Source organism: Acinonyx jubatus, chromosome C1, assembly GCF_027475565.1.
Source record: "Acinonyx jubatus isolate Ajub_Pintada_27869175 chromosome C1, VMU_Ajub_asm_v1.0, whole genome shotgun sequence".
Lineage (NCBI taxonomy): Eukaryota > Metazoa > Chordata > Mammalia > Carnivora > Felidae > Acinonyx > Acinonyx jubatus.
In genome coordinates, this window is record NC_069381.1 from 44,319,583 (window position 1) to 44,391,082 (window position 71,500).

At 47.0% G+C, this 71,500-nt stretch overlaps 3 long non-coding RNA genes across 3 annotated transcripts in view; 1 reads left to right on the forward strand and 2 right to left on the reverse strand.

Annotated features, from left to right (window-relative positions):
- The window catches only part of LOC106975018 (uncharacterized), a 9,019-nt gene extending 7,624 nt beyond the window's left edge, over positions 1–1,395 (reverse strand). The window contains exon 1 of the long non-coding RNA XR_001430245.3: positions 1,250–1,395. This is a non-coding gene — a long non-coding RNA (uncharacterized LOC106975018). The remainder of the gene's footprint in view (positions 1–1,249) is intronic.
- Positions 1,396–23,823: 22,428 nt separating this feature from the next.
- On the reverse strand, positions 23,824–27,782 carry LOC128313871 (uncharacterized). Its single transcript, XR_008294898.1, has 2 exons — positions 27,068–27,782; positions 23,824–24,387 (listed from the first exon to the last, which is right to left on the reverse strand). It is a non-coding gene; the product is annotated as an uncharacterized LOC128313871 (long non-coding RNA).
- Positions 27,783–44,356: 16,574 nt separating this feature from the next.
- Positions 44,357–55,228, forward strand: LOC128313872 (uncharacterized). Its single transcript, XR_008294899.1, has 5 exons — positions 44,357–49,955; positions 50,181–50,699; positions 50,832–51,020; positions 51,239–51,457; positions 54,301–55,228. It is a non-coding gene; the product is annotated as an uncharacterized LOC128313872 (long non-coding RNA).
- The last annotated feature ends 16,272 nt before the right edge of the window (positions 55,229–71,500 follow it).

Here is a 71,500-nt window from a genome sequence, read left to right on the forward strand (position 1 = left end):
TTGCTTTCCAATACATTTGGAACAATCCCGCATTCTTACTCAGCCTCATGGAGTTCTCTGTGATCTGTCACTTTTGTGAACTGGTATCGTGATGCCCCCACCCCCACCCTGGACACACACACAAGCTCCGGTCGATATGACCTTCCTTCTGCTACTTGAACATACCAAACTTATCACTGCCTTAAGTTTTCTGCCTAGAAAACTGGTCTCCTCATCTTCCCAGAGATAATTTCTATTCTTTCCTCAGGTTTTAGTCAAGGAAAAGAAATGGTGGTCATGACCATCGGAAATTATGTTGTTATTTGTTTGATGACCTGTCCATTCCTTCTTGAGAGTGAGAGTAGGAACCGTGTCTGTTTTATTTACTGATGTATTCACCAATACAGCCCTAACACCTATAAAAATACTCAGCATATGCTAGGTACTCACTAACTATTGGTCCACTGAATGATCAAACAATAGGCCTCTTAATCATATATAGTAATGGTTAACCGTCTTTCCAGCCAAATGCTTCTCTATCACTACATAAAAATCCAATAACTCTTGCTAATTCTTTCCCGCCTCAATGTTTTACTTGGCCACGTGCTCGCCACAGTGACGAAACCCTTAAATGTTGGAGCTTCATCTTCTTCCTACTCCCTTGTGGAACCTGCCCCCGGCCCCCCTCATACCCTTACCTCCTGGGTTTTGCTGAGTAAATTCCGAACTTTTGTTCTATTATCCCATATTTTCTTACAATACGCCTCTTCGGTTTCAATAATCCTCGCTTAACTCGTATTACAATTCCCAGCTAAGCATTCATCTTCCTTTTAGATTTAACCATAAAATACCACAAGATTTACTGCCCACCGCTCTTTCTTGTGCTTGTCATCTTTTCTACCTGGAGACTTTTGTTTTAATTTAATTTTCATGTGTTTAGAATTCTTCCCCAAGTGATTTCCTCAGCTAAGGGCATGGGTACATGCTCTTTTAATTCTTTAGTAACTGAACATTTCTTTCAATGTCAAGATCCAGCACCAACGCCACCACCCCAGTATATAGGGTGGTAGTTCATGATGTTCTCGGGCAAGTGGGTATGACAGGGGATAGTGAAGGGCCGCGCCCTCACAGAGCTTACATCGTTTTCTCTGGCCTCTGTATTAGTGGAATCGAATAGTTTACGCTGCGGGAATCAATATTCTCCAAATCTCAAAGGCTTAACAGAAGAAAAGTCTCCCTTTTGCTTTGCGGCTGGGTCCAGGAGACTTACCGGGAAGGTTGTCCTGCATATGAGAGCTCCACATTTCACTTCTGTATCAACGCAAGCTTCCCGGATCAGAGCAGCAAGGGGAGAGAGTGCCGGGAAGTCTCACGACCCTGACACGCCTCTGCCCAGAAGTGACACACACATTTTCATTGCCCAAAGAATGTCATATGACCATGACAAACTGCAAAGGGGCAGAGTAATGCCAAGCCCCCGTGTGCCCCGAAGGCAGAGAACTGGAAATATTTGTGAGTTCCACTAGTATCTAACAGCTTTCACTGAGAATATAGTAAAATGTGGGATGCTTTCATTATATGTTTTTCTCTCAGTGATCTAAAAATTATGATTCACTGTCTTCTATTTACCAGTGTTGCACAGAAAGTTAGATTTTTTTTTTTTTTAGTTTTGCCTGTCTATGTACCTCTCCCTGCCCATCTATCTGTATGTCTGTGTTAGTTGAGGTCAGCCATGATGACTCACAGATAGCATTAACTATGTAAGAGATTTAGCGGGACGGCAACAGAAGACCAGCAGAACCTTGAGCCCCTGATGGAGGTCTGAATTCTGTAACAGGAGATTGGAAAGGAAGCGCCCTTGAGGTAGGAATGGTCTCTGACTGCAGCATAGCTCCAAGATGGGTTGGCCAGGCCTGTGGGGAGTCCTTGAGCTAAAGTTGTCCCTGAAGGAGACCCGTGTCTCACAGGAACTGGCCTGCCTTGTGTCCTCGCATGATTAATCTGCAGGGAGCATGACCTCTACGTGCCCTTGGTGGTAAACTTAGATCTGAGAGATACAACTTTATGGCAGCCACAAGAAGCTTACGAATATTTTTTCTTTCTTCTGTTTTTGGAGTTGGGTAATTTTGCCAGGCTATCCCTAGGTGTGTGCCACTTAAACATTACTCCTGTCCACAGTGCATCCTTTCCACATGAATTTTCTCATCTTTCCTCACTTTGGTGAACTTTTCTTGAACTCTGTCCCCTATTATTAATTCTCCATCTGTGTCTTGTCCCCCTTTTGGAACTCTATCACTTACATGATAGAAGTCCTGCATGTGTCTTTTATGTCCCTCACCTTTTCATTTATGATTTTCATGTATTTGTCGCTCTATATTGTGGGTTGTTTCCTATATTTAATTTTCTAAAATGCTATAATCATTTTGGGGGAAATTAACACTTAGTTTTACAATCTTCTATTGAATTTTAAAATTCAGAAAGCATATGTAAGTACCAAAAGTTATTTTTTGTATGTGCTTTCACAACATCTTGAGAATTCTAACTGCATCTTGCCTCCTTGAAAGCCACCTGTTCTAGTTGTTGGGACTGATCTCCTTCCTTCAATGGCTCTGATACTTTGATAATATCTGCTCTGTAAATGCTTGCTTTGGAGGACATGCACACGAGGTCTTGGGGTCTTTCAGGCCAGGGGAGACTGATAGGCAGTAGAAGATAGGGAGGAGTTTCTTCTCCAGTAGGTTACTGATGATGGGTTTGTTTAGATGGGATGAAGGAGGGAGGCCTCTTTGTTCTAGCATACCCGTGGAGATGAGGTGTCCCCAGCCCCACATTGCCAATGCCTTCGGGCACAGCCACCGGATAGAATAGCTGACCTCTCCTAGAGCTACACATAGCTCATTAGAGGGAAGGGTCTCCTTCCTGATTCTAGGGGATTCACCAGGCTTTCTTCTTGTGACCTCGTAATTGAGGTCTTCACCACTGATTCTTCCAGGGAAGTAATCCTCTTTTCAAGTGGAGTTTTGGGCCTTTCCCTTGGTATTGCAATAAATGAACCCCTCATTCTGTGTCTTCTTTTCTAGTATTTGAGGTGTCAGCCATATCTGTCTTCACTAAGCTAATACAATCAGCTAGCCTCATTCTGGTGATTGATTCATCCCTGGGAGCTGGAACAGAGAGAGGGTCCTGAGCACTTATTCAAGTCATTATCATGCAGAATCCCGCAAAAATTTCCCCTCAAATCTTGATAATTCCCAAAGACCCCCTTATTCCCTTCTTTATTCACAGTGGCATGTCAACTTGTTCCCTCCAAAGAAGTCTTACAAAGGGAGGAACAATAGTCTGAATTTGTCATCATCACTGGGCACCAGGCTTTTTCTTTCCTACAGATCAGATGCAGATGCCCTATGTGGTGCTGACAACCGTCTGTCATAAGTCTAGGGTCAGCAGTCTGGGACTAGCCCCTGGAATCAGCACCACGGGTTTTTACTGGGGTGGCCACCAAAACAAAAATGGGCAGGTGGGCACAGACAGAGGAGGAGAACATTTCTCTGGCAGGGAGAGGGATTGGGACATTTTTCTTTTAAAAAATTTTTTATGTTTATTTATTTTCAGAGAAACAGAGACAGCGTGAGTGGCGGGGGGGGTGGGGGGGGGCGTGGGCAGAGAGAGAGAGAGAAAGAGAGGGAATCCCAAGCAGGCTCCGCACTGCCAGCACAGAGCCCGATTGTGGGGCTTGAACTCACGAAACGTGAGATGATGACCTGAGCTGAAATCAAGAGTCAGACACTTAACTGACTGAGCCACCCAGGCACCCCTGAGGCATTTTTTAAGTATATTTATTTATTTTGAGAGAGAGAGAGCACAAGAAGGGGATAGGCAGAGAAAGAGAGAGAGAGAGAGAGAGAGAGAGAGAGAGAATCCCAAGCAGGCTCCACACTGTTAGCACTGAGCCTGATGCAGGGATCAAACTCACAGACCATGAGATCATGACCTGAGCTGAAACCAAGAGTTGGATGCTTAACTGCCTGAGCCACCCGGGTGCCCCAGGGTGGGGATATTTAATAGTTATTTTTGATAGTAATAGTCTCATCATGAGGGGACAACATTGAAATGCCTTTGTTGTCTATGTTATGTTCCAGGTGGCTAGCAATGTTGTGTTTCTAACCAGGAAGTATGAAAGGCAAGTACTGAGAGCCAAGCCTTGTGTGAGGCATGTTATATATGTCAGCTCATTCACTCGTCACCACCACTCTGTGTCGTTATCCTCATTTTACAAATGGGCGCCCGGGGCTCAGAGAAAAAAGGTGGGTTAGATGGGGGAATCGGTATTTGAATACCGTCCGGGTCATTCCAACATCCACACGCATGCTCTATGCTAGTAGTCCAGGCCGTGTTCAATTTTGAGTTGACTTTTGGCAGCTGAACAAGACCGCAATAGCAAAGAAGGAACGGGAGGGTGGGGTGGTTTGAGACGCCAGCACAGGAATAGGCAGGAGTCAGGTGTAAATGACAAATAGGAAAGAGTCCCGTGTGCCCACACAAAGAGGTTGTGCCGGAGAGAGATGAGATTTGAAAGACCAGTTAATGCCAGATGGTGAAGGATCCCATAACTTCTAAGTCCTGAGGTCTTAGGCAAATTACTTTACCTTGCTGAGTGTTACTTCTCTGGTCTGGAAAGTGGGGCTGAAATACCCTTCCTGACTGCCTGCGTGCTTAAAGCACCCACTGAGTGCTTGGGGGATGGTGAATGCTGCTTCCTGTCCAGCAGGACCTGGCTCTGGGTGTGGAGGAAGCGGTAGGGTGGGGACACAGGGCTGGAGGGCTGGCGCTGTGTCAGCACCTCCCGAGGTCCCAGGTTCTTCCAGCCCCAACCACCTCTTCATCATTTGAGAGATCAGCCTCAGGCCCATTTGCTGTTAATTACAGCAAACCAGGCCTCTCCGTGCGAAGGAAACAGGCCCTCATTTCTCTCATTAAAGTAAAATACGACCCATTTTTATGCCTGCGTATTTTGTTGCCGAGATTACGAGAGTCATCTTTTCTGTTTATATGGAACGGAGAAACGTTACACCAGGCAGGCGGCCTGGGCCCCCGCGTCTGGGGAATAGAAAGCAGATGTCGTCCTCACTGTTATTTTCCCTTCTGCCCCAGCCTCTACTCTCCTCCTCCCTGCTCTCCTCTCAGACGCATAGTCCTCCTTTCAGATTCGCACGAGGTAAGTGGATCATAAGAACAAACTCACATTTATTGAGCTCTTTACCAGGTGCCAAGCCCTATAAACAAGTTCCCCCTTTAATTCTCCCTAGAAGCTTCAGGGGTGGTGGATATTAATCCTTATTCAGCCCCGGTTCCCTCGAACCAGAAGTGCCCCAAGTTTCTCTGGTGCCCCAACACAAAGGAAAAAACGAATCCTGCCCTTCTCAGATGCACTGCCTCACAGGTGCTCCCAGAGCTCTGGTGGGAATCATCCTAGGAAGGTCTCCTCACAGGGGAAGGTGACTGGGGGCCCAGCGGGTCAGGGATTCCTACGGGGTCGACTTAACTGGGGAGTGGTTGGGGGCTTGGGAAGATTTTAGGCAGAGAATCCGCAATGCAAGGTGCATGATTTTGGAGGAAGGCCTTTGATACCCGTCTGGAGAAGGGGTGGGGGGCAAGTGAGAGTGGAAGGAAGGGGTGTAAGAAAAATCATGCCCAACGCGGAAATAAGGAAATAAGGCGAGGTCTCCGTGCTTTCTCATTGTGATGAAGAGCAGTGTCCAACAGGGATATTCAGTCCTTTACAACGCTTTCTGTAAAGGGCTAGACAGTAAGTATTTCAGTGTTGTGGTCCGTAAGTTCCCCATCAGTTACTCAACAATACCTTTGTAGCAGGGAAGCAGCCAAAGGCAAATATGTAAATGAATGAGCACGGGCGGTGTCAATAAAACTTTATTTACAAAAACCAAGAGGTGGCTGCCATTCTTGCTCTGTGGGAATGTACTCTTGTCGGGCACATTCTTTATTCTTTTTTTTTTTTTAACGTTTATTTATTTTTGAGACAGAGAGAGACAGAGCATACACGGGGGAGGGTCAGAGAGAGAGGGAGACACAGAATCGGAAACAGGCTCCAGGCTCTGAGCTGTCAGCACAGAGCCCGACGCGGGGCTCGAACTCATGCGAGATCATGACCTGAGCCGAAGTCGGACACTCAACCGACTGAGCCACCCGGGCGCCCCCCTTTTTTTTTTAAATTTTTTTTTTTAACATTTATTTATTTTATTTATTCTTGATTAGAGTTCAGGCCCTCTGAGAATCTACTTTGATGTGTGGATTTTTGTCTGCCGGAGATAAAGTAATTTCTGTCTGATGGAAAAAAAGTAATTCCACCTCTGTTGTTGTTGTTGTTGTTGTTGTCCTGAAGGACATGAGCTGGTTTGGTATCTAACAAGAAATCGTATTCCAATATTCTCTCTGCAGCAGTTATATACCAATTCTCAGCTCTTCGAATACTCTCCAAACCAGCTTTGCAATCTGGCTGGCTCCCTCATTGGTGAATTGAATACATCTTTACACATGCTAACTTTACATCAGTAGGGCAGCCAGGTTTGCCTTAACTTTCTGAAAGTCGCACTGTCCTTTAACAGAGGAGAGATTCAGGATAAGACAGTAGAGTCGTCCAGAAAAAAACAGAACACAGCGAGAGACGAAGAGGAAAGAGAACGAACGGGTCCCCATGTCTGGCCTGCTGTGTGACGAATGAATGACATCGCTCCTCACAGAGCCAGCATGCCACCCCAGAGTACTCCCCAAGCCTTGCAAAGTTGTGTGGTTGGGACCAGACCTGGGAAGGGGTGGGAAAATGGCAAACAACCGTGCCAACCCCTAAGGCTCCTTGGACTCCCTGGTTGGTTGGAGATCCAGTTTCTTGTATCTTGATATTTGGCAGCCGACATAAGCATTCAGATAAATCATTCCCTGGAGTTTTGCGGTGCCCCTGGGTGCTGCAGACTAGTTTTTAGGGGGATATGATAAGGAGATTCACTGGTACCGGTATCCCTTTCCGAGTTGGGCTGTGTGGGTGGAGGGTGCAGGGGCCAGCAGGGGGCTCAGACCTATGCTGGGTGCAGGGTGAAACAGACGTTCTAGATTTCCTGGGGCTTACGGTGGGATTAGGGCAGATATTACGCCGTATCACGACTGCCTTTCCCTCGCTTCTTGGAAGTTCTCCCGTAGATATACATGCACAGCTACAACGCGGCGATACGCAAGCAGCGTTTTCAACAGTGGGGGTCGGTCATATGATTCCAGAAAGTACAGGGCTAGGCTACTGTAGGAAAGAATGAGGAGATGCTCTTTATACCGATAAGGACTAATCTCCAAGGTAGGGTGCGAAGTGGCCAGAGCAGGTGAGAAATGAACAGTGTGCTACTTTTCATGTTAGAAAGGGGGAAATAAGAACCCATATTTTTTATTTGCCTGAAGCAACTCCAAACTAACAAAAGTGACGTCCTGTGGGGTAAGGGGAGGGAGGTTGAGGGGGGTATGGTGAGAAGCCAGCTTTTCACAGTGTACCATTTTTTCTTGTTTCCATTTTTGAACCATGGAGAGAAAGTACCTGATGACCTGTGAAGGGAAATGATAGGGAGGGCATAGGCTACCCATAGGAGCACATGGCTGAGTCTGAGGTGACAGGGAAGGCCCGGGGAAGGTCATTTCATAGAGGCGGCACCGAGCAGAGAGTGGCATGGGCACTGGTGCCCTGCCAAGCACCCCGCGGGTGTTGTCCCCTACCTGGTCTCAGCTGTCCCGTGCTGCAGGTGGCCGAGGTAAGCCTTGCTATCCCTGTTTTATAGACCAGGAAACAGAGGTTAAAGGGGGTTAATGAATCTGCCCAAGGTCATGCAGGTTAGTAAGCACTGAACCAGGACTTGAACCCTGGTCTCTGATGGACGACCGAGCTTTTTGCATTCTAACATATACTCAGGTGATTGGGACACAGTACGAGGAGAGCTGTGATTCAACCTAAGTCTACAGCTCAGCGAGCCTACAGAGGAAGGGCCTGGAACCTTCTAGAAGGATGATGAGGTGACCTTCAACTGGGGTCCTGTAAAAAAAGAAGCTGCAGGCCAGGTGGAGGGGAGAAGGAAGAGTGCTCCAGGTAGAAGGACCGGCCAGCGATGACAAAGGTTTGGAGGGACGGGGTCTGCCCTCATTTAGAAAGTAAGCGGTCTGGGGCAGCAGCGGGAGAGAACAGAGGGAGGTGGGAGGCGGGCTGTTAGCACCGGACCTTATTTAATACATGAAAGAAATGGGGTCTGTTCTCAGCAAGCCTGCTGTCTCACTCTACTCTGAAAATGGGGAGAGGCCCCTGAAAAGTGTTTTCCCATTTGAACCAGGTTTGCAGTGAAAGGACCCAGCTGGCTGCTGGCTCGGGGAGGCTCAGGTGTCGAGTCTGGGAGGCCCGGGCCAGGGGCCTTGTGTGCAGGCTGCTCCTCGCCTCTCTTCAGCCACCCCTGCCCCCGCTGGCTCTCTCATTTGTTCCTTGTCCAGTCGCTGCCCCCACACCTCATCAATCACCCCGGACTCAGGGAAACAGGCCCACGGTGCTGCCGAGACCCCTATGGCCTGGTGCTGACAACGGCGAGCTGGACTCCGTGCGTCCTGATGATCTGGGTGCAGATAAGGGCCATTAACACCTTTGGTAATTACGGAACCCCGGCTCAGGCCTGCTTGTCCCTGACCGGAGGAGCTGGGAGGGAAGGGGGAGATCCGGGCTTCGTGTTATTTTATTTATTTTATTTAAATGAGTCGATATAGGCCAGCTCTTGGAACGGTGCCCGGCACAAAGCAGGTGCTACGCAAGTCTTTACTATTGTTATTAGCGCATGTTTATAGGTGGAGAGGGGACTCGCCCGGTTACGCAGCGAGTGACGGGCTCAACCGGGATGGGGACAGGCCAGGGCTCGTTCCAGGGTGTCTTTCCGCCCTGGCAGGGGCTCCACCAGTTTTCTTCACACCCAGTGACTGACAGCTGGAGCTCTGATTTGGGGCCAGTTCTGAGAAAAGGCACAATAAATAGGAAGCTTATTATCTGAGGGTGCAAGGCGCGAAGGCCGCCCTTCCTCGTAAAAATGCCCCTTTATCAGATTTCATCCCCGAACAGCACCGTGCAAGAGGTGTCTCCATCCCATACAGGAAAAACCGAGTTTATACATACCGCATCCAGAGGCCCGCTTTCAGGAGACGCCCTGTCAGTTCCAGCTTCCTCTGTCCTCTGGGTGGGCGCACACTTCTGACTAATGGAGGTGATTGCATTAGAATTTACCTCCCACCCAGCACTGACCTTTCTTTCTTCCCAAAGTGAGGAATGAGAAAGGATGACCAGGGGAGCAAGGGACTCACCAGCTCGGAGGGGCTCCCAAGGGGTCAGGGCTGGCCTGAGGGCCCGTGGATGGCCAGCTGCCAGGTGGGACGAGGGTGCCTTGAGGGGCACCCATTTGTCTTGTCCTTTGACATGTGGGGTAAACTCGTACCGGCTTCTCCTCTGCAAAGCATGCACTGTCTGCTGAGGAGAATGTCTAAATAGAATCCAGGCGGCTGACTTGAGAGAGTTTCTGTACCAGTCTGGGAAAGCTGGGTGGTGGGCCAGGGGTACCAGGGTGTCCGAAGCCTGAAGGGGTGGGTCTGGGAGGGGAGCGACATTCCCTAAGGGAGTAGCCACCAAGGCGGGTGGTGCTAGGCCTGGGATCCTTTGTGAAATTTTCTAAAATGAGCTTTAGGGGAAGTCCAAAGTCAGTTAGTTACATCTTACCCGGGAGATGCGGCTTACAACGTGCATGACAGAAGGCATGGTTCAAGGCCCTGTCTCTAGAACCAGGGTTCAAATCCCAGCCTCCCTGCTCACTGCGTGACCCTCGTCAACTTTCTTCATCTTTTTTTTTTTGTGCCTCAGCTTTCTCATCTGTCAACTGGGAGAATATGGGTGTTACTTGCCTTACAGAGTTGATGTGACCTTTAAGAGTTAATATGTGGGAAGTTCACAGAACAGTGCCTGGCACACAGTGAGCCCTATATCATGTTGCTATTATTATTATTGCTATGACTTAATACCTACTACGCATCAGGTGATTCCCCCTGCATTGGTCTCTTATTAAATCCTTCCAGTGGATTCTCTCTGCAGAGAGCAAGTGGGCTGAGATGTGGACCCTGATTAGCAAGGACTGCACTTTGTTCTGGGCCAGGAGGACTCGAAAAGTCTTTCAGTCCCCATCTGAAATCTCTATCTTCCTTGAAACGCCCCCTGCCTTTCCCCTTTGGGAAGAGAGTGTGGAGAGATTAAGGAGAAGGTTACCGTAGGGGCATCCAGTGCGCTAAGACCAAGCTAGAAGTCACCTTCTCCATCCCCGAGGCCAGGGTTCTTTTCTGGATAAAATGGCTCCGTGCGCACGGCCTGCCGTCAGACCTCGCGGCTTGCCCCGTCTTGTTCTTGGCAGCTGTGTGGCTGTAGGCAAGTCATGTCACCTCCACAAGCCTCGTTTCCCTCTGCCTTTTCCAGGTGCGCAGTGCTGTGGCTGGGGGGACAGCTCATGGGGGGCAGGGGGCACGGATGACAGGGAGACCTGCTCATAGATGGAGTTGTGCAGAGACTGAAAGAAGCCTGAGTCCCTGCCATTCGTGGAGATGGCCTGGGCTGTACAGAGCACCTCCTTTGGAGCCTACATGGAACCTCCAGTGAGGCCCTGTGGGCTGGGACGAAGGAGCCTCCAGACCCCGCTGAGATAGGTCACGGGCTCCAGCCCTGCCACCGCCCCCAATGAGCCCCGCACTCAAGTCCTCGGTGGGGCTGTGTCTCTTTTGCTCAGACATCCGGCACAGCACCGTTCGACAGAAAGTCCGACAGAAAGAACTGATCTTTCAGAGAGGAGCGGGGCTGAGGCGGAGGTCACGACGGAGCAAGACCAGGTGCCAGAGCCTACCGTTGTGACCTCCGCCTCAGCCCCGCTCCTCCCTGCTGCCTACGGCTTGTTAGGTAAGTCGAGGCAGCGAGAGGACGGAAGAGCTTGCAGACCTTTCAGCAAGCATTGGCTGCTAATGCCGCCTGCAGGAGCTGGGCCGGCCCTTCGGGGGACAGAACCAAAATACACTGGGCTGGAACAATCATGGCCTGCTTGCTCAGTACTGTCTTTGCCCAGACTTGGTTTGGCCCTTAAGCGGCCAGTGACTTCCCTCCTCGTTGGCAGAGGGACATAGTAACAGGGGCCCGTTCGAGGTTAAGTAGAGCCAAGTGTTTTCTAAAGATTCTGTGCTAACATTCCTCATTTTACAAAGGAGGACCGTGAAGTCTCAGAGTTAAATAACTTGCTCAAGGCCGCACGAGTGGTCAGTAATTATACTCCCTGTATAGCTGATGGCGCACGTACTGTGTATCAGCCTTTAATATAAATGCCTCGTATTCACGATCGTATTTGATCCTGGTTAAAAACAGCCTTACGGGTTAGGTGTAATTACCCCCATTTGACGGAAGTACAAACTGAGGCTCACAGAGATTAAGTAACGTCCAGCGCGGCCTCGTTAGATGTTGGCAGAGCTGATACGCCTGTCCAGATACCGTGGCCCTGGATCCTGTGGTGGGGTGGTTCTTGGTCTGAAGAATGTAGCCACTGGAATAACTCTGACACTTCTAAAGAGTACTCAGGCCAGAGCACCACCTCAGACCTGCCAAATCAGAGCCCCTGCATTCCGGATAAGCCCATGTGCTTTTGCGCTTGATATCTCAGCAGAGAAAAAAAACAACACGAAACCCCAAAAAACTCAGTCTCACGTTTTCTTATCTGCAAAACGGGGGCCGCTGGGACCCAGGGCTCTGTGCAGGGATCCAAAAGAGCTTATGACGCGGTGCCTGTGCAGGGGTGCTCAATAATTGCTGACTTCCTTGTCCCAGCAGCCAAGGAACGCCTGGAGGGCTTCGGGTCTCTCGTGTGTGTACATGACCCCACTTTGCCAGAGACCCAGAACACTGTTTTCTGGGCTTTGGGGTTCAGTTTCTTGATTGTTTGTTATTATTTTTAATAGAATTCAGGAGAAGGCCATGAGTGGGCCAGACATCTGTGATAAATCTGCTAGGGTTTTTACAGGAAAGATTTCCCAAGTTCACTGTATTCTATATTTCTTGCTTTTCTTTCCAGCTACAACACAGCCGGGAAAATATCTCGCCTGAACTGAAAGAAAACAGCCTGTTAGGCTCTGGTGAAAGTTGACTTAGGGAATATGGGTGTCGTATTATATAGCGAGTGAGCGCAAGGGTATTGGGAGGCTTCTCTCCGAAACATGGTTCTGAAAGGGCAAAGGGGCGTCTATTCAGCCCTTTCCTTTCCAGTCCCTGTCCCAATGCTTCACCTACGTTAGCTCGCCTCACGTAGGGACCTCCCTCATGGGGAAGCAAGGAGACTTCCTACTCCTGTTTTACAGATGAGCAAACTGAGGCTCGGAGAGTTTACGTGACATGACCAAGGCCCTGTTGCTAGTGAGCGGGTTCAAGCCTAGTCTGTCTGCTTCCCAGCCCGTGGTCTTCTCCGAACCACGGTTGTCTGCTCCGGTTTCCTGTTTTCCTCTAGTATTTTCCAACGCCTTAAATTAATTTCACGACCAGAGCAAACAAACTTTAAAAGGTTGCTCCAGAAAAAAAAAATGTCAAAAAAAGAAGAAGAAGAAATCTTTCTTCGATGGAGCATCCTCCTTCTGCCTGCTAACCCTGGTGCCTGGCACCGGGCCTGACTCTAGTAGGTGCAGAACGGGCAACATGGGTGACTCCTTGTCTTACCTGCCAGGGCACCCCTTTCTTCCCCTGGGGCCTTCCTGTGCCCATTTTTGCCTCCACTTTGGGGCTTCGTCCTACCGTTCCTGGGTTTGCCCCCCGGGGGACTCCTCTGCATTTTTGACAAGTCTGCACTTCAGGGCCTTCCCATCTTGTGTGCGGCCTGTCTTGGGAATAAACAGACTCCTCAGTTTCCCCCTCTGATATTCCTTCAAGTCATTTTTCGCCTCTGGATTTCCGTTCTAAGATGTTAAGTCATTATCAGGTATATGTTCCGGTTTTACTTTTAATCCGTTAAATACTACCATTACTACTACTGATAATAGATATAATTTTTAGGGCCTCCAATATCCCAGGTGCTCTGTTGAGCACTTCATATATAATACCTTGAATACTCACGACAACCCTGTGGTCGTGGGTTGAATAGGGTCCTCCCCCAACAGCAACGTCCAAACCCTAACTCCTGTGACCCTTTTTTGGAAAGAGGGTCTTTGCAGTTGTACATCAGTTAAAGATCTTGGGGTGAGGTCATCCTGGATCGAGCGTGGGCCCTAAATCCAACGACTGGAGTCCTTACAAGGGAAAGGACAGGAAGATTTAACCAGAAGCTCGGAAGGAGTTATGGAATGGATTCTACCTCTGGGTCTCCAGAGGGAACCAAGCCTGATTTTGGACTTTTGGCCTCCAGAACTGTGAGAGAGTAAAGTTATTGTAAGCCAGAAGGTTTTTGGTAATTTTTTAAATAGAAGAGTTATATATATTTTTAAACTTTATAGATAAGAAAATTGAGGCTAAGAAAGAGTTCAGGACTTTGTCCAAAATTAAAGAATTGGCAAATGCCCCAGATTGGATTCTAACTCCGTTACGGGGCTGGCTTCGTGAGTATGCAACCTGGGCAGCTGCACGGGGCTGTGCACTCAGAAGGGCTCCACACTTGGCTTAATGCTCTGTTGTGCTTTCTTGAAATTCTTAATAATTTTGGAGCAAGGCCCTGCATCTCCATTTTACACCAGGCTCTGCAAATGATGCTGCTGGTCCTGACCAGGCCTTCCGGTGCCCAGACCTCTGCTCTTGCCTTTCTCATTTTCACTGTCACAACCCACGTGCATCTTGGTTTCCATTCATCTCCACAGCCTTACTCCCAACTCCTCTCCCCACTGGGGAGGCTGCATAAGCCCCCCAGAGATGTTCGTGTCCTAACCCTCAGCACCTGTGAACAGGTTATCTGACATAGTAAAAGGGGCTTTGCAGATGCAAATAAATGAAGAATCCTGAGATGGGGAATTACCCTGGTTGATCTGGTGATCCAGGTGTCATAACAATGGTCCTTATAAGAGGGATCCAGGAGGAGTTAGAGTCACAGGAGAAAGCAAATGATGACAGAATGGAGGTGGGAGTGAGGTACTTTGAAGATGAGGAAAGAGGCGGCTAACCAAGAAATACAAGTGGCTTCTAGAAGCTGAGGAGGGCAAGGAGATGAGTTTTCCTTTAGAGTCTCCAGAAGGACCCAGCCCCGCCCTTCACTTTAGCCCAGTGAAATGGAGTTTGGAGTGCTGACCTCCAGAATCATAAAAGAATACACTTATTTACAAAAAAAAATTTTTTTTAGTGTTTATTTTTGACAGAGAGGCAGAGTGCAAGTGGGAAAGGGGCAGAGAGAGGGAGACACAGATTTGGAAGCAGGCTCCAGGCTCCGAGCTGTCAGCACAGAGCCCGACGCGGGGCTCAAACTCATAACTGGGAGATCATGACCTGCGCCAAAGTCGGACGCTTAACCGACTGAGCCACTCAGGTGCCCCAAGAATAAATTTATTTTTAAAGCCGTTAATTTTGTGGCAATTTGTTATAGCGGCAACAGGAAACTAATACACCCTGCTTCCAAGACTCTCTCCTGCTCTCACCACTAAATCTGCAGAAGAGAAATAAATCATTCTAGAGTGGTATTAGGGAAGATAAAGAGAACTCTGGTTCAACAGAAAAACATTCAAAACATTTATATAACATTTGTATGTAATTGTAGAAATCACAGATTTTCAAAGGCAAGATTCCTTTTCTGAGGTTAGTGTAATGTGCACAGGAAAGATTTCAATATCTGTAGTTAAATTATCAAAATTATCAATGCGATACAATAAATACTAGTTTAGAAATCCGAAGTATATTAAAAAGTATGTCTTTTTTAAAATCTCTCTTTGCATCTGTTTTAATCTTGCATTATTCTGAAGGTAAATATGATTTTAAAATGTGTTTGTGTTATTTAATCATCTACTTCTGCCTAGTACATAAAACATTAAAAGATCATTTTAAACATGAATTTAATCTAATCCTCTTTTACGGGGTGGGGGCGGAGGGAGGAAGGAACAGCAATCATCAAAATTCTACAACACCAAGCAAATAAAACTTAGAAAAAAAAAATGGAAAGAGAAACCGAGGTCCATTTTCCTTAGCCCCCCACCCCGTACAAAGTTGTGTAGTTGAAAAAGCATGAGTTTGAAATTAAACTCTGTTCTGTAACTTCCGGTCTGTGTGTGTTTGGGCAAGTCACTGCTTTGGTCTGGTTCCTATTATGTCCATTTCACAAGCGAGGAAATTAGTCCCCAGGGCTGGGTCACAGAGGAAATGAACTGTGTTTAGCTTGACGCGCTCTATAGGTGTTGGAGATGATGCTGTCAGGCATTAATTGCTCCAGCTTCTTCCTTTCATGTAGCAGCAGACGTATTCTAGACTCACTGCCTGTGACGCACGTAACATGGGCAGCAACAGTGGTTTTAAAAAGTCACCTTTAGGATTTCTAAGTAGGCATTTGAAGTTGTTAGCAGCAAACAGTCTCTGCAGAGGACAAAGCCCAGACAAACTCAGGGCATGTAGTTTATGCCTAAAACCACCGAAGAACCAGGGATGATGCTGTTGCCTTGCATTAAAAGGGCTCAAACCTTTCTGAGGTGGTAGAAAGGTGGAAGAGTTGGGAAGAGGGCAATAGAATGAATCTCTGGGGCAAGTGCCCCCTGTCCCACTTGGAGACATAAAGCAGAGGGTGAAGGAATCCCCAGGGAGGCTTGATGGCTCCCAAAGAAGAGGGACCGGGGAGCCTCTGCTCGGCATCTGGCTCCTTGTTCTGGGATGTCATGAGTCCCACAAGGATCTTACCCTACTTTGGCCTTGATGAGTGAGGTGAAGATGGCCACAGGGGAAGAGTAATAGAGTCTTTGCTCGGGTCCTTTAACTGAGTCCATAGTGACAGTGACTTTAATGAGAGAGAGGGTTATTTCTGTCACCTAAAAGTTTAGATTGGTAGGTGGTCCAGGGGAAAGGCAGCTCTGCTCCATGAGTCCTCTCCGGGGCTGTGGTTCCTTCTTTCTTGTTACTCCACTATCTCCCAGGGTGTTGGTTGGGGCTCCCCAGCTGTGGTTAGCTCTCATCCACCCCGTCTGCATTTCAGTGAGCTGGAACAGGGAAAGAAGGGGGCGGAATGGGAAGCAAGCTGCTTCCCTTCCAGGGCACGACCAGAATCTTCACACATCACTTCCTCTTGTATCCTATTGGCTGGAACTTTGTCACCTAGGCGTCCCCAGGTGCAGGAAAGGTTTGGAAATGGAATCCCTAGCTGCACGGCCATCAGACCAGCGGAAACTTCTAGGTGTGGGGCTTTCGAACTAACAGGAATCAGAATAGAAGGAATATCTGGGGGACAATTACTGATCCTGCTACGGAGAACCTACGTAGAATGGAAACTATTTCCCTAGTGGACCAGATGGGGGTTCAGTCAGGGAAGTAGACCGTTGTGACCATAGGGAATAAAGGATTTATTATAGAAATAAGGTTTTACGCAATTGTGGGAGCTGGGGGAAAGGGGTCTGACCCGGCAGCTGGAGGATCAGAGAAAATCTTGAACCAATGCTTCTAAGATGACAGGTAGGCAACTGAGAATGACACGTGCTAGATCTTTGGCACCTCTGCGCCTGTCCCTCACCTCACCTGCACAGGAACAGACTCGAGAGAGCAACGGCCACAGCTGTACTCCCGCTTCCACGTTTTGCACGCATTCCTCTTTTGACAAACTCCAACCTGAAATCCTATAGGAAAGGAATTCTGGGAAATGTAGTTCTAGCTCAGTCATGGCTGACACGGTTACAAAGCGCTACATTCGTGTTTTTGAGAGCAGTGGAGACTGACAGGACAGTGACATGGAGCAGATCTGGGGAGCTGTGAGGCTGGGCGAGGGATTCGGGCAGAAGGTTCTACGCGGGGAGCCCTGCTGCTGAGGATGAGATATCTGTGCCTCCCTGCCCCTCGTGGCAGTGCCTGGACATCCTGTACCAGCCCTGCCATTCCAGCACTCTTACCCGCAGGTATGATCTTAGGGTCAGTCTGGGAGGGAGGAAACTCTGACTTGAGAAAACCCTGGTTTGTTTAAATGGATTACATTAGAACTTCTGCCTTTGGGTAGAATATGGGCTTAGAACAGAAAATAGGTGCTTTAGGGGCGCCTGGGTGGCTCAGTCGGTTAAGCATCCAACTCTTGATTTCAGCTCAGGTCATGATCTCGGTTTGTTAGTTCGAGCCCCACGTCGGGCATCGTGTGGCAGAATGGAGCCTGCTTGGGATTCTCCCTCTTCCTCTCTCTCTGCCTCTCCCCCCCGCCCCCCCCCCAATAAACATTTTGAAAAATAAAACAGGTGCTTTGTAGAAAAATAAATGGCATTTCTTGAACTTGACCGTTTAGTGAGACACTCACACCTACTAAATACGTAATCAACAAATCTTATCTGCCTTCTGCCTTTTTGCCAGATTCCAGCCAAATCAAAGGACACCATTAGCCCCTCAGTGGGACACGCTCTGGGTTTGCCCCTGTGCTTCCTACTTTCATGAATGTTCTTTCACTTTTGTCAGCTTGATGATATTTTAAGCAACCATACCTGCATTTCTCCTCCTCGGCGATTCAGCTCAAATGCTAACCCTTCCTGCCCTGCCTTTGCTGTGTGCCCCAGGGGGTTCTGTCAAAGGCTTGTGAGTGTGCTTGACTCCAAGTGCTATCTCCCCAGCTAAATCTCGAGCCCCTTGGGCAGGGATTTCACGTTAGCACGCGTGTCTGCGTGCCAGCATCACGGAACAGGTCTCAGTGAACACTTCCTGGCCGATTGACTGGGTGTATCGCTTTCCACGTTGTGAACCAACAGGTCAGGTGATTGTCCTGTGGTCAAGAGAACACTGTTCTCTAAATATTTCGGTTCTGTGCTGATATCATTTGGTTGTGTTGATAAAAATAAAAACCTGAAATTGTACGTAATAGGGATCTTTGGTCTTGAAGGATTAACTATTAATTATGTCTCCAGCTTCTTCTGTTTCCTCTGCTGACCTCCTTCCCATGTATGTTCATCTTGCCTGAACTGCAGAGAAACATCTCTTACTTCAGGCTTGTGTTAGTGTATTAGTTTACTGTGGCTGTTGTAACAAAATACCACAAACTGAGTGGCTTAAAACAACAAAAATTCATCTCCCTCTCTCTCTGCCCTTCTCCTGGTTGTGCTCTCTCTCTCTCTCTCTCTCTCTCTCTCTCTCTCTCTTCTCTTGCTCTCTCAAAAAACAAATAAATAGTTTTTAAAAGGGGGCGGGGTGTGCCTGGGTGGCTCAGTCAGTTAAGCGTCTGACTTTGGCTCAGGTCAAGATCTCACGGTTCGTGGGTTTGAGCCCTGCGTTGGGCTCTGTCCTGACAGCTCAGAGCCTGGAGCCTGCTTCGGATTCTGTGTCTCCCTCTCTCTCTGCCCCTCTCCCAGTTGTGTGCACTTTCTCTCTCTCTCTCTCTCAAAAATAAACAAGTAAACATTTAAAAACAACAACAATAAAAAGTTATTCTCTCACCGTTCTGTAGACTAGAAGTCTTACAGTGTCCACAGGGCTATGGTCTCCGTGGAGGGTCTAGGGAAGCATCTTTCCTTGTAGCTTCTAGCTATCCCTGCTCTTCCTTGGCTTAGAGATAGATGCCTTAGGCCCATCCCTGTCTGTGTCATCACATGACATTTTGTCTCCTCTATGTATTGGCCTATGTATTGGCCTATGTATCTACTTGGCCTTAAAAATATGCTAGTCATTGGGTTCAGGGCCCACCTGAATCCAGAGTAACTCCATCTTAACTTGATTACATCTGCAAAGACCCTATTTCCAAATAAGCTCACATTCACAGGCTCTAGAGACTAGAACTACAGCATATGTTTTTGGGGGACATGATTCACCCCATAATTTCTTTGCACCTGGAGGCAGGTGTGTTCCAAGCTCGGATTCTCAAGGGCACCTGCAGTAGGCCATTGTATCAGTCCCAGCTGGAGCCCTGACAGCTCAGGGCAGAACTGTGTCCTCATGGCCTTTGATGGGCACAGTGGCCAACAGGGCAGGGTGACGAGGCCACCGCCTCAGAGTATCCCTCCCAGCCTCACACATGAAACTGCACAATACTTGATATAATAGAGTAGGCAGTAGAGAGGCCTGGGCATAGCATTGGCTTTGTCACCAACGTGCACGCAAACAAGCTACTTTTCTGCACATCAGGTCCTTATTTGGTTGAGTTCTACATGAACAAATGAGCAGACACTTACTGAGTACTTGCCATGTGCCAGAGCAGGGGCTAAGTCCTAGGATACAGACACAATTAAAATTCGGTCCTCCATGAACTTGGCATCTAGTGGGGGATACGTCATCCATGAGGTCTTGTGAGGATCAGACCTCTGTATGGTCCATAACATGCTGTGCACGTGTCCCCAGTGAAGGTGGCTCATGGGGCTCAGGCCTGGAAGGCCTGTGACAACTACCACATTCCCTCTGAGGTCTCTGACACTGCTAAACGCAGCATCTTGACATTCAGAGGAGCACATTCACTTGCTTATTAATGTGAGCAGCTCTGAAGATACAGGGGTGACCACAGCAGGTACGGGCCCTGCCCAGGGAGCTTACAGTCTATGGGTGGCACAGACATTCCATAAGTGGCCAGTTCTGACATTCTGGCAAACCCCTGCTTTGGCCTGAAGAGTTAGGTAGTTTTCCAAGGTCTCAACCTTGGATCTTGCTTGAGTTCGGTCAGCCTGCCGTAACAGAGCACCATAGACCGAGTGGCTAATAAACTACACAAATTCATACCTCATCGTTCTGGAGGCTGGGAAGTCCAAGATTAAGGTGCTGGCAGATTAGTCGTAAGAGCCCCCTTTCTGGTTCATAGACAGCGGTCGTCTAGTTGTGTCTTCACATGGTAGAAGGGGGAAGGGAGCTCTGAAGTCTCTTTCATAAGAGCACTGCTCACACAACCCTCGTGACCTAACCCCCTCCCGAATACCATCCCATTGAGGATGACGTCTCAACACCTGAACTGGGGGAGGCGGAGGGCACCAGCATGCAGTCTAGAGCCAATCTCAATAGATTCCAGATACAAAGCCAGTTTTCTGACTTCCGTTCAAGAATCTTCTCACCTTCTCAAACTAGTCCACGTAGGAAGCAAAGGGATCTGCCTCTGCTCAGAGCAGGACTATGGTGCCACCTGAATGAAGTCATATCTGGGAAAATGTGTGCTGAGGGTTGCAGAATCAGCAAGGAGGGGGCGCCTGGGTGGCTCAGTCGGTGAAGCGGCCGACTTCGGCTCAGGTCATGATCTTACCAGCCCCACGTAGGGCTCCCTGTTGTCAGTGCACAGCCCGCTTCAGATCCTCTGTCTCCCTCACTCTCTGCCCCTCCCCTGCTCTCTCTCTCTCTCAAAAAGAAATAAACATTAAAAAAAAATTTTTTTTAAGTGGAAAGCATCAGCAAGGAGAAGGAATTATCATCTGGGGGCATCTGGATACGTGGGAATGTCCCTGTGCACGTGTGTATGTGTGTGTGTGTGTGTGAGAGAGAGAGCGAGCGAGCATAACAAACACACAAGCTGTTGTGTAGTCCACGCTTCCAGACCGTGCCTGTCTTAGAAGGTTTTAGGTGTGAGTCTTGGGGGGGGGGGGTGGCATTGCAGGGGCTTCCACTGAGGGTGCTCTTCCACAAGATGTACAAGATATTTACTCACCACAAGTGACAGGGGCCTCACTATTATCTAGAATAGTACTTTCCATTGTTGGAAAATGCTCTTCGCTCCTCTCCCCTTTCCACCTCTGAATAACCAGCATCTGATGATGCCTGTGTTAAAGAAGAAGGCGGCTCCCTGTCCTTAAGGAGCCCGCTGACGTTGGAGGGTCTCAGCCAAGTCAAGAGACATGACAATGTAATGTGTAAGGATGAGTTTTGGGCGTGGCCGTGCCCTGTGCGTATCTCTGAGGGAGCAGCTGACTCTGACAGGACACCCGGAGAGGCCATCATGAGGAGGTGGCCCTGGGCTGAGTCTTGAAGGATGAGTAGATGTTAGAAAAACTGAGGGAGAAGACGTTCCAGGCAGAAGACACAGTGGGCGCCAAGAAAGGCACGGAGCCAGAGAATGGTGAGATGTATCCCACCCGCTCATAGCCTCAGAGGGGAGGCGTCCCTCCTCCTTCCCCGCCTCCCCCAGCTTTGTGGCTGAGTTGTTCACGGATTGGTCAGATACTGCGACAATGAGTTAAACTCTCAAACACTACTGGGGGGATTGCTGTATACGAAAAGGTCCTGCACAGAAGGGTGGCTCTCAGCTTTGCCCTCATAGAGCTGGGAGCAGGAGGGAAGCCAGGGTCCAACCAGGGAAGGGAGCCAGCCTCTTTTCCTCTCCTGTGCCCAACTACTCTCCTCAAGGACCGTTTAATTAAAAAAAAAAAAAAAAAAATTTAATGTTTACATTTTTTGAGAGAGACAGCATGTGTGTGTGTGAGCAGGGGAGAAGCAGAGAGAGAGGGAGACACAGCATCCGAAGCAGGCTCCAGGCTCCGAGCTGTCAGCACAGAGCCCGACGCGGGGCTCGAACTCAGGAGTCATGAGATCGTGACCTGAGCCGAAGTCAGATGCTTAACCGACTGAGCCACGCAGGCGCCCCGGGGAAAAGTCTTAATAAACATTTATTGGACTAAGGTTCCCCAGCAGCGAATTGGCATCACATAACTTAATGTGGGCCTAGGGCTAACGCGATTTGTTCATTCATGCCTTGGACAACTGTCCACTGAGGGAAGGCAGCAGTCTGTTGGCCAGTCATAGACTTCCTGTCTCTTTAATCTCATCACAGTGCCAAGGGTTTGCTTGTATTAAGTCAGTGCCCACTGAATAGGAAACAGGGAGACTCTGAATGGGGAAGGCCATCAAATTTGCCAGTGAGGAGACCCAAACCCAGGGCCATCCGCAAGGAGTACAAGGCAGGTGTCCTGGGGCGTGGCTTCCTTGTTGGTGTTTTAATGCCCAGGCCCACGCAGCTGCCATGCGGTCAAAGCCAACGCCTGCCACTTGTGACTGTTGTTGCCTCCTTCCCCGTGTGGCAGCGTTTCTAGGTGCTGGAGAGAGACAGGCTGTGGAACTGGAGGCCAGACCAGTGACAAGAGCACTTTTTCTCCTCTTGAAAATGACCTGTCTTGCAACGTGGGATGTTTTCTCCACGTGGCCTTAATTGGAAGATCCCTCCCTTTTAAAAATTCTTTTAAGGAGAAACCGGAGCAACACCCAGATGATCTGTGATCACCAGGAGAAGATCCACTTTTTCCATCAGCCTGACAGCCGGGAGTGGAACAAAGCAGAGGAACAGGGTGTTAACGTGTGTGCTTTTCTTCACCACCTTCTCCCCGGCAGCTGTGTCCTGCAGCACAGCAGGCCTGGGGGGGTGGGAAGCCGCCACTCCGGCCCCGCTCTGCCAGGAAAGAACTTGGGTCCATTGTTTCATTCCCCCTGGGGTGCCCAACAAACACACGGAGCGTCTCCTCGGTGCCAGCCCCGTGCCGGGTGCTAAGGGGACAGAGATGACAAGACGTTGCCCTTGGTCTCAAAGATGTCCCCATCTGGTGGTCTGACGGGAAAGGCAGACCTTTCTGCCAGAGTTTGAGGAGCGGGTAGATTTTCAGCAGGCGGAGAAAGGGAAGGCATTTCAGGCAGAGGCCACACAGCATGGGCAGAGGTGTGGCGGTTTGGGAAGATGGGAAGGACGGGTGGTGGCAAGGAGATTTCCCCAGAGGGACGGTGGCTGGAAAGGGAGGCAGGAGCCATTTAGGGATGGCTTGAATAAGGACATGGAGATGACTTTTTTCTTTAGAGGATGGAGAGACGCTGAAATATTGCAGATTCGTGATCCCTGCGTCCTCCAGGGCTGGTGCAGAGAGATGCGGTGAATCTTCAGACATAACTACTGCCAGGCATCATCTTAGAGCAGGCAGTGAAAGGGTTTTTCCCTTCCCCTTCTCCCCCCCCTCCCCTCCCCTCCCCTTCCCTTCCTCTATTCAGTAAACATTTAGTTCACTCATTCTCGAAGCTAAGGGATGTGTCCCACTGATCCCATGCCCAGGTGCCTGGGATACAGAGGGAAGAATAATTACTAAGGAACCGGAAGCTCTTCACAATCCCAGCTTTACCCCTTCAAAATTCACACCTTCTGTGTGTTTTGGGCACCATGTTCTGCATTTTTGTGAACACTGCTTCTAATCCTCACAGATTCACAGGATAAAGTGACAACAGCAATCGACAAGTGTCATTTGCTTACTGACCAGTTTTAGGCACTAAGCACTACGAGAATCTTAACTAGTTGAAGCAGGTGCTCTTCTCATCCCTGTTACACAGACGAGGAAACTGAGGCTGAGCAAGGAGAGGGAAGCCCACACCTGTTCCTACTGCTTCCCAGCCCGCCAGCCCCTCCCCTGGAAAGGGGTGGGGACGCTGCCTTGCCCCTGTGCAGAGGTGGGATGAAGGTTAAGTGGGGAGTTGTTTTGCAATCTGCAAAATACATACAAATACACACTGGTCAGCTGTGATGTTCATCAAGAAAAAGAGTGATTCCAGATAGGAAAACATTATCAACAAATGAATCCGGCTTTGTATTTTATTTAAAAAATTCTCTAGGTTTCATTTGTTTTGTTTACTTGGCTGTCTACACCGCAGATTTCTTTGTATTCCTATAACATCAAAAACCAAAAACAATTTGGAAATGAGATAATAACCTAGTTAACTTTTATTTGTTTCTTTTTTTAACGTTTATTTATTTTTGAGACAGAGAGAGACAGAGCATGAACGGGGGAGGGTCAGAGAGAGAGGGAGACACAGAACCTGAAACAGGCTCCAGGCTCTGAGCTGTCAGCACAGAGCCCGACGCGGGGCTCGAACTCACGGACCGTGAGATCGTGACCTGAGCCGAAGCCGGCCGCTTCACCGACTGAGCCACCCAGGCGCCCCCCCCTAGTTGACTTTTAAAAAATCCCTTGACAATGGGTTCATGGAAATTTTCCTAGGCAGTTGGCTGATTTCTGGTGAAGACAGTCACTGATATGTCCAGTTAGCCCTGGGGACAAAAGGAAGATGGCTCAGACCACAGCCACCATCTCTGGCTGTTTCCAGGAGAACCTGAAACGCATCTCTGTATCTCTTCGTCAGAGCACTTTACAGAGTGCATTGATCATCTATGGATGGAGGTACATGGAACCAAGCTGGGTCTGCTGGCAGGGAGGAGGCGCTGGGCGGGGAAGCACGCTCTGTTCCTTCTTAGAGTGTCTTTCCTGGACATCAGAAGGTGGAAAAATGGCCCTTTCTGGTAAACACAGACGGCCTGGGAACACCCCTCAGTTTTTACTTTAAAAGGGCATAAAGTGAGCCGGACCTTCCCTCACACAAGGGGGAAGCACGCGCCCAGGGAGCTGGCTGCCCTCCTGGAGGGGCCTCCCCCTCCCGCCTCAGCCATCCCGCCTTCCCATGCCTCCTGCCAGCCCCACCGCACCTCTCCTCAGGACCCTGCCACCCCTGCCCTGCACAAGGCCCCATTTTCCCCTTTTTCTCCCCTCTCAGATGCGCCTCTACGTCGAGTCATTAAATAAATCTCTGCCAGCTTTGGTTTCTATACGAGAAAACCCTTATAATGCAACAGTCCTGCCGGCAGATCCTGGGGGTTCACGGGAGGCATCTGCATCGGGTGCTCACTGGTGCTGGGCCTGGGCAGCGCTCAGTACGGGCTGGGACCTAGAGCTTTTGTTCTTTGCCTCCTGCGTCATGAGGAGGGTGGTCCTTCATCCTTCCCGAACTTCTGAGTCTGCCTCTTTCTCCCTCCTCCATGTTTTCATGAATCCCTGTGTCTTGTCATTTGCTGTGTCATTTAATGTCACATCAACCTTTCCAGGAAGATCCCCGTATGAGTCGTCTGCAGCTGTGTAACAAAGCACCCTAAGACGTAGTGGCACAACGGAATAAGCAAGTACTGTTTCACCCAGTTTCTGAGGGCGAGGAAGCTGGGAGGGGCCTAGCTGGGTGGCTCCGGTTCAGGCTTCCTCATGAGGCTGCGGTCAAACACTTGGCTGGCACTGTGGTCATCTGGGCTGGTCATCCAAGCTCAAGCTTGCTCATAGGGCTGTTGGCAGAGGGTTTGATTCCTCCCATGTGGGCATCAGAAGAGGGCTGGTCATGACATAACTTCTGGCTTCCCCCACAGCAAGTGACGAGAGAGCGAGAGAGAGCGAGCGAGCGAGAGCACGAGCACAAAAGGGGAACCACAGTATCTTTTGGTAACCTGACCATGAAACTGACATATCATCACTCCTGCCATACTCTGGTGGTCACACAGACCAGCCCCGGTACTATGTGGGAGGGGACCACACAAGTGTGTGAACCCCAGGAGGTAGGGATCATTCACCTTAGAGACTGGCCACCATGGTCACCCAGGTAACAACTAGCAGTGATGGGCTTACGAAGGGAGTCTCCATTCTTTGCATTAAACACTGATTCCTGCTTCAAGAAGTCCGTCCTTTTTCATCATCTTCAGCCCCTTCTGCTTCTGGTCTCCTCAGGCCATGGGATGGCCGGCCTCCTTGGCTTGAAGATGCTTCATGTGCTTCCCGCACCTTGCGTCCCCTGCCCGCTCCACACTACTCTTACCCACCAATGCCACGGGCATCTCTTCACCACTTCGTGGCCAGACTTCTTGCCATGTGTCTGCCCCTGCTGGCCTCCACATCATCACCAATCTTTACCATCATCTCCCTGTCACCTGACTGCTCCCTCACTGAAGAAGTCAAAGAGTCGGCAGTCACCTCCCTCCTAATGAGCGACAGCTGTGGTCTTGGCGTGGACCTCCTCCTCCCTGACCTCTGCCGACCAGCAGTGTTGGCTGTGCTGGGCTCCTCCCTTGGCTTCCGGAGGAGGACACCTGGGTGTCCTCAAAGTTCACTGCTCTGTGGCTGGCTCATCTTCCTCCCGGCCCTGAACGTGGTTGAGATGGAGGCTCTGGGTTCTGTCCCTCAGCTCCTTTCCTTATTTGCTGCACCCTTAGCAGGGAAACTCTGTGTGTCCTTCTAGATGCGGTGAGGGCAACCTGTCACATCTTCTCCCTAACTATCTCTCTTACCAGCTCCTTCATTTCTAACCCCACAGCCTCTGTCTTATGGAAGCCTGTAATTCCACCCCCCTAGGTTTTTTCCTGCCCCACATCTTCATTGTCTCCGTCCCCAAGTCTGACCTCCCCATCCCGCCTGCACAGAAGCATGCTATGCTGACCACGTCACATCCTGGTTAATTTTTTTTTTTTTTTCCAGTAGTGCCCTGTCGAGCACAAAAGAAAATCTAACACCCTCGCAGGGAGTCCCAGGTCCTTGTGATCTAGCCCTTGCCTTCTTGCTCAGCGACATAATTCACCCTTCCTTCTCTCCCCTCTCGTTTTGCCTCCCGGAGAATGCATCGTTAATTGTACTGCCCTTCGGGGAGCCTGTGCTGGTCCGCCCGGCCTCAGGGTCCCCGGACCTGTGCCACGGGGCCCTCCCTGTTCTTCCTGGGAACCACGGAGGGGGCTTATCTCCTCCCTGCTTGGATCCTCCTCTGGAGTCCCCTTCCCATACACATTTCCAGCCCCTGGGACTGTCTGCCTCAGGGCTTTCTTAGGCTGCAGGGCATAGCCTTTGAGCAGCCTGGCCATTCCTGTCTCCAGGAAGCGGCCCAAAGGCAATGGAGGATGGGATTCGGTAGGTAAATACCCCGGCTCCCTCGTACCTTTGGTGGGGCAACTCTGAAATGTGTTCTCACACACACTCTCCCAGGAGTATCCGGTGGGATCAAGGCTCAGCTGAGCCCAGGAGTATTAGTTTCCTTTTCCTGTCTCACTCTCCCCATTCCCTCTGAATGCTTCTTGAGATTATCTCCTAAATGAACCACGTGCCCCTAGGTCCCCAACTCTGGGCTGCTGTAGCTTGTACTCACCTCCACAGCAACACTTCCCACGCTGAAAACCTCCAAAATGGCTGTGCACGAGACTGAGCATGCTGGTCCCAGTAAGGGCAGTAATGAAAAGACCCCATGCCCGGCAATGTGCCCAACAGACAGTTGGTAGTAAATAAGAGACGGGTTTTCCTAACACTGCTCTGATTGTGTTCCTTTGCCACTAAAACCTTCAGTGTTGTCTGGGACGTTAAGTCCCAGTTTCTCTGGTCCGGACATCTGTGATCTTTCACAATGTCCCCAGCCTGCAGTTTGTTTCTTAATGCAAGTTTTTGCTCACGTCAGTGTTTGTGCCTGGGCCGACCTGGAACTTTTGAAATACAGCAACTCTTCCAGGCCCAGCGAGTCACCCCGCCTTCTCCTGTGCCTGGCGTCCAAGGGTGGTACCTGTGCTCCCCAGGGACCCTGCTGAGCTTGCTCGAGCTCATGACTGGTGCTCAACCACCTTGGCCGGAAAGGAATCTTTCGGCAGAGATGGGCCAAAGGTTTCTGGCTGTGTCGCCCCTGGTTTTGTCCAATATAACTTTCCTTGCACCTCAAGAGGACAAAGGCCCTTTTAATTTTAAGTGCTTGGCATAGAGCCTGACTGAAGGGCCTCCTTGTCCATTCTCTTGGGGTAGGTTAGTACATTATTTTCCCTCCTACCATCTCATAGGCGACATGCCAGGCAGGGCACATTCAGACGCAGCCTTCCTGCGCTAGAATGAATCGTTCTGATTCCACCAGTGAATTATTCACAGAAGCATCAGAGTTGGAGATTACCTATACAGATTTAGGGAAGTATTTGTCTAAGTACCTACCCTGGCTAGCAACTGGTAAAATGTTCTACATTCAGATGCTTTTCAGAGCTACATATTTTATGATAACAAGGTAGAAGGAGATAGTTAAAAGCTTTGAGATTTCGGTAACATAAAAAAGTTTAATAAGTTTAAAAATCAGAAAAGCCTGGGGGCACCGGGTGGCTCAGTCAGTTAAGTGTCTGACTCGGGATTTCGTTTCAGATCATGATCTCACGGTTTGTGGGTTTGAGTCCCTCAATGGGCTTTGTGGGGGCAGTGTGGAACATGTTTGTGATTTTCTCTCTCTCTCTCTGCCCCTCCCCTGCTCCTTGCTTGTGCTCTCTTTCTCTGAAAATAAATAAACTTCAAAAAACTTAGAAAAGCCTCGATGCAAATCCCAAATGTAACTCTTTCTAGATGAGCACTTCTGGCTCAGCCACTCATCCCCATTTTACAAAAGCAGCAGCTGAGGTTTGGAGAGATGGCAATATCAGCACAGAATCTGCACATAGTAGGAGCACAATATTAATATATGTAAAAGTTTATGCAACTTGATCGCCTCTGAGCTTCAGCTCCCTCTTCTATAAAATAGGAATCTTGTGTAGTGTATATTACACGCGTGTATCACCTTTAACACTAAGCCTCCGTCTCCTCACCTATAAAATGGAAGGTTTTTTTTTTTTTATCCCTACTCTCCATATCCTTTGACCCTCACAAAATGTAAGATAAAGTCAGGGAAGCCCCTTTGCGGAGTGGTCTACCCTGTGATAATACCTATTGGACTCTAATCGTGGTATATGGGAAAGAACATAAGTTCTGAGTGCAGGAAGCCCTAGGCTCAAATCCTGGCTCTTCTACTTATTAATTGTGGGGAAATCAGTAATTCCAGAGCTTTGTTGACCCCTCATTTCCTCCCGTGTGAAATGGGGGTGGCTGTTTGCAGACTCACTGTGAGGAGTAAAGGGATCCGGAGTGGAAGAGAGCCTGCACATGGCAAGCCCTTTCCATTCACTGCCCCCCACCTGCTCTCACCCCGTGATGTTGGTGCTTTGCCCAGCACTTACGAGAACGGATGAGATGGATGTGTGAGTGAATTTTCCCTGGAGATGAGCATCGCAGTTTCTTCTCTAATTTTCAATTGGTAAATCACCATACCTTAACAAAGTGACAGTTACTGGTGGGCGGGGGTGAAGTAGAATTTAGATACTTAGACCTGTGCTCTGGGATCTCACAATGTAGTCAAGTCCTATCTCTATTCCCTGATTGTCCTGAAAAAGAATAACAGAAAAGCCTAATTTGTGGCTTATTCTCATTCCAGAGAGGAACAGTGGGTTCTTTCTCCAGCTGTCCCTGTTCTTAAGCAGGGAGGAGCCCGGGGACGTATTTCACAGCTAAGTCAAGAGCTTTTCTCCAAATTCAGACTCAAGCCCCGAGCGAAACGAATCACTGAATATCTTGCTCAGTTAAGACTATCATCTGCTCTCCTAATAAAGCTTCGCTTCAAAGAATGACTCATTTAGCCCTCAACTATCTATTTAGAACCTACTATATACCAAGTTCTGCTTTGGCAGTTTAGTGGAATAGAGCAGGCAGAGAGTGGTCACCAAAGCATGGTGGTGTGGTGGAAAGAGGCAGAGTTCCGGAGCTATGAAACCCAGGTTCTCCTCCTGGTATTGAATTTATTTTCCATGCAACCTTGGGCTAACCCATTTGAATCTGAAGCGTAATAAATCCCTATTTCATTGGATTGTTCTGGAGCATGTGGTATGCTGGCCAGGCATCCCAGTTTCAAACAGACCCGAGACAGAATTCCAGCTGGGCCACTGACTAGCATGTGGCCTTGGGTGAGTCGCTTTACTTCTTTGTGCCTCAGTTTCCTCACCTACAGAAGAGAAATAACAAGTCGCCTCTTGGGGCGCCTGGGTGGCTCAGTCGGTTAAGCATCCAGCTCTTGGTTTTGGTTGAGGTCACAATCTCATGGTTTGTGACTTTGGGCCCTGTGTCAGTCTCTGTGCTGACAGTACAGAGACTGCTTGGGATTTTCTCTCTTTCTCTGCCCTTCCCCTGCTCATGTTCTATCTCTCTCTCTTAAGTAAATAAAAATACAATAAAAATAAAAATAAAAAAATAACGTCATCTCTTAAAAGACCGTTGGGACGGTTCAGAGCTAAGAGTAGCAAGTGAAAACACTTTATGAAGTTCAAGGCAGGGAGAGGATTTTTCCAGGTCGAACTGGAACCCATTCTGAACCTCCTAGCTTTTCTCGAGCTTAATTCTTTCACTTACTGCTTGAAAAGACTGACCTGAAGCAGGATGCAGGAGACTAAGTCTTTGAACCTGTGCTTTTCCATTGTTTGCAAGAAAAATCCTTGGTTGCAAAAGCAAACTGACTTATTAAGGTGACTTCTGGCCTTCTGCTTTCCTTTGTCACAGGTCTACCCTCCTCGAGGTGGTAGCCACGGAGGGCTTTCTCTGCAAGCCTACAACTGGGCTTTGTTTGACCCGAGAGACCACGGTCTTCGCCTCTTCTAGAAGGCTCTTGCCTCTCCCAACGTTTGCTATCAGGTTATTTCGGGGAATGCATGTCTGTCGTGGGCGTGCCCTCTAGATGGGGACATAGTTGCAATTCTTTGGCTCGTCCTGCACATGCAGACAGGTCCACTAAATCCTGGCATTCTGAATTATGTGTCGTCTGGGGCCCAGGGGCCTTTCTGGGCAGGGTACTGTGAGTCACAAGTGGAAATTTAGAGTAGCTGGTGTCCTGGATCTCTGTGTCTCTATCCTACCCTGAGAGGGTGGAGGCCACTCTACGTCCTTGCAAAGATTTTCCTTAGGGCAGCATAGATCAGAGGTGCTCTGATGAAGCCCAGATCTGCACTGGAGTAGGGCCAATGGCAGAACCAGTGGCACGGTGATCCTTCCAGGGATCTGTTTGCTGCGGCTGATATGCGTGGGCTTTTTTAAGGGTGACTGGAAGGAGAAGGGAGTTTATGTGTGTCCCAGAGCCTGAAGGCAAAGGTATTGAGGAGGGTGGAAGGGGCAAGTGGGGCAGCTGTGTCCCTGCTGTCTGTTCAGCTGGGACGAGACAAGTAGACAGTAGGTATTTGTAAAGTGTAAAACTGAGATTTGATTCACCGATGCAATAGGCGGGGGGGTGGGGGGGGTAGGGGGGTATTTCTTGTCCCTAATGCCCTGTGATCATGAGCTTTCACGGCACCAATTTTATAGGGTCTTGCTGCCAGCTTCTCAGGCATGACACCCACTTGGGAGGTTGTAGCTCTTCTCTCTGGAAGCCTCGGATTCCCCGTTTGTAAAGTGGCGACGATGATAGTTTTTGCCTCAGATCGGTTTTTGCAGACCTTAGATGTCAAAATGGACATCGCTCAAAAACCCCAAACCCCTTGGAGTTTGTTAGAAATGTGGGTCTTCAGGCTTGTGGAAAGCCTGAGAGAGAGGGGTAACGGGGCAGTTATATCTGTCGGCTCCGGATCATGGGTGGAAAGACTGGCTGCCAGCGGGCCTCTTGGTTCAAAACAGAACATTCCTCCTTATTAGCAGACTCCGGAAGTGGTCCCTCCCATGAGTGTCCACTATGGTGCCAATCAATCAGTGAAGGTGCTAGCCTGTGAACACTCCCCAGGATGTCAGATTTGAAGTCTATTGGCGATGAATGGGCCATCGCACACATAGATAGGCTCTTCCATCCCATGGAGGCATGATCCCACAACTGGAGCTCTGAAACTAGCTCCCGTGTGTCTTAGAAATACTTGAGGAAGCAAAGGGTTTGCTTTCTTTCAGCTTTCGAAAGCCTCCTTGTGACACGTCTTTCCTTTTGAAAACAGAGGTTTGTTTTGAGTTCATAGAACCGTAAAACGTTGGACCTGGGTGGGGTGGTGGAGGACTTTGAGTTCATCGGATCCAATCCTTTGATGGTACACAAAAGGAAATTTGAGCCCAGAGCGGGGCAGGGGCTTACGTGAGGTTTCACAGGCACGTCATGTTGGGCTGCAAGGCCCACGGGATCTTCTCAGTGAAGATCCTATACCATGTCAAGAAGTGGGTCCAAACCCTTCTTTTACCCTTTAGGTGAAACCACCCCCTCCCAGACATGTAGGGTTTCTTGGGAACTATACATCAGTTTTGTTAGGAAGGGTGAGCAAGTGAGTGTCTGTGGCCTTGGGCTTTCTGATTCCGGTACCTTGTGACTCTAGTGGCCACTCTGGGGCCTGCTGCCACTGTCCACATCCTGCACTCAGCTCCTTCCACCGGGGTTTGGACTTAGATGACCCAGGAATGGGAGGAGAGTGGCTTGGGCACAGGATGCCAGGAGATATTTACTCTCTGGGTTGGCAATTGCGTGGCTCTGTGAATGTCTCCTTCAATTTGCACCTAAGGACTTGCCTCACCCCGGTGACTTGCCTCACCCCAGTGCTGGCCTTGACCTCATGGCCATTTGTGTCATGGCTTCTCCCACCTCTGAGGCCTTCTGCCCCTGGGACCTGCATGGCTCCCCTCACTGACCTCTGGACTCAAAGGTCGCTTCGAAGGGAACTTTCCCGAGGTAAGGCAGCTAAGCCCTTCACTTTCACTCCTTTGCTCAGCTTTATTTTCTACCTCGGGACTTCTCAATTCCCAACCGATTTGTCTCTTGTCTCCTCCACCCTCCTTCCAGCACCCCGCACATGCAGGAATGGAGCAGACCCTCAACACCTATCTGTTGGCTGGAACACCAAAAGGATAAATGGGAGACACCTGTCTTCCCTCTTCGAGATGTTATTTTTCCGTCCATGGGGCCCCTCTGGCCAAATCTTTGCTTCCACTGTCTCCATAGAATCTCCCCAAAATATTCAGCCGCCAAGTGCTTTGATGTACCTGGTCCCTAACGCATACGTCTCATTTAAAACACTGAGGCTCACCCAGTTTTTTATATAGAAAAAATTCGATAATCTCACAACCCACCACCTAGAGGCCAAATGTTTACTGAAGTCGTTCCCTGTACTCTGCACGTGTCTGCTAAAATCCCAGTGCAATGGTTATACCTGGTGGTTGATTTTTCTTCCGGACGAAGTGGGCACCCCTGTGTCACCCAGAGGTCCTCTGATAGGACAGGCAGATTCCTCATCACCCTCCTGCCCATTCGGAACCATCCAGGGCCCCTGACTATCTGTCAGGTAAGATGTGAACTCCTCAGTGGGACTCCCACCCGTCTACAAGACCTTATCCAGTCTGCCTTTCTATTCTTTTCTCTCCCTTGTACCTTAAAAATCTTTGCTCCAGACACACTGGTCTCCTCAGTATCCTTCCAAGACTTGGGTCTGCGGCTTTCACCCTTAGAAATCTCATCCAGTCCTACTGTTCCCCCCCCCCGCCCCCCCTGCCCCCGACTCCCCACGGCGATTCCTGGTTTCTGGGCCTAACTTCGGCTTGAATTTCAAATTGCTTCTTGGCATCTCTTTCCATGAGCCCTGCCAGCAGCTAAAATTCAACGCAGCTAAAATCTGCCTTTATCTCCCCTCTCCATATGCTCCTCCTCACTCTGCCCCCATTTCTTTTTTTTTTTTTTTTAAAGATTTTTAAAAAATGTTTATTTATTTTTGTGAGAGAGAGCAGCACGCACACAAGGGGGGGAGGGGCAGAGAGAGAGAGGGAGACACAGAATCCGAAGCAGGCTCCAGGCTCCGAGCTGTCGGCACAGCGCCCGACATGGGGCTCAAGCTCACGAACTGCGAGATCATGGCCTGAGCCGAAGTCAGACGCTTAGCCCACTGAGCCACCCAGGCACACCCACTCTGCCCCCATTTCTCTCTGGAGTCACAGTGTTGTCCTAGGCTCTCGGGTGTGAAATCGCAGAGTCTGAGGAGCTTCCCCTTTCCTGGCCAGCCATACCTAGGGAGTCACAACATCCTACCAATGCATCCTAATAATAGCTATTAATATCAACTAATCACAGATCCACTACATATGAAGAAGCTTTGGATGTATTATCTACCATCTCCAAAATAAGGCTGTGGGTCACTTAGGGTGCGGTGCACAAAGAGACCCAGGTATTCAGTGGTATAAACAAAGCACGTGTTTATGAATAGTCCAGAGGTGAGTGGCCCAGGGTGGGCGTGACTTCTCTGTTTTTCTAGGATGTCCAGGAACCCCTGCCGGTAAGGTCCGTCCGTCCCCGGCACGGTATGGCTTTGGGACTGCTCGGCTTGCTTCCATTTCCCAGCCCTCAGAACGAATGGAAGCGGTTCCCTGGCAAGTGGCTTAGCTCTCTTTAAGGAGCGACTGGGGAGCTGTTCGTTTCACTTCTGCTCCTGTCCTTGGTTCTGAGCCGAGTCGCATGACCGCCACCGCGGCAAAGGAGGCTGGGACGGGCAGCCCGCAGCTCGTGGCCGCGTGTGCCCAGCTAACGTGGGATGGGCTTCCGTCATCGAAAGGAAGACAAGGAGGGTGGACACCGGCGGGTATTGTTGCCTTCAGTTCAAAGAGAAGGAAACAGAGGCTTCGAACGCTGAGGAGACTCAACTGAGGTTCCAGAACTTTTCAGGACTGGCTCCTGGGTCTGCTTACTTGGAGAGTCTCTGCTACCCCGAAGGGGTAGCAGTAAATAGCACAGGTGAGTGACCACAAGGACAGGCTCTGGACAGGTGCCACAAAAGGAGAAGTCCTGAAGGAGGAAAGGAGGGGCCTGGTTGGATGGAGCAGAGGAAGAAGGGAGAAGGGATTATTCCTGCTAAGCAGGAGGGTCTGTATAGCATGGGTAGGGGTATGCATTTCAACTCAAGTCAGCAAACACCCCTCGAGTGGCTCTTCCGTGGAAGGCTGAGTTTCGAGGGAGATGCGGCGTTAACACCTGAGCAGAATGCTGCTGCAACCCTTCGTGTGTACGTTAGCTTCAGCTAAGAGCCAGCTGCCTCCCTGGGCCCTCACGCCAGGGCCCCCCATGACCTGGCTCCATCCTTGGCCTGGGGCCTTCTCTCTTCCTGTTGCCTCACCTGCACTGACTTGCCACGGCTGGGCCACTCGGGGCCCACCGCCTGTGTGCATGCCCGGAATGGTCTGTCCCCACCCTCTCCTGGGTAACAGCTCTTTGTACTTCATGACAGTTGGGGAGTTCCTTCTCCGGGAGGAGTCCCCTGCCCCTGCCCCTCCCCTCGCTGTTTGGGGGTTTCCTTCGTGCCCTGGGGCATTGCCGTCCCCTACCACAGCACTTAAACCACCGTGGCTAAGACGTCGGCTTGGCTCCTCACCAGAATACCCTCTGAAGAAGACCCACCGCGTTTTCACAGCACCTAGGACCGAACACAGAGGAAAAGTTGCCAGTCTCCCCTTAAGACCGCAGACTTCTTGAGGGTTGGCCCACGCTTGTTTTTTTTATCATTATTTTTTAACTCAGTAAACACAAAAATAATTCTTACAATCTGCAGGTCAGAGTCCAGGCTTTAGCCATTGTATTAGTTTGCTGGGGCTCCCATAACAAAAGCCCCAGACTGGTGTTTTAAACAACAAATTTATTTTCTCACAGTTCCGGAGGCTTGCAGTATGAGGTCAAAGTGTTGTAGGATTGTGTTTCGGAGGCCTCTCTCCCTGCCTCTCTAGATGGCCTTCTCGTCTCTGTGATCTATTTAATTTAATTTTAATTTTATTTTATAGAGAGAGAGCAAATGGGGGAGAGAGGCAGAGGGAGAGGAAGAGAATCCTAAGCAGGCTCTATGCTCAGCGTGGAGCCTGACACAGGCCTCAATCCCACGACCCTGGGATTATGATCTGAGCTGAAATCAACAGTCAGATGCTGAACCAACTGAGCCACCCGGGCACCCCTGTGTGTGTGTGTGTGTGTGTGTGTGTGTGTGTGTCCTAATCTCCTCTTCTTACTCTGACACCGGCCATATTGGATTAGAGCTCACTCATACAACCTCATTTTACCTTAATAACCTCTTTAAAGGCCCTGTCTCCGAATGCAGTCCCATTCTGAGGTGAAGGGGTTAGGACTTCAACATATGAATTTGGGGTCTACCATGCAGCGCCTGACTCTGGCATAAATCACGGCACAGAGAAGAGAGAAGAAGAAGTTCTGACTAGAAAGCACAGGAGGACATTCATGGGGAATGTTATCCGAGTCCTCAGGAAGGTGTGCTCCTCGAGGAGCAGCTATTCCTTTGTATTCTGTATGCCTAAAGCAGGGTACGACTTGCAGAATTCTGGGGCTCATACGACGGCCTAGAATAAACAAATGAACAGGAAAACGAATGAACTAGCACTTGATCTAACAATGCTGCTATTTGGATAGCTTCACTGCTAGCAGGGTGACTGCGCTTGGTGGTTTTCTTGGGCCCCCTTCTCCTCTCAGGGTCAGAGAGCAAGGCTCCACGTTTCTCGTTTGCCTGCAACAATGGCCATCGCGATCAAAACTTTCCAACCCAATTAAACATTTGGGTGGTTGGGACCCGCCCAAGGAAAACAAGAGTGCATTCAATCAAATCTTTTATTTGGAAAATGTTTTTCAGCTGACAGACTTGGGCCCCTGGACATTGGCTGGCTCTGGGATCCTGTTGCTAAAAGCCAGAGTGGAAATTTAGAAAAATACAACAGTTTAGGATTGAAACGGTCCACCCTCAACTGTGTTACCTCCTTTACAGTTTCTACAGGAGGCTTTGGCGTCCATGATTTGATTTGATGCTCAAAACAACTCGGTGAAGCGAGTAACAGGAAGGGGGGTGGGGCTTCAAGGTCTAGGTAGGTTCCAAATCCAGGGCTCCCACTCGCCAGTGGTGAGAACTCGGGAGAGTTGCCAAATGTCTTCACGATCTGATTTTTCTCCTTTGTGCACTGGAGATGATGATACCTACCTCTTCACGGAGGATTAACTGATTTCTGGCGTGAGAAAGAGCCTGGCACATTTCAGTCCCTCAAAAAATAGAGCAAAAGCTGAAACCAGAATTTGAATCCTGTTCTCCCTCTCCCTCCCCCCCCCCGCCCCTGTCTTTGAAATTTTTTTTCCTTCTTTCTATTTCATAAAATAGAATACAGTAAATATAACATAGAATTGTGGTGATTAAGTGAACAATGCGTGTATATAATAAGTGCTCAGTAAAGGTAGTCATGGCCATTCTCTTTCGACTCTGATACTTTGTTAAAAAAAAAAATCAGGGCACCTGGGTGGCTCAGTAAGTTAAGGGCCCGTCTGACTTGGGCTCAGGTCATGATCTCACAGTTTATGAGTTCGAGCGTCGGGCTCTGTGCTGACAGCTCAGAGCCCGGAGCCTGCTTCGGATTCTGTGTCTCCCTCTCGCTCTGCCCCTCCCCGACTTGCACTCGGTTTCTCTCTCTAAAATAAGTAAAGATTAAAAAACATTTTTAAGTGAGATCAGTAACTAGCTTTCTGCTGAATGTGTCACACTTTAAATCACCTTTGACCTTGAAAAACATCTTACAATTTCCAATTTAAAGAGAAATTGACAGAAGTGGGGAAATACCACCAGGCCAGGAGTGAAGAGCCCACGCTAGGGTTTGGTTCTCACACTTCCTTGCCAGGAGGCCTTAGAAAATCACTTTCCCTCTCTGGGCCTCTGGTTCCTCATCTCTGCCATGAGCAGAAGTTCCTAGGCACCCTCCACCCAAGAGTCTATGGTTTGTCCCGAAACCTTTTGCCCGAGCCCAGTAAAAATCCCTAGCACTTAAAAGGGGAAATTTAATCGGAATGTTTTCTGATTCATGTGCACTTAACCAAACAGAACCCTACTTTCTAAGAGCTCTTTGATGTGTAAGCTGCCTTAAGGAGATTTTTTTAAAGGGGCATTTTAAAAGTTTTTTTTCTTAGAAACAGGAAATCAGGTTTTGGCAAGAGGGAAAGAAATCCGAACACACCAAGGTTTGGGGGTGGGAGCAGTGGGTTTGTTTTCAGTGGGCAGGATCTGAGAGGGTAACCGAGATTGGCAAGAGGCGGCCTTGGCCACCCTGGAGCAGCCTCCCCAGGGTCTGCCAACTCGAAAGGCTGTGTGAACGTCTGGGGCGGTGGCAAGGGAGCCGTCCCTGAAGCTTTTCCCAAGCCTCTCAGGACCAGCTGAATGTTTACTTTTACCCTCAGCCCCACATCGGACTTCTTTCTCTCTTGCGATGTTTGGCAATCCCAATTGCCAAATACCTTGAATGATCTCTAAGGAAAATATTTTTCGCTAGCTGATCAGTTTTCTCTTCCAGAAAAAAAAGAAGGAGAAAAAAAAACAACAACCAGAGGAGCACACAGATGAGCGTGTGTGGCGGAGAGAGAGTTCCAGTTACCCCTTTGAAAGACTCCTAAAAGCTCCGTAAGCCAAGTGATTTTGCTAAGTAGTCATCAAATGGGCAACCAGGGTGGTGGGAGGAGGTTCCAGGTCAGCGTCCCGTCAGCTGGTCGGGGGGAGGGCTCGGAACAGGTCCCTTCACCTCCTCCTTCACACATCCACAAGATGGGGAAGTGAGGACTGTCAACAGTGTTGCTGAGGTCAGATGAAGTCTACTTTGAGCCCCCCGGTTGGGGTTCAACGAATGCCCCCTTTCCTACTTTACTGGCTTCAATGGATGGGCAGTGCTTTTGTTGAGGGACCAATTGGTCCCTTGTCCTTTTGCAAAGTATGGACATGGAAGGCCTTTGTTGACAGTCTTGGGCATTCCTTGGCTTCTAGATCCATCACCACCCAGATCTCTGCTCTCAGGTCCCCACGGCATTTTCCCTGAGTGGCTGCTGCCGGCATGGAGAGGTGGAGTGCCATGCAAAAGAGTGCTGGGCCAGGAGCCAGATGACCTGGCCTCCAGCTTCTCTTTCTTTTTCTTTTTAATTGTGGTTAAAAAACCACATAACGTAAAGTTTATTCTCTTAATTTTTAGGTGTGCAGTTTAGTAGTGTTAACTGTATCCACATTATTGTGTAACAGATCTCCAGAACTTTTCACCTTGTGAAACTGAAACTCAATACCCGTTGAATAGCTCCCCGTGCTCCCCTCCCCCCGGCCCCTGGCAAACATTCCTCTGCCTTCTGTTTCCATGATTTTGACTACTGCAGATACCCCATGTAAGTAGGATCATACAGTATTTGTCTTTTAGTGACCGGCTCATTTCACCCAGCATAGGGTCCTCAAGGGTCAACCAGGTTGGAGCACGTGACAGGATCTCCTTAATTTTCTGGGTGACTGTGTATTTACCACAGTGTATCCATTCGTCTGCGGATGGGTACTTGTGCTATGTCTACCTCGTGGCTATTGTGAATAATACTGCAGTGGATGTGGGTATGCCGGTATCTCTTCAAGAGCCTGCTCTCAGTTCCTTTGGATCTATAGCCAGAAGTGGAATTGTTGGATCATATAGCAATTCTGGTTCAGTTCGTTGAAGAACCTTCATACCGTCTTCCGCAGCATGCCATTTTTACATTCCCACCAGCAGTTCACAAGGATTCCGATTTCTCCGCATCCTTGTCAACACTTTGTTATTTTCTGGGGTTCGGTAGTGGCCATTCCGATGGGTGTCAGGTGATAGGCTCATTGCAGTTTTGATCTGCAGATGACTTAGCTTCTGCAGTGCTCTTGCCAGCTCTGTGACTTGATGGCCCAGTGACCCTGGTGTAATGTCTAGTTTCCCTGTCCCCGGGGGGCTTGTGGTAGGACCTTCTGGAACGATGGCCAGGATGCAGGCTGTGAGTGGGCAAGGTTCCCAAGTGTGTCAGCTTGGGCTGTCATAACAAAGTACCACAAAGTGGGTGGCTTAAACAACAGGCATGTATTGTCTCATGGTTTTGGAGGCTGGAAGTCTAAGAGCAGAGTGTTAGTAGGGTTTGTGTGACAGAGAATCTCTTCCGTGCCTCTCCCCTACTTTTTGAAGGTTTTCTGGCAATCTTTGGCATTCCTTGGCTTATAGACACATTACCCTGCTGTCTACTTTCATGTCCACGTGGCATTTTTGCTACGTGGGGGACCGTGTCCAAATTGCCCCTTTTTATAAAGACACCAGTCATATTGGATTAGGCCTGCCCAAATGACCCCATTTTAACCTCATTACTTCCGTAAAGACCCTACTTCCAAATAAGATCACATTTTAGTTACTGGAGGTTAGGACGTCAACCTATCATTTGGGGGGGACATAATTCAAGCCACAGTACCAGGTACGTCTGAGCTTGCGCGCAGAGGTTCCCTGACATGTCTAGGGGATGAAGGACTAAGAGTGATGTTGAGCAGGAAGCATGGAGAATGAGGACCCCAACTGGGAAATTCACATTCCTCGAGCTCTTCCCAGAGGCCAGCAGGGTCAAGGAAATGTCCAAGCCAGGCGAATGCTTGGATCTGGGAGCCAGAGTAAGATCCTGAGCAAAGTGAAAGGGGTTGGAGTACTTACGATTGTCCATGGTGGTGTTAGCGAGTTGACTGGGTGAGTTAGTCTGATTTAAAGGCACAGGGCGGTCTACAGCAGTAGGCCTTTTGTTAGCTGACACCAGCTTTCCAGGAAAGGGATCACAAGTGTCAGGCCAAGACAAACCTATTCCCAGCTTGCACTTACAGGCCGGTGCAAGCTGGGCACTGGCCAGGGAGGGACCGTGTGTTATGGAGTTTAGGGAAGGATCACAAACATTGAGGGCGTCACTGGAGTCCAAATCTTTATTGGGGTACAGCGTCCTTATGATTGCCTGAGTTACTCAGTTCTGCTTGACCACAGATCACCCATCTTTTTGTCTAGTGCTCATTTGGTCCAGGGCCACCCCATGACATCACATTGCCTAACTTGAACTCTAGCTGTGGATATAAAATATGTAGTGGATGCTGTAATGTGCCACCTAGATCCCCCTTCAGCAATGAATGACTTTGGGGTCAGCCGGAGCCTTTTCTGCAGCCTGGCTTTTCCTTCGCCCCCTCGCCCCATCCTGCATCGTTTCCTCCCTTCGACAGCTATAGATGGAGAGTGCCCTAGTAAACCTCCTGCGTGCATCTTTCCATCTCAGAGCCCACCTCCCAGGAAACCCCGCCTGCAGCATCGTTTCTTCCAAATAGGAGAGACCTGAATTTGAAGCCAAATATTCCAACCCCACAGAGAAAGGCCCTGGAAAAAAGAAATGACTGTAACTAGCACGTGATTGTAGTCAGGACATGCTTCTCTCATAAATTAAACACAGAAGGGACAGATCCAAGCTCTAACTTTCAAAGCCACATGCCTAGAGAACATCTTTTTGGCTTTGATTCAAGATCACGAAGACGAAGGGGATGGTATTGTAGTAGAAAAAATATCTAACTGCGTATTTGTTTGGAAATATTTTCTTAATCAGGGAAGTCTCTTTCACCAAAATGCATGCACACACGGGGCTGTACATCTGACAGGTGTGAAAAGCAAAGCCTCAGACGATGTTTTCTGCCCAGCCTGTGGCCACGCACAAAGAGATGGGTGTTCTTTGGCCCTGGTTCTGTGTAAATGCATCCCATCTGGTGTGAACTTCTCAGCACTTGGCCAGAGTCACTTTCTGAGAGAAGAGGAATTTAAGAGGGGCTTTTGCAAAGTCAGCAAGTAGAACCCCCAGCTGTTTGGAAGATGTTTTGGCAGTGCTGGGGGTATGGGCAGTAATAACTGGCTGGAGGTGGGGATGTGACTAGAGGGTTTCCCACCTGCAGAGTTGGGCAGATAGACCTGTGCTAACCTTTACTTACATCAAGATGAGATGGGTCTTTGCTTTACATTCAAATGCTTAGATACAGAGGCGTATGAGTTCACAGGCATCAACGCCATCAATATTTCTACGTGTTCCCAGGTTGATATCAGGCCTCGTGGGATTAGAGATCGCTGTTTCAGGGCTTCATGGAGCCTTAATTCTTGACAATGCCACTCAATGCTCCAAACCTTCCATGGTTGTACACTGGCTGTTTAAGGTCCCCTCACTTCAGGTGAAGTGACAGGTCTTCCACGATTGAAACCTGAGAAAACCTTCACTAGTATTTCTGTTCTCCTCCTTTCAGGTACGCGGAGTGACTGTTGTCCTTTCAGCCCCTTGACATTAGCCAAGGCCATGAAGTTTGATTTGGCCGATAAAACATGAGTAGAACTGACCTAAGTGATTTCTAGGTGAAAATGTTTCAGAACTAGAGATCCGTTCTCCGTGGTTCGTCTTACGAAAGAATGCATCGAAATGGAGGTGCCGTAAAATTGAAGAATCCTTGAATGTGAACGGACCCAGAAGAAAGCTGTCCTACGTAGGTGCTTGGGTTGACAAGGGAACTTGACGTGAACTGAACTTTGTGCTTGATCACTGAGATTTGGGGCTGAATATGGTAGCATAACTTAACTTATTGTGGCTGATAACAGAAGTCTTTCTCCTGTTCTAGCTTTACCTGTAGCTACTCCCCCCTCACTGGAAAGAACATGGATTTTGACATCAGAAGGCTTCCTCAGCTTTCACGTTTAGAGAGAGGAGACAAACACCATTCATCATACACGGTGGTTCTGCTTCGCTCATACATCAACATAAAATATTATATCATTTCTTCCCTCCAACCCAACACTTCATCCATGTCGGAATACTTGCGTTTGCCTCCATGGGCCCTCCATTTTTAGACAAGGAATCTCTCCTGAATTCTTTATTTTAAACTTGAGTTTTTGATAAATTACAATATCATAGGGGGCATCACGGGGACCCAGTCAGAAAGCAGCCTGGAGTTTATATATGTCAAGGAAGCTGATCTTGGCTTGTCAACAGAGAAAAGTAAGCATTCCTGAAAGTCAGAAAGATGGATGGATTAAGAATATGAATTAGGAAGATAAATGCTCTAAAACCAAGCTCTCTTACATGTCTAAAGTGTTAATATTTAATGAAAAGTGAACACTTTGTTGGCTTTTATTTTCAAGACTTCAGTGGTGTTCTGAAATTAGTCATTTGTTCAAAAATATTTTCGAAGCCTCTACCATGTGCCCAGGAATAATTTAGGCACTGGGGATAAAGCATTGAACAAAGTAGAAAAGAACCCTTCAAGAATGGATTTTTTTTGGGGGGGGGGAAGGAGAGCTAGATAGTAAATGTGTAGTAATAAATAAGCTACTTTCAGATAGTGATAAATGTTTTGAAGGAAGGAAGCCCTTCATGGCAGAGGGGAATGGTGCTATGGGACCTATTTGATCTGAGTCTTGCAGAAGATCTCACTCAGGAGTGATGGGTGTGCTGAGCACTGAAGATGAGAGCCAGTCAAGGGAATGTCTTGGGGAAAAGGGGAAAAACAGGTGAAAGTCTTTGGAGTGTGAAAGGGCTTGACGGGAGGAAGAAGGAGGCCATTGTGACTGAGAGAATGTATGAGATAAGGTGAGAAAGGTTACCCACGGGCCGGGATAGGCAGAGTCTGTGGACCACAATTTGGCGTTTGAATAATATTCAAATGGCAGTGTGAGGAGATGAAACCACTGGGGGACTTTTCTTTCCTTTTTTTTTTTAAAAAAAATTGAGGTATAGCTGCCATAACAATAAACTGCATGTATATAAAAAGTACACTTTTGTAAGTTTCGACATATGTGTGTATCCATAGGACCTTTTCACAATCAAGGTAGTAGATGCATCCATTACCACCCAAAGTTTCCTCATCCTCTTTTGTAATCCCTTCCTCTTGGCTCTCCTTTCTTTAAATCTTTACCATCCTGGACTTCCACTGATCTGCTTTCTTGTCACTATAAATTTGTTTACTTTTGTAGGAATTCTACATAAGGGCAATTATATAGTGTACTCTTTTTAAAAATCTAGCTCATTTTACCCAGCATTATTGTTCTGGGATTCATCCATGTTTTATCACTTTTTGTTCCCTTTTATCACTGAGTAGTATTCCGTTGTCTGGATAGACCACAGCTTTTATATTCAATGACCTCTTTGCTGATAAACATTTGGGATTTTTCCAATTTTCGGTTATTGCAAAGAAAACTGCTAGGAACATTCATGTACAAGTCTTTGTATGGATTAAGTTTTGTTTTCTCTCTCTTGTGTAAATACCTAGGAGTAGCTTGGCTGAATCATAGGGTAGCTGTATGTTCAGCATTTTAAGAAGCTACCAAATTGTTTTCCAAAGTGGTTATAGCATTTACATTTCCACCATCAGTGTGTTAAAGTTTCAGTTTTTCAAATCTTGGTCAACATTTGGTACAGCCAGTCTTTTTCATTTTACCCATTCTAATCAATGTGTAGTCGTATCTTACTGGTTTTTTTTTTTTTTCCATTTGCATTTCCCCATGGCTGTGATGTCGAGAATCTCTTCATGTGCTTATTTGACATACATCCATTTTCTTATGTGCAGTGCATGTTCAAACCTTCTCTTGATTAAAAAAAAATTTTTTTTAATGTTTATTTATTTTTGGGAGAGGGAGACAGACAGAGCATGAGTGGGGGTGGGGGCAGAGAGAGGGAGACACAGAATCCCAAGCAGGTTCCAGGCTCTGAGCTGTCAGCACAGAGCCAAAAGCAGGGCACGAACTCACAGAACACGAGATCATGACCTGAGCTGAAGTCAGATGCTTGATAGAGCTTTTGTTTTATTCCTATTGAGTTTTGAGAGTTCTTTTTGTATTTCAGATACAAGTTCTTTATCAGATTTGTCTTTGAGAATGTTTTCTCTCTGTGACTTCTCATTTTTTTAAAAATCGGGTCCATCAACTTATCATTTGTTCTTTTATGGGTCATGGTTGTATTGTTATAGCTAGGAAATCTTTGCCTGACCCAACACTACAAAGACTTTCCCCTATATTATCTTCTAAAAGTTTTATAGTTTAGTTTTTTTTTTTTTTAATTTCACAACTATTGATTCACATTTTCTTTATGTGGGATTTCTGAACCGGGATTGCTGGATCATACAGTTCTATTTTTATTTTTTGGAGGAACCTCCATATTGTTTTGTACGGTGGTTGTACCAATTTACACTCCCATCAACAGTGTACAAGTGTGCCCTTTGCCCCACATCCTTGCCCTAATACTTGTTATTTCTTATCTTTTTGATAATGGCCATTCTAACAGGTATGAGGGAATATCTCGTGATTTGCATTTCCCTGATGATTAGTGATGTGGAGTACCTTTCCATATACCTATTTTTTTCCCCTTTGGAAAAATGTCTGTCTAGTCTCATTGCCCATTTTAAAATCAGATTATTTGTATTTTTCTATTGAGTTGCATAAATTTCTTATACATTTTATATATTAGCTGCTTATCAGTATGTGGTTTGTAAACATTTTCTCCCATGCTAGAGGTAACCATTTCATTTTGTTGACTCTTGTTGTGCGGAAGCTTTATAGTTTGAGCAAGTCCCACTTACTTATTTTCGGTTTTGTTGCTCCCGCTTTGGTATCATATCCAAAAAATTATTGCCAAGACCAATGTCAAGGAGCTTATTGCCAACGTTTTCCTCTAGGAGTTAGTCTTTATATTTAAGTCTTAAATTCATTTCAAGTTAATTTCTGTGAGCAGACGGTTTAGGCTTTACATTAGGTTTTCATATCTGAGTTCATTTTTCTATATGGTACGAGGTAGAGACAGAAGTTCACTTTTTTGCATGTGAATGCTGCAGCAGCATTTTTTGAAAAGGCTATCCTTTCTCCAGTGATTTGCCATTGCTTCTTTGTAAGAAAATCAGTTGTCTGTGTATATGCAGGTCTATTTCTGGACTCTGTTTGATTCCATTGATCTATTTGTTTATTTATGCCAATATCACACTGCTTTGATTATTTGATTATTATTTATAATAACTCTTGAAATTAGATAGTGATAGCCCTGAATCTTTGTCCTTCATCAAAGTTGTTTTGGCTATTCTAGGTCCTTTACATTTCTCTACGAATTTTAGAATCCGCCTGTCAATTTCTGCAAAAAACAACAACAATAAAACAAACGAAAACCTGCTGGGATTTTGGTTGGGATGTGTTGAGCCAATAAGACAAATGGGAAGAATCGACATCTAAACAATATCGAGCCTTTTGAACTATGAACAGGCTGTATCTCACCACTGATTTAGGTCTTGTTTAACTTCCACAGTATTTTGTAGTTTTAAGTGCAGAGGTTCCTCACAGCTTTTGTTATACTTATCCTTACGTATTTCATAAATATACATTTTGATGCTATGATAAATTACATTAAATTTTTTTTCTAACTGTTCATTGATTTTTGAATATAGATAATTCTTCCAGCTTGCTAAATGCAGTCGTTTTAATAGTGTTTCTGTAGAGTATATAAAATTTCCTACAGAGACGGTTATGTTATCTGTGAATAAAGGCAGTTTTACTTAATCTTTTCCAGGCTGGATGCCTTCTATTTGATTTTCTTGTTTAATTATACTTCCATGAAGCTCCAGTTCAATGTTAAGAGTAACGTAAGAGTAGACATCATTGCCTTGTGCCTGAACTTAGGAGGGAAAGTGTTCGGTCTTTTACCATTAAGTGTGATTTTGGCTGCAGATTTATCATAGATGCCCTTTTTTTTTTTTTTTTCCAACGTTTATTTATTTTTGGGACAGAGAGAGACAGAGCATGAACGGGGGAGGGGCAGAGAGAGAGGGAGACACAGAATCGGAAACAGGCTCCAGGCTCTGAGCCATCAGCCCAGAGCCTGACGCGGGGCTCAAACTCACGGACCGCGAGATCGTGACCTGGCTGAAGTCGGACGCTTAATCGACTGCGCCACCCAGGTGCCCCTTAAATATGTTTTTAAATTTAAGTTGTTAAAATTCTGTTCATAAGTGTGCCGGTATGTTTATGCAGACATGCACATTTAATGTGATTATTAATACACTTAAGTTTAAGTCTGTCATCTTGCTTTGTTTTATATGTGTCCCATCTGTTCCTCATTCCCTCTTCCCTTATTTTCTGCCTTTTTTTTTTTTTTTTTTTTGGATTGAATATTTTTTTATGATTCTATTTTATCTCCTTTTTGGCTTATTAGTTATGTCTTTTTGTTCTTTGTTTTGTCATTTTAACGGTTGCTTTAGAGTTTATAGTACACAGAACAGCTCCCTTGGGGAGCTTGGAAAAGGAGTGAAGAACAGTCTTAATTTCTTCCCTAGACACCCAGATCTTTTTTTTTTTTTTTTGCTTTTTTTTAAGAGAGAGAGAGAGAGGTAGAGTGCTAGTGTGTGAGTGGGGGAGGGGCATAGGGAAAGAGAGAGAGAGAGAGAGAGAGAGAGAGAGAGAGAGAGAGAGAGACTGACTCTCAAGCAGACTCCATAGTCAATGTGGAGCCCAATGCAATGCAAGGCTCAATTCTATGACCCTGGGACCATGACCTGAGCCAAAATCAAGAGTCAGACGCCCAACTGACTGAGCCCCCCAGGTGCCCTTCCCCATGCCCTTTTCCAGTGGGTCCAAAGCCCAGTATTGGTACCTTGGGTTCCAATACTGTGGGTGGGTATGGGATACTCAGTCTAAGTTTTGTACTCAGGGGGGCAGTTTAACCCCATTTCTCTTTGACCACCACGCAAGGGGAGGTTGTGGGAAAACCACACCAAGAGGCAACCAGGAGGGTCGAAGGAGCAACCTGGAAATACAAGGATAACACCAGACAGGGTGCCAGAAGGCTGGCTCAGACCTGTTCCTGGACTCCTCCCATGTGGATGTTCACAGCTACCTCGTTGCTCAAAAGGGGATTTGCATCTCAGGTGAGGCCTCCGGCCATCTGCCCAACCTAGTATGTGGCCTGTGTTGACACAATTTGACAAAACCCAACAGAGTTTAAAGTGCTGGTGTGCAAAATGTTGCAAACCTTCCAGACTGAGTCTTGTTCAGTTCCTCAAGACTTCCAGGCTTCTCACTTATGGGCCTTTCCCATGCGGGCATCTTAGTTCGGATCATTCCCCCTGTGCTTGCCCATTCCATCTGCCCAGATCCTAGAGATTGGAACTTAAGAACAAACTCCCCCTTGGACAGCTTTCCTCATGCTCTCCCCACCCTCACACACCTCACCTTGTTGGGTCCCCACCCCCGTCACGTGCTTCCATCGCACTCCTGCTTCCATCTAACTCCCCTTTCCTTACAGAGCTTAGGGTCCGGCAGGGAGAGAGAAAAGAAAACAGGCCATGAAAACACGCATGACATCTTGTTCACATTTGCTATTTAATTCCCGCCAGACATTGTTCATGGTACTGCACACAGCCAATTATACGGTGGGACGGACGAATGGGTGAGATTGCAAGTAAGTCAGGTGCAGTGTTTGTTCAGACAGAACTGGGGCCCTGGGTTAACCCCCAGGTTAACCTATAGATTCTGGAGTATTCAAAGGTTTGAGGGCAAGGGGAGTAAATCATCCTTATTAGCACAGGAAGAGTTAAGGCCTTCTCCCTCCACCTGTCCCACAGTTTCTCCTATAGCTGCATCTCAAAGGCATCCAGTGACCCATCTATGATGCGGATTGTCCCTCTCCCCCAATCAGAGTAATTACCATCTTGACTTCTAACACCATATATTGTTTTGCCTGTTTCGTTGGAATTATGTAGTGTGGATATATATAAATATGTTTATATTTATACCAATGGGTCTGTACATATGTACATCTTTTTTTTTTAATTTTTTTCAATGTTTATTTATTTTTGGGACAGAGAGAGACAGAGCATGAACGGGGGAGGGGCAGAGAGAGAGAGGGAGACACAGAATCGGAAACAGGCTCCAGGCTCTGAGCCATCAGCCCAGAGCCCGACGCGGGGCTCGAACTCACGGACCGCGAGATCGTGACCTGGCTGAAGTCGGACGCTTAACCGACTGCGCCACCCAGGCGCCCCCATATGTACATCTTTCATGTCTGATGTGACCCAGGGATTATGTTTCTTGAATGTCGTTATAAGAACACATTAACAAGATAAAGAAAAATGTTAAGGGAGAGATAGATGAAGAAAAAAAAATGAAGTAGGAAAGAAGGTAATTTTACATTTCGATGATCTTAAGTAAAAGCACACCCGTGAGAACTAAAAAAAAAATAACAAAAATCCAGTAAAATGAAAGGATAACAGCTGAAATATAATAATGAGCTAGTGTGGACAGGAGTTAAAATAAGATAAAAGGCAAAAAAAAATCCCCAATGAATAAAAATATGAAAATAAAAGAGATAAATGATGATGATTATAGGCCATACCTATGAGTTAAAAAGTGAAAAAGAGGTGGCACCTGGTTGGCTCAGTCAGTTGAGCATTTGACTCTTGAGATCAGCTTAGGTCATGATCCCAGGGTTGTGGCTGGGATCAAGCCCCGTGTGGGGCTTCAAGCTGAGCGTGAAGCCTGATTCAGATTCTCCCTCTCTCTCATTCTCTACCCCTCTCCCCTTCTTCTCTCCTTCACACACCTGCATGTGCGCTCTCTCTCAAAATAAAATGTTAAAAAGATGACTTTTTTAAAGTAAAAATAAGAATGAAAAAGCTAAAAACAGGAAGGTAAAAAGTAAATACATAAATACACACACATATATATGTGTTGTTAAATGATTAAGAAAATATCTTTAAAAGAAAATAAAAACTTAAAAATATGAGCGAGAAGAGAGGGGAATGAAAGCAAAGCATACGAATCTTAAACCAAAATCATTGGAGAGGCTGGGCATCTCCTGGTCTGGTGTTTGAGCAGCAGAAACTCTGATGGTCCGGGGTTCAGATGATGGTCTCAACTCTGCCAGTCTTCCAGCAGCCCAGAGGCAGCCCTGCCTTCAAACAGCTGGTGGGAAAACCGGAGCATCCTGGTCTCTGCTTTCTTCCCAGGCGCGTAGGGTGACTCACCAAGTCTACTGATGAAGTCCACACTCGAGATGCCCTTACCATCCTGACGCCCTAGTGGGTATTTGCTAAGTGTTCTAGGGGGTCGGGAGGCGGGTGGAGAGAAGCCAAAGGGGATGGGGCACAGCGACATTGTCAAACTCCACTTCCCAGGAAACTGTATTTTTTTAAGGTTTATTTATTTATTTTGAGACAGAGAGAGAGAGAACAAGTGGGGGCAGGGTCTGAGAGAAAGGCAGAGAGAGAATCCCAAGCAGCCTCTGTGCTGTCAGCACAGACCCTGACATGGGGGCTCGAACTCATGAACTGTGAGATAGTGACCTGGGCTGAAGTCAGACGCTCAACCAAGTGAGCCACCCAGGCGCCCTGAGGGCTCGATTTTTTTTTTTTAACGTTTATTTATTTTTGAGACAGAGAGAGACAGAGCATGAACGGGGGAGGGGCAGAGAGAGAGAGGGAGACACAGAATCGGAAGCAGGCTCCAGGCTCTGAGCCATCAGCCCAGAGCCCGACGCGGGGCTCGAACTCACGGACTGTGAGATTGTGACCTGAGCTGAAGTCGGACGCTTAACTGACTGAGCCACCCAGGCGCCCCGGGCTCGATTTTTTAATGATGAGAATGATAATGGTAATCATTAAATGTGTCTAGCACCACACTGAGTGGACATTGTCCCACAGACGGTCTCACTTTTAGAGCTCACACCGGCCTTCTAAGTGTCATTTTTCATAGATTCATATTTCATAGATCCTCTAAGATGAACCTGTATCTTACAATCTCTGTGATAAGAGAGCTTTATCTTGTGGTTTGATGGCCCATGGGTTTTCTTAAAGGCACATAAAAAATGGTGGCTCTGACAATTTATGGTGTGTGTTCGATTTGATGGGATACAGTAGATGCCACTCTCCACGTTTTCTGGATGAGAAAACTGAGGGTCCAGGAGACCAAACAAGCTGCCTGAGATCCTATGCAGGTGCAGGTACATCACCGTGGTTGGTGATCACCATGGCATCTGCTGGTTACGGATACCAAAACGTGTTCATTTTTTCCCCTGGAAATCATCTGACCCACCCGGAGGAGGTCCAACCCCAGAACGTGCGAGCGGACAAAGCTCCCAGGAGACAAGCTGGTAGAAGCTGGTCGTGGGCATGGGAGCGAGGTGCGGGGTGGGGGGCGGGGCGGATCTTACCTGGGTTCTCCACCCCACCCAGTGCCAGGCACGAGGCACGAGGCTACCCCTTCCCAAGACCTGCTTTTTGTTTTCTCGAAAGGTGTATTTGTTGTTGTGAGAGAAGGGGCAGCGTGCAAGCGGGGGAGGGGCAGAGAGAGAGTGGGCAGAGGATCAGAAGCCGCGCCGACAGTGAGCCTGATGAGCCTTGATGCGGGGCTGGAACCCATCCACCGCGAGATCATGACCTGGGCCAATCACAGTCGGTCGCTCAACCGACCGAGCCACCCAGGTGCCCCTGCCTTCTGCTTTTAACATCTTTCCTATTTCCTTATCCCCCCCCCCCCCCCCCCCCCGCCCCCGTTTTTGATTCATTTTGGTTTGTTTGTTTTCTTTCTCCTTTTGTCTTCCCGGCTGCTGGTTCCATCAGGGAGGTAAGGAGACCCTCAGCTGGAGGGAAGTATCAGGCTCCCATATTATTTTTCTCTTCCACTTCTCTCTCCTTAGCAGACAGCTGGCTGGCTGCCTCGGAGATCGGCAAACTGGAACAGGAGCCGCAGAAGCACTGTGTCCACTGCACCGCCAGGCCAGGAGAAACAATATTATCTCCTTGTGAGAACAGTTTGTTCCCGTCGTGCTTTGATTTAACCTTACAAGGAAAAATGGCCAGTTACGGAGTCATTTTCCTGAATGTTGTTGGAGCTGCCTGGCGGTCCTTCGCGCTGGATGGTAATGGCCCACATCTGGAGAAGCCTGGTGCGATCTCCCTGGACACCTTGGCTTTCTGGTTTCAATCAAAGTGCCTTATCAGTCTCTCCCGAGTGTTTACAAATGTAGAAATGAATTTGTGAAGAGCCCATGGAAATGTAGAGCTGAAAGGGATCGTTTGATCCAAGCTCCTCATTATATAGATAAGGAAAGTGGCGGGGGTGGGGGGGGTGCAGAGAGGGGTAGTGGCTCGCCAAAGCCACACAGGACTGCAAGCCAGGTCACTGGCTGGAGGTCATCCAGGGGTTTTCCTTAGGATAAGTTACAAAAGATTTGCAACAGTGTTTGGTGGTGACAGCCCGTTGACCTACAGCAGGTTACTTGTCTGTACTGTGCATTAGCCTTCTAACTAAATCTCCTTGCCTCTGGCTCTCCCCTCACTAATTAATGTGTACGTGCTGCAAGTACATCTTCGGGGTTGAGCTGCTAATCACATCTCTCCCTGCTCAAAAATTAAAACAATAGAATAGAATAGAATAGAATAGAATAGAATAGAATAGAATAGAAAAAATAGAATAGAGTAGAATAGAATAGAATAGAATAATACTTGGAAAGATGGGAAAAAAAAGTGAATAGAGTTTGAAAACTTTCAGGAATGAATCAGACTCCCTCATGGAATCAAGTCCCATTTAAAATGTTTGGTTTCCTTCCTCCTTAAAACAAAGAACAAAGAAAAGAACATGATCTCTTACTGGACTCGTGAAACAATCACCCAAGTGATCTCCCTGCTTTTCTTCTTGCTGCTCTGTTAATGAAGTGTTCGCACCGTGAACCGAAGCGAGCTTTGAAAACATAAACCAGACCGTGCCACTCTCCTGTTCAAAGCCCTCCCTCCCAGCGGCCCCTCAGCACACCTAGAATAAACCTGATTCCATACTGTGGCTGACGCCACTCTCCAGGCTCAGTCACTTGCCACCTCTCAGACCATGTCTTCTACCCTTCTCACCTCCTCTAGCCCCACTGTCTCTCCTTCTGTTCTTTGGCTCTACTAAGCTTATTCCTGCCTCAGGGCCTTTTCACTTGCTTTCTCTCTCATCAGTACCCTTGTATTTTATGATTTATGGCTGACTTTTTTTTTAATCTCAGATGTCATCTCCTCAAAGAGACCTTCCCCAATCGTGCTATATAACATAGCAACCTCCCCTCCACTGATTTCCATGTTCTATTTTCCTCCATAGCTCTTACTACCTAAAACTATTTTTTCTCATATACTTGTGCGATATCTGTTTACCTACTTGGTTACCGTCTGTCCTTTCTTAGTGTCCACCCAACTCCACACACTAAAATGTAAACTTCATGAGAGCAGAAACTCCCTCTTGCTTGCTTTTCTGTTTCCAGGATGTGAAACGGCATCCGGCACCTAGCAGACAAAATTGAATTCAATTTTTTAAAAGCTTACAAAAGCCTTGGTCTCTGCGCCCTGGGAGGTAGTCTTGATTCCAAAGGGTCCTTAGTGCCACCTTTTCTTGGAGCAGAAGATGGTTGGGTGGTAGTAATTGAGCAATGTAGACCAAATGGACTGGGTGTGATCACAGGGCTCAGTCACATATCAAGGGGCCAGGACATTTATCTACCAGCATACGATGAGGAGATTTCCTGCCTCCTGAGTCCCAGGGGTCTAACATAGAAGGTATCTTTGTAGACTGACACAAGTCTGGGAAAGGAGTGGTCCCGGGTATTTCATTTTCTCCTGGAATTTGAGTTAAGAGGATTTATGACTGCCAAGCAGATACGAATTTACCTTGAGATTACCCTTAAGCTTTAGGGCTCCTCGTTCGTCCAAGTGCCTTCCAAGGCTCTGAGAAGGGCTCCAGCAATGTGCGTCATCATATAAATCCGCACAATGTTCTAAAGGAAGCCATTTCACTTAAATCAGCTCATGCCCCTGCCTCTGCGCTACACCTTCCAATATGTCACGCATCCCCTGGTGTGAGAAGGCCTCGGGCATCGCTGGGAGTTGGCTGAGGGGACGTTGGGTTGGCAGCGCCTTTGGCTTGGGGTTAGTGAGAATAACTGCTGTGAATCACTGTCCCCTCCACGTGTAGCGAAGTTATGATCGCCATCCTGGTGTAGGAAAGACTTCTGGGACTAGTTCTACCACTCACTCTGCTCTGGCGGGGCCAGGGGTGGGATCCCGACGTGAACACAGGTGCTATTCTGCAGCAGCAGAAAGTACGGACAGTGGAGGAGAAACAATATTTGCAATCTGTGGGGCCAGAAGCTAGTCTGTGGAAAATACTGAAAACCATCAGATGTCCAAAATTGTTAAGTAGGAGATTCGGTTCTCCTCGGCACCTAGTCAACATGGAAGTTCTTCCCTGTTAGGCATATACTCAACGAGGCCGCACGCGCAATGATAAATGCCCCTTGCACGAACTGCATCAGTAGAATTTATGGGCATTCCTGCAGTCACAGGGCACAGACCTCTACGTACCGGTACTGACAGTGGGTATGTCAGTGCCACGTCTCCTATCTGTGGCATCCCAGGGTCTCGGATCCCATCTTAGTGTATCTGATCTAAATGGGGTCTGACCCATCTGGTTCGCCCAAAGTGTGTGTCAGTTCCAGAAGAAATTGTACTTAAAATTATCGCCCAGGCCACAAAATAGGCTGTATGGACAAGTATTTCGAGGACACCACCCCTGCACGTATCAACAAGTCACTGTATGTAGTTTGAGAATAAGTTGATTATGTAATTATGTAGCTCAATCAAACATAGAGGCAATTTTTAAAGCGCACTGGAATTTCTCTTGGCATGCCCTGATTTGGGATTGATTTTGTACATTTTTTTTTCTTTTTTTCAGAAATACTGAGTATACCTGAATTCAAATCTTATGAGAAGGAGCTATCTCGGTGGAAGCCAGAAATATGAACTGAAAAGGATACCGGTTGAAACTTTAAGTGTCAAAAACTGTCGAGGGCTTACTAAAATCTCTGCTGGTCATACTGGGCAATGAGTAAAGAATCATTGAGAGCTGGGGAAATATAGAGAGTGAAGTTGACAACATAGCCAAAGAGAAGATCATGAGGTTCGGGATACCCTTAAAGAGAAATTGGAGGAGAAAAGATAAAAATGGTGGAGAATAAGATAATTTGTACTCTCAAGGGAATGCGCAAAGGTCAAAGGTCAAGTGTGGCTTCATATTTATGGATTCATTGTGCCCTTTCATTGGGCTCTGTTGACATGAGCAGTAATTTCATTCAGCTTGATTTGGTGAAAGGCCCGTTTTTAGTAACACAAAACTCTTTATATGACGTCCAAGGACATCAACGTCAAACTGGTTAATTAATGTCACCAATTCAAAAAATATTGAAGATGAGCCATACAGCATAAAACTTGAAATGTTCTGAAATCCCACAGCTCATATATGAAAGAAACTTTGTAGAGACTTACCCAAATTTGATGACAATCCTGATAATTTATAGGACATGCTCAATAACAAGGTGTGAAGCGGAGACTTTCTCTAACTTATCCATAATAAAAACAATTTTGAAGAGTCCATGCTGGAGGAAGACAGACTTAACTATCTTTCTGTTCCCTCTGCAGAAGATATTACAAAATTATTACTCTACGGAGAGGTCATAAAAGATGATGTAGCCAAAAGTATAGGTAAAAAGCTGATTAAGGAAAACAAAAATTGAGGATATTATGGTCTTTGCCAGCTTTTAAAAATGTGTCGCTTGTGGTGATTTATTTTCTCATGCTAAATAAATATCCACTCTCGAGACTAATTTTGTGTTCAAAATTTTGTGTTCTTTTTTCCTAACTGGGCCTTCACAAAGGCAAACCATGGGAGCTTTAGGCCACACCAAACGTGAGTTAATCTGTGGCCCTCAGATGGAAAAGCATGGGACGCAAGCCTCTTGTAGCAGGACCAAGAGACTGAAGGGGTAGGAATGTCCTGTATAATGTACTACGGAAAGTTTTTACTTGTTGAAACACTTAGTTACACCTTGCAACGAAGCAAGGTTCACTATAGGGCAGAACAGCTCATGAAAAAAAAAAAAGCATCCTTTCATCTGTCTGCCTCAAAACATCGTTTTCATTTTTTCCTGGTCGGCTGGGTTGTCCCCCCTAAATTCATGTCCACATAGAATCTCTGAAGGTGACCTCATTTAGAAATAGAGTCTCTGTAGACATAATCGGTTAGGTTAAAATGAGGTTATGCTGGATGAGGGTGGGTCCTAAATCTGGTGATTTCATAAGAAGATGGCTACGTGAACAGAACAGAGACACAGAGGGAAGGGGCCGGTGGGGACTGAGGCAGAGATTGGAGGTATGCTGGAAGCTCAAAGAGGGAAGAGGGATTCTCCCCTAGAGCCTGGGGAGGGAGCATGGCTCTGCCGAATGCCCTGATTTTATACTTCTTGCCTCCAGCACTGAAAGAATGTATTCCTGTTGTTTTAAACCGCAGCCACATTTGTGGTAATTTGTTACAACAGGCCTAGGAAATTAATACCCCCTGGTCACTGGTATACTGTAGGTGAGGGGTGGCAGGTGCTAAAGGTCAGCGTTTCAAGAGAGGTAAGCAGAAAAAGCCCCTGTCCTCTATCACTCCGTGACTTTGCTGCAGAAACAGACATTCATGGTGCTTTACTATGTACTAATTGCCATCAGGCAACAAGAGGGGACAGAGAGAGCAGTTAGAGGCAGCCCTGACCCCATGGAGTTTCCAAACAAGCAGAGAGATACGTCATGAATAAAAAGATGGCTGCTTCCAGGAGAGACAGAGCAGAGCAGGGATCCAGACCACGTCTCCCAGGGGACTTCCTGTGGTGGCAAGATGACAGGTTAAGGGGGCAGGAGTGGTATGGAACTGGGCCAACAGCAAACCAGAGAAGCACTTGGGTGCAGAGAGAGAGGGAGGGAGAGAGAGAGAGAGAGAGAGAGAGAGAGAGAGAGAAGGAGGTGGAATTTCAGTATTTTCTATGAGGAGGAAATTTTGAGGAGAGAGGGATACATCTAAAGGTGATTTTTCAGAAGGATTTCTGCTTGGGATGCTGTGCAAATTTTCCAGTGTGTGTCTCTGACAAAATGAGCAATGCAACTGTCCATAACTATTCAAAGTTTTCAGAGCGAGACCAAGGTTTCTTTGATGTGGCATCTTATATATACAGGACCATGAGACCTTTTGGCTTTCTGTGGGTTACCCACGGACACAAATATTTTGTAATGGAAGGTGCGACATGAGCTGGCCAGGAGAGGAGCAGCAAAGTACCAGTCAAGACTAGCGAAGGTGAAGACAGTCTATTTGGGAGCTACTCTTTGTCTCACCCTATGGTCCCCACGACCTGACACAAGCACCTCCCCAGGGAGCAACTTATTGTAGAGAGGGCCATCATCTCTCTGGGGCGTTGTGACTACTGGTCCCAATATTGGTGTCCCCCTCTCTTGGCCCCGCCGGAAGTATGAAACAGCCAGAGCCCCCTGGCTTCAGAGCACACTCTGGGGATCTTTTTAGTCTTCTCAAAGCTCCATGGAGACCCTTGCTAACTTCCTCTCTTCATCCAGGTGTAACCTCAGAGAACCCTCTGTACTCTCTTCCTTCTCACTGGCCCCCCTTTCTACTCTGAGAGTGCATTTGTCACAGGACCTGAACACATCCTTAGCTGCTAATGTGGTATGTTATTTCTAAGACTTTTATGTTATAAAGTTCATGATGAAATTCGATCCCAGGGCCCAGGTGGTTTAAAGAATGTTTCCAATGTTCTACTTATTTAGAAGTGAGGGGGGCTAGTCTTCAAAAAAATCCCTTTACATCTTGGCCAAGTCCCTGATGTACAGTTGGACCACATCATAAAAGACTCTCAAATGGTTATGGCCAGTGTCATTGGATTGAATCATCTCCCTACCCCGATGATGAGTCTGCAGGATTGGGCCCGTTCCCAAGCCCAGAGAAGTTTCGACTGCACACTCGGGCACCTGGGGAGTTGGCTACCGCCATCTGCTTTCTTGGAAACTAAAGAGGAAAAGGCATCTGTCGGGCTGTGCTCCCTTGGTATTAGCCCTACTGACTCTAAACAACATTCAATTGAAAATAAGCTCCCAAATGATGTCAGATTTGGGAAGAAATCACATCCTGAGCATCACTCGTGGCTGGCAGTCAAATCTTGATTTTTATTTTTGTCTCTCTCTTGTCTTTCCCAGAAAACATATTCTCTTCTTGCCGGGGCTCAAAGCCTGCACTTTGCACCTCCGCATGCACTTGGGGAACTCCGGGCGCTTTCACACAGGGTAGGAGATGGGGAGGGGGTTAGACTTGGTGCTGTTTCTTGAGGGCTGTGTGAACCTGGATGGGTCACTTTGCTCTCTGTTTGCATTTTCTCCAAATGCACAGTGAATGTGGAAATGCCAAATCATGAACTCTCCACATTCTGATGGGAAGGAGACTGCTTTCTTCCAGAGACCAGTGATTCTCATCATCTATAATGTATTACCTCTTATTCCAGATGACATTGGTGATTTTAGCAGCAGAGTATGGTTCCAAAAGTCCTGTATCTTTTTTTTCTAATTTTTTAATGTTTATTTTTGAGAGAGAGAGAGAGAGAGGGAGTGAGGGAGGGGCAGAGATAGAGGGAGACACAGAACCAAAGCTGTCAGCACAGAGCCCGACGCGGGGCTCAAACCCACAAACTGTGAGATCATGACCTGAGCTGAAGTCAGATGCTTAACTTGACTGAGCCACCCAGGCGCCCCAGTCCTGTATCTTGTATATTAGCCTAACTGAATAATTCAAGGGCCTCTGCAGGATCATCACATCAAATAATTCTTGGAGAGTCGATCACAGTATATTATTTATCTAAATGGTACCCCAGAGTTGTGCAAATTGGCAGGGACTGAGGATGTGGTGGGGATCATAATCATCATTATGGTATCTCCCAGTTCTTTGATCAAGACACTAATCTCAGTGACTGCTGCCCCCTTTGCTAGGGACGGGGGAACTTTAGAGGCTTCCCCTTGGCCTTTCCTTTTTGGCTCCTTCTCCATGGATTAGGAGGCCAACATGTGGATCTGTGAGTTCCTGAGACTATGTTTCGAACACTATATTTAGAAATTCCAGGACGGATTCGGAGTTTCCACTGAACTTGCCATGAAACAAAATTGAGTCAAAATTCCATTTATCACTTGGCCTCTGAATAGATTTAATAGGTCTCATTCTACCTGCTAGGCTGCAGGAGGTTCTGGGTCCTAGGACTTAGTGTTGAATTAAGGCTACTGCCTAGTCATTCCTCAGAGGTACATGCACCCTGTTGAAAGGACACAGGTCTCTTTGGGGAAGGCTAGAAGAGTTACAGGGCCTACTTTCAATATTTTTACATGATTCATGCTTCCCTTTTGAAGGCTACTTGGCCATACGTCCATGCAAGGAGCCCTGGGTTTGTTCAGATACCCAAATTGCATCGGGGATGGCAACAATGTTGGTAGCATAATACCTCGATGTCATAAAACCTAGAAGTATGCGAATCAAGTAGGTCCTTATTGAGATACCAGTCTCTTTGGGGCTTAAGGAATCCCAAGGTCATGGCACCTTCCACTCTTGTCCCTGCAAGTCAGCCACTTGCTGCTTATTATGGTAACCACGCCTACTTTACAAATGCAGGTGAAATGCTTCTAATTGTCCCCACTGGTGTTTCCTCTTCCCAGTGAAATTCCTGACTCCATTTTACCCGGAACTTGACCCATCAGTATCCCCGGCCTAGAGAAAAACACCATGAAACCACTCTTCAGTGATGCTGGCACTCGCTTCATCAACGCGGATCTTAAGTCTTGCTAAAGAGAGTGTGTTCAGATCAACAACGCAGTCGCTGGTAGGGCGTGGGCGGTCACCCCTGATGAATCCACTCGAGCATTCCCGTCCCCCAAAGACTTTGAATCCAGAGTCCCTGGAAGGATAGGCTACCGATAACGTCAGCGAGATAAGTTAACGTTTTTCTCCGTTTGGCTGAGGCACTCTCAAAGTTCATCTCTACACTTGTTCTCCAGCGTTTTGTGCTTCTCACCTCAGGTTTGACTTTGAAACTCCCTCCTTTTCATTCTCTAAAGCACTCATGTATTTATGTGATTCTAATTATGAATCTGAAGACAATGGTGGGAGAAAGGTAGTTACCTTGATTGGTGCTTCTGGACTTCCAGGGTACCCTTGAAAGCATTCCTTGCATTCCTTTGCAATTTCTAGGGAAGCCTTCTTTTTTCATCTGTACCCTCACTTTTACACAAGAGACAACAGGTATGGTGAGGCTGGGAATTCATTTTATACGCTGCTTTGTTAGCCCAAGGCTTGGGCTGCATTTGCTCTCTCTCTGCCTCAGCTTTGTAGATGTACATTACAAAGGACTCTTTTCTTGCCCAAGGCATGAAAGCTTCCCAGATCTTAGTTTGTACCTTGAGCAGAGAATTTAGGGATTTGAGTTTGTAATTATCTTTCTTTGAGCTATTGGTGGCTTTCCAATGTGGTCCTTGAATTCCACATGCATGTTTTATGGTCCTAGCATTATGGGCCATGGACCAGTATGATGGTCCTCCAAACTTTGCTCATAGTGTGCCCTCAGCCAATAGTTTAGTCATTGTTGTGATTATCCTTTGTTACCGCCTGCCATAAATTTCTCAATGTCTATTCCTAGCGATGAATGGCAATTACTCTGCCTTTAGCTCCCTTAGATTAGATAGATGATCCAAAATTCCTGTCCCTCTAGATGTCCATCCCTCATCCTCTCAAGCTTTCTGGATTGCAGCTCATTCCTGGACACTCCATTGCAAGTAACACAACTCACTCTGGTTGACTGTGGAAAAATAATGCACCGGAAAGGGTATTAGGTAACAGAATTCGGGGGAAATTCGGTATGAATAAAGGAGGCAGGGGAGTAGGGAATACAGCCACGCTCATGTCCTGGGCACAGACTGGTTAAGATACTTCAATGGCACCACCACTGTTCTCACCGCCCCCCCATGATGGCCACTTGACATGTGCTGGTGCTGGACTCTTGCTGCCGTCATCTGGACTGAGGATAATTAACACCATCTCCATGTCTTTGGGTTATTTCTTTGAGGTTCCAGGTTAGGTGGAATCATCTGATGGGATGTGTCCATTTCATTTGCCTTTCCAGGGAGTGCGGGGTTGGGGGGAAGGGTTTCTGCTATTCAGCCTCTGGGGAGGGCAAGATGCTGGATCTTACCAATACACCACACTGTCGAGGACTACCCACAAATAGGAAGAGGGCTTGAACGCTGGGCAGGGTAAACAAAACCAAGCCAAAAGTAGGACCACTGTGACGTTTTTCACTCATTAAATAATCATTGGTTGAGTATTCTCTCTGTTCTATGCCAGGCTGTGGTTTTTAGTCTACTAATATGGGTGAACAGAGTATTATGTACAGGTGCTTCAAAGAGTTCTATAAACAACGAGCCGTTCAAATGTGTAGTTCATCGTTACTTTTATCATGTCAAGTGTAGTGCCACCTCTGGGCCTTCGCATCTGCTGCTCCCTCTATTGGAAAGTCTCTTCTCCCAGAGGGCTCATGGCTAACTCCTCACTTCCTTCCCTTTTCTGCTGAATTAAGCTATGCCAACTCAGCTAAGGTGGAACCCGCCTTTTCCAGAATCCCTGCTCCTATACCCTTCTAGGTTAGAGTTGACAGAAAAAGAATATGCATGAGATTTGGACAAACGAAGTAGAGCAGCGGCCCTTCCTTTAGGAAAGTTGTCATGGGCAGATGCGGTAATGGATGGATCCAGAAGTGCCTGGCAAGTCCCACCTGCACCAACTCTTTGGCTATGGCCTGTACGGGTGATAGCTGTAGAAGCAACAGCTCTCCGTCGACCTTCTCCTGAGCTTTCTTCATGGTCCCCTTCCATGGCTGCACATCTGGGCTTCCCAGAGTCCCTGTAAGCTGCAATTTGTCATCACATGCTGATGCTTCAGGAGGACCAATGAATGACTCTCGCCCAACTATAAGTCAGACCTTCCCCGGCTCCTCCCTTATCTGTGTAAGGTCTAATTCCTATGATAATTTTCTTATTCCAATAATAGTCACAGTGGCTCTGATGAACCCAGATGGCTATATCTCTGCTCAAAGGTTGCCTTACCTTTGTACAAAATTAGTAACCCCTCTGGCTCCAGGACTCTTTACCCTCTTAACTGTGCCTTACTTTTCTCTGTGGTCATCTATGATACGACATGTGATTTGTAAGTTTCGTTGTCATCTCTTTCTCCCAGACTACAGTGTAATCTCCATTAGGGCAGAGACTTGGCCTGGTATACTGTATCCTCAGTGCCTAGCACGGTGCCTGGCACTTGTAGGTGCAATATTTCGTATGAATGAATGAGTCCCTTACTTTTCATCTTTTGCTAAATAAGGTTTTATCAGAAAAAAAGTTCTGGCGCTCAAGAAATTTAAAATAGCTCTATTGGACTCTGTTTCAGGGATTGGGCATATAAATGGTGCCTACCAGCACATAGCAGGTGCTTAATAAATATTTGTTATATTAATATAAATGAATGAATGGGTGAATTAGCAACTAAATAGCTTTTACCTAAAGGAGCCCACACTATCTGCAGATGTTGGAGGAAAGGACATAAGAAAAAGAAGATACTAGAGGTTCACAAAATATATTTTGACCAAACGTCAAATGGCTAAGCGTTAAAATCTGCTTAAAGCATGGTATCACCATCACAGAAGGAGAATTTCTGAGAGAAAATTTTGAATATGATTATAAATTATTATCCAATTATCAAAATTTCTAGCATCAAACTTCAAAAGTTTGATAAGAAAGGGTAGAAACAATAATGTCTCAGCACTGCTAGCTGTCCTATTTTTGCTTAAGCTTCTAAAAAAGTTTTAGGTTCAAAAAATATAACCTGCTTTCCTAAAGCCATTTAGCTAAAGATCGCTGTCTTAAGAAATACTCTTATAGAAACATCAATCTATTTCCCTTTATTACTATTGAACATTTTGAAAAAAATAGTAACTGCCTTTTAAAAAAAAACATTGAATATGGCAGCATGTTAGTCTTTTGGTAACAGACATTACTGAACTATAGATTGACTATCATACAAAGCACAGGAGATTTCTTTTGTACTGAGTTACTTCTAGAATGATTATACGTGTCTGAAAATAGTTAACCAGATATTAAAAATTCATCTGGAAGACTTGCCCTGTTGGAATTATTGACGTTATCAGATACCATGTTGACCTGTGCAGGCATGCGATCACCGGTCACACACCAGCGCCTGCCAGAAATGAGACCAAAAGGGTCAAAACCCTGAACTTGAGAGTCTCAGCAAGCTCTCATCTTCTCAGCAACTCTGTCGGGGGAGAGTGTACACAGGGCAGCTCTCATTTAACCCACTTCATGAAGGGGGAGAGCCCGAGGTTCAGAGACTTGAAGTGAGTTGACGGCATGGGAGGTACCAGCGCTGGTTTGGGGATGGTATTTTCTGGGTTCTTTGCTCAGTGTCCTTCCTATAGTACGGGCCCTTCACTCTCATACCCAGTGAAGCAGAACTTGAGATAGACTTGAGCGCCGGTAGTTCTTTGGGAAGTGATCCTAGGGAGCACTTGGAGTGATCGAGGAGGGACGCCAATGCAAGGGTGCTCCACGGAGTTCACCACCACTTTGGACCACTAGCCCGTGACCCCACAAAACTTCTGAGGGGCCTTCTAGAGTGCACGTCTGACATTTAAACACTGGATCAATGGTGGCCCTGTGGGCTCCAGCCTCCGACCCCTGCTTTCTTTGTTGCCAATATGACAGTGCCCATGGCTTTCCACAGGCTCCCCGTGACAAGGCAGAAGAGAAGCTCATGGGACCAGAAGTGAGAAAAATGGCCAGGGGCTGATCCTACAGCCAGAGCACCTGGGTCAGAATTCTGGCACTGCTCTCTGTGTGACCTGGAGAAAGCTGTTTAACTTCTCTGTGCCTGCTTCTCTCCCTGGAAAATGGGAGGAGAGGAACAGTCACTTCACCATACGGTTGACTTGGTTTTACCCGTGAAAAAGTGCGTAGACACATGGGAAATGCTTCGAGGGTGTTCGCTCCACGGCGGGGTGTGGGCAGACGGTATGGCTTCTGGAAGTCTAGGTTTAGGACGTGCCCAGGGTGATGGAAGCGGTGTGCTCAGCCAAGGAGTGATGTGGTCAGAGGATGCTTTTGGATGATCAGCTGCCAGCCTCCTGTGCCCGTGCTCATGGGCCCCAGAAGCGAGAGCAGGGGGCTGCAGGGGACACCGAGGCTCTGACTGACAAGTGTCATCACCCCAGGTACAGCCAACTACCGACCACGTCCTCCTAAGGATCAACAGAGAGATGAAAAAGAAGTTCCTGGCATTGCCTGCCTGGCCTCCGTCCCAGAGGATATTGATATCAAACGACAATGGTCTGGTGCCTTAGGGACTGGAAAATAGAAGGAAGCCTGCTGTTTGTTTGCATTATTTAGTAGTTTGGCGTGGTTGAAGGAACCCAGGCTTAGACTTTCAGATTCTTTTTTGTGTCCTGGCTTCAGTGACCCTTGGTAAGTTCTTGACCTTGACCTTGAGCTTTAAGGGGGTCCGTAAAATAAGGAAAATGTATCTACTCCATAGGATTTTTGAAAACTAATTAATTTTTGAGATCATGCTATACCAAACCTCAGTACTAGTTAGGGCTCTTAGTAGGCCTTTAGTAAACGGAGTGTTTTGAAGTCGATATTAATATGATGATGATGATGATGATGGTTATAGAAGAAAGGAGTAAAAGGCATGAGGTATATACATTCACCCAGCATGGTATTTGGTATATAGTAGGTGCTTAATATTGGCTTGCATCTGTCTATCCTCCCCTCTCATAGGACCCCTTGTCTTTTCTCTGGAGTCTCCATTGCCACAGCAGTCGACGTCTGCACATCCCATCCCTGGCTCACAGTCCTACAACCAAGTGTGAATTTGCATTGCTCCTCAGTTCTCTCGTGCCCCTGATGACCCTTTAGGGAACCCCTTGGAGGTTCCCACTGACTTACCAGTGGCACTGCCTCTCAGTGACTTGCACATTAGCAGCTGCACTTTCTCATGGGCCCAGGCCCTTGTGATCTCAGCGGGACACCCCCCCACCCCGACCATTTCTCTGGCCCATCTCAGGACGGTTGAGACAGAACCCACTCTGTTGTAGCTTCTCTGCCAGAGCTCTCTTCCACCACCCACGGTTCAGCCTGTCACGAGGCTTTGAGAGTAAAGCCCATTTTCCGTACAAAAGCAAGGACTGGTTTTAAGCACCACTCTTCGTTTTGTGTGTGGCTTCATGTTTTTAAAAGTCCCTTCCCATCATTCCTCCCCTTTGTAAGCAGATTTATTGGTCTGCAGTTGCTAAATGCGTACTTGGTCCTGGAGTACACAGTGTTGTGTTAAAAGATCTGGTCTTCAAAAAAGGGAGCTTGCAAATTCACTCACCAGATTCGGATTGAGGAGTTAATTGAAGTCAGCTGGAACGCTGCATGCTCTACAGCCTTTTCCCGTCTTGTTTTCACAGACAACCGGAGAGCTTAGCACAAGAAGCTCTCAGAGCCCTGGACCTGGAGCCCTCAGAGGAGAAGCTTTTCTCCCTGTAGTCTTTCATTTGGCAAATATTTATTGAGCAACTATTACATGCCAGGCATTGTTATAGGTGCTAAAGGAAAAAGGGGGAACAGACAGAAATTCTTGCCCTCACGGAGGGCATCCTAGAGTGGGGGAGCAGATGGAAAAGAGACAAAATGAATACGTGAAATGCATGTGCTGAGTAGTAGCAAGTATTACGGGAAAAGTGAAGGCTGTAAATTGTGGGGATTGGCATTGTGGGCACTTGGGGATGGCCTTGGTGTTGGTGAGAGGGTTGAGCTGTCCCCAGCACTCTGCTGGGCATTGTAGAAACACAGATGAATGAACAAGGCACAACCACTGCTCTCATGGGAACGCGGCAGGCGCTGTGGACTCCCACCCAGATGTACCCAGGGGAGCCTGAGGAGAGGTGGCATGAGTCACTCCCGGTAGTGCCCCCTGTGGGTGCTCTTCCTCCGTGCCTTCCCCTGCACTAGAATGACAAATACCAGAGCCACCTTGGAATGCAGGCAGGTGTTGCAGTTGCCAGAGCCAAGGTCAGCCTGAGTCCTTGAGGCGAGCTGCCCACTGACCTGGAATCCCCACTCAGGACTGGTGAGTGAGAAAGAGAGAAGGGGAGACAGAGTATCCAAAGTGGGCTCCGTGCTGGCAGTGGAGGTCCCGATGTGGGGCTCGAACCCACGAACCGTGAGGTCTCGACCTGAGCCGGAGTCTGACGCTGAACCGACAGAGCTACCCAGGTGCCCCGGAAGAAAGAAACTTCCATCTTGCAAGTGCCCTTCTATTTTGGGTCTATCTTGTTTGGCTATAGCAGTTTAACGCTCATTTATGGAGTACTGAGGTAGCGTTTCTTAAAAACTAAATAACATTCTTCTATTCATTTATGCCACTGACTGCTATGTGGGGTTTGTTTGTTTGTTTGTTTTGATTTTTAAGCAGGCTTCACGCCCAGCAGGGAGCCCCACACGGGGCTTGAGCTCACAACCTAGGATCAAGACCTGAGCTGAGATCAAGAGTTGGATGCTCAACTGACTGAGCCACCCAGGCGCCCCAGCTGGGTTTTAACCACATGGGAAAAAGCTCCGGGAGCAGAGAACAGGAATGTTTCATTCTTTCAACAGGGGGTGGGCCAAGCTGGGAAAGGTAGGACCAAGGAGAAGATACTGGAGCTGAAGGGGAATGGACAAGGATCAAGGATTCACTCTGGGGAAGAAAAGGAGAAAGGGCAACAGGAATTGAAGCCACAACTTGAATAAAAGCCCAGGGGCATGAAAGCGCCTATTTTGTGGTGTGTGTGTGTGTGTGTGTGTGTGTGTGTGTGTGTGTATGCTAAGTCCCTATAATCATGAAGAAATGAAAGCAAATGGCATAGTCCTAAACTGTTGTTCAGTTATTTCAATTTGAGTTTACATTTTTGTATGTGGGAAACACGATGTGGTAAAAAAGCAATGTATATGTTTGAAAGGTAAACATAACTTTTTTTTTAATCTTTTTTAATGTTTATTTATTTTTGAGACAGAGAGAGACAAAGCATGAACGGGGGAGGGTCAGAGAGAGAGGGAGACACAGAATCTGAAACAGGCTCCAGGCTCTGAGCTGTCAGCACAGAGCCCGCCCGACGCGGGGCTCGAACTCACGAACCGCGAGATCATGACCTGAGCCGAAGTCGGACGCTTCATCGACTGAGCCACCCAGGCGTCCCTAAACATAACTTTTATTAACATTTCCAAAGGTTGCAAAGATAGCCTTCCCAAGGTTGTAAAAACAAAACAAAACTTTTTTTTTTCTCTTCAAAATGTCTGAGTGTTCTCAGTTGTGGGGCTTAGACAGTAGGTTCCCTATAGGTCCACTTCTCTGAAACCTGAAGTTAATCACAGTGGAGATGGTTTCTAAAAAATAGATGCCTATAGTCGCAAAAATACAATTAAAAATGGCTACAAGGATTACATAGACACAAAGGAATGGGACCCATCTCTAGCTGTCCGATGGTATAAATTGTATCAGTACCTATTAGAGACTGTACGTTACGTGTTTAACACTGTCTGCCCATTTCCTTTTGGTTTGAAGCCACAAATCCTTGCCCTCGGCCGCTGAACTGTGTGTCCAGCACAACGATAAGAGTTTCCGACACTGGCAAGTCAAGTGTTATGTATCCTTGTTTTCCGGATGAGGAAACTGAGGCACAGCGGTTGAATACTTGTTTGAGGCTGTGTGATCACTAAGTTCCATAGAAATCTGACGAGGTCTGTTTGACTCCAAAGCTCACTTTATTAACAACAGCAGTCCTTCTTTGCTTCTCTTTATTTTTCATTTCCAGAGTATATATTTTTAAACCTTGTTCAGGTTTTGGAGATATCAAACTATTATTTTGGGGATTATATGTTTAATCATCATGTTTTCAAAACATCCATCAACAACAAGTATTCTTTTTCAGTTCTGCCCTCCGGGGCCATGCTGACCTTTCTTTGAGCCATGACTTCAATACAACAGCACGTCTCAAGTGTTTCTTGGTATGGGGCAATTTCCTCTGGCCCAGAATTACCTTACTGGGTCACAGGACGCCCCGATTATGCAGGATTTCAAGGCATCCATATATCTGCATAAATCTCCTGAAATCTCTGGGTAAAACAAGGTCAACTCAGTCTTGATTTTGTCTCTAATTTTTGGATTGAGTAGTTAAGCTTTGATATCCACTGTCAGGAAATTGGTGGGCTTCCTAGGGAAAAAAATGCCTCAATAGTTTGTGTTCTCCATCACAGTTGGAAAGGGATAAGGAGGGGCTCAGCCCTATGTCTGCTGCCATGTTTACGCTCCTTTATTTTATGATCCCCACAAACCTGGGAGTAAAATACTATTATTTTCAATTGTTACAGCTGAGGAGTCTGAGACTCAGACTTGACAAAGGTCACCCAGTTCATGGATCTAATTCTGGAATTCACACTGAAGCCTGTCCAATGTCTTCTCACAACTTGCTGCTTGCATGATTAGAATAGATTATTCCATTTAAACCATTTTCTGTAGTTTATCGTTTTCCAAACTCTGGAGGCATGAAATCGATTTTATGAACTGCTATTGGCATTAGATAAACAATAGAATAAAAATAGGACAGTGCATTCCACACAGTAAGGACAAGCATTGTCTTGCAAAACTTTTGTTTCTGTTCTACATACGTACACGTATTGTGCCTAATAAGGTGTGGCCTGGCTGGCCTGGTAATTGGCCTTATAATGGTATTTTATCATGGCTACAGTCAAGAGTTCTCTATCCGCATCTCCCCGCCCCCAGCCGCCCCAAACTCCAGCCCCTTGTGCTCCGGTCCAGAGGCTGTCTTATAGACTTCTCAGGTTCTCAGGTTCAAGATGGACCCTCCCCATTCCTTTGCAGCCCTGCTCTTCTTTCTGGGGTTCTTTGTCCCAGGTAGGGTATCATGATCCATTCCCGTCATGGTGACCCTCAACAACTGTCACTTTCTCAACTGTCACATCTAATGTGATCTTTAGTTATATCAAATTTACTTGTGAACTAAACCTCAAAACACTCCCTTTCACTCCATCCTCCTCTGGTGTTGACTTTGGAGTTAAGTGTGCAGTTTAATCCAAACCCATGTCCTGGGCAACTTAGATACCTGCTACCCCTCCTCTGTCTTTTCCTTTCCATTCTGTCTTTTGCAGTGTTTCCAGAGCTTATCCCTTGGATTTTTCACTTAATTATTGAAGAATTCATTTGTGTTCTTATTTAACATGGATTGAACAGACAGCACATCTGAACATATTACCCCCTTGTTTAAAATCCATCCATAAGGGTGCCTGAGTGGCTCAGTTGGTTAAGCGTCTGACTTCAGCTCAGGTCATGATCTCACGGTTCGTGGGTTCGAGCCCCTCATCTGGCTCTGTGCTGACAGCTCAGAGCCCAGAGCCTGCTTCAGATTCTATGTCTCCCTGTCTTTCTGCTCCTCCTCCTCTCTCTCTCTCTCTCTCTCAAAAATAAACAAACATTAAAAAATTTTAAAAAGTAATAAAATAAAACCCTTCCATAGACTTTGTGTAGAGCAGAGGCTCTGCAGTAGGTGGGTGTGTGTGAGTTTCTCAGAAAGCACTCAAGACCATGCTTTGGAGGGTAGGAAGAAAGTATTACTTCTCATGTATAGTTTATTAGTAGAGGAATAAACATATATAGTTTATAACATGTTATAGACATAGACTCATTTCTCTTTTCTTTACAAAGAAGGGGGTACAATCAAAATGTTTGGCCACATAACATGGACCAGGATTTGCGTGCTCCTTGGCTTTCCAGGCAAAGTCCTATATGCCATCTGGCACCAGCTTCACTTTCCAGATTCGTGTCTGGTTGTTCTCTACTCCTTTCTCCCTCCGCTGGAACTCTCTGCTCCAGCTATACGAAGCTAGCATATTTTCTAGATTTGAAGATGTAGTTTTTTTCACATTCTAACATTTCTGAGATGTATTTTGTAGTTAAAATAAATTTGCCAGTGGCCAGTTAGGGAAGCAAATTGTTATAAAGTGGTCCCTGCCCGTGTGTGTGTGTGTGTGTGTGTGTGTGTGTGTGTGCATGAGAGAGAGAGAGAGAGAGAGCGCGGTCTCCAAATCTATTATACCAATCTCTCCTTTTTTTGAAAAAGCTATCATCCAAGAACCAATTCCTATCTGTCCAAGGCTTCCAGCCACTTTTTGTACGATTTTAAAAACTTATTAATGCGGTGGGATATAAAATAATCAACAACAGTCATCTATGGATAGAATTGGAAGTGAGGTTTTCTTTATACATTCCTACATTCAGAATTTGTGTAACGCTCAGATAGTACTTTTGATTATGACACGTTTCATTCACACAGAAGAACATATCATGTGCATATCAGTGTAAGGAATAACAAAACAAATGTTTGTGTGCCCAAGCCTCAGGTGAAGAAATAAAAGGCTCTCGATGCTTTTGAAGCCCCCCCTTCCCCCGCCAGGGTGCTCCTTTTCAGTTGTGGCCCTCTTTCCGGCCAGAATTTGCATTCCTCGTAACTTTGTTTTTCACAGTAGCTTATTATATGTACGCACCCCCAAACGATATACTGTGAACACTTATGTATTTGGGGCTTTATAATAAAGGTGTCATACTACGTATATTATTCCTCAACTTGCTTTTTTCAGTGTTACATTTTTGAAATGTATACATAAAGCTGCCCCACAGTGTTCTATAGGAGGAATGCCTACTCAGTTTTCTGTGTTTTCTACTGACAAACATGGGGGCTGTTTCAAGTTGCTTTTCTCTTCCCAACAATGTCGTCATGAGCCTTGAGAGCATCTCCTGCTGCAAAAATTCAAGAGCTGCTCTATGCTGTGCCTTGGGAAAGAAATTGCCAGGTCCCTGTGTACGTGTATCTTTACCATACAAAGATCATGCTGGATTGTTGCCCTGTGTGCTTATGCTAACGTACAGGGAGCTATCACCAGCATATGAAAATTCCCATCGCTCCCCACTAGCCAGCTTTCAGTGTTGTCCTACTTGCAAGTTTTGCCCATCTGTGAGTCGAAAATAATTACTGTGGCTTTCGTTAATATTTTTCTGTTTGCTAATGGGGATGAACATTTTTATATGTTGATAGGCCATTTGTGTTTCTCTGATTTATGTGAAATGTCTGTTCATGCCTTTTGCTCACTTTTTATTAGATTACTTATTTCTTTATTAAGAGAGGATTCCTTAATGTATTTGGATAATAATGCCCTATAAGTTATTTATATGGCAAATATTTCTGGTAGTTCATGCTTTGGTCTTCCACTTTTTTACAAGCACTTTTGATAGAGGCTTTTAATTTTAATGTAGTCACATTATCAATTGTGTGTGTGTGTGTGTGTGTGATTACTGCTTCCTGGCTTTTTTTTTTTAAAAACATTTTTTTTTAATGTTTATTTATTTTGGGGACAGAGAGAGACAGAGCTTGAATGGGGGAGGAGCAGAGAGAGAGGGAGACACAGAATCGGAAGCAGGCTCCAGGCTCTGAGCCATCAGCCCAGAGCCTGATGCGGGGTTCGAACTCACGGACGGTGAGATCGTGACCTGAGCTGAAGTCGGACGCTTAACCGACTGAGCCACCCAGGCGCCCCAACTTCCTGGCTTTTTATGGAATCTTTCCCTATATCAAGTTTGTAAAGACCTTCTTCTATGGTCTCCTTTAAATTTCTAAAGTTTTTATTTTATTTATTTATTGAAGCTTTATTTATTTATTTCTGAGAGAGACAGAGGCAGCGTGAGCAAGGGAAGGGCAGAGAGAGAGGGAGACAGAAAGAATCCCAGGCAGGCTCTGCACTGTCAGCACAGAGCCCAATGCTGGGCTCAAACTCATGAAACCATGAGACCATGACCTGAGCTGAAACCAAGAGTCAGACACTTCACCGACTGAGCCACCCAGGCGCCCCAAGTTATACTTTTTATA